This window comes from Benincasa hispida, chromosome 11, assembly GCF_027475165.1.
Source record: "Benincasa hispida cultivar pf3 chromosome 11, pf3_genome.v1.1, whole genome shotgun sequence".
NCBI lineage: Eukaryota > Viridiplantae > Streptophyta > Magnoliopsida > Cucurbitales > Cucurbitaceae > Benincasa > Benincasa hispida.
The window spans coordinates 44,954,066-45,026,154 of record NC_143488.1 but is presented as its reverse complement, the minus strand read 5'-3'; the positions used below and the strand labels follow the sequence as shown (position 1 = coordinate 45,026,154).

The 72,089-nt window shown below is 34.4% G+C and overlaps 1 protein-coding gene across 1 annotated transcript in view; it reads right to left on the bottom strand.

Annotated features, from left to right (window-relative positions):
- Positions 1 to 70,541: 70,541 nt before the first annotated feature.
- The window catches only part of LOC120091731 (boron transporter 1-like), a 4,442-nt gene continuing 2,894 nt past the window's right edge, over positions 70,542 to 72,089 (bottom strand). Inside the window, exons 10-12 of the mRNA XM_039049847.2 lie at positions 71,666 to 71,985; positions 71,315 to 71,582; positions 70,542 to 71,174 (exon numbers count right to left, since the gene is read on the bottom strand). Coding sequence (XP_038905775.1) covers positions 70,869 to 71,174; positions 71,315 to 71,582; positions 71,666 to 71,985 — 894 coding nt within the window. The 3' untranslated portion in view covers positions 70,542 to 70,868. The remainder of the gene's footprint in view (positions 71,175 to 71,314; positions 71,583 to 71,665; positions 71,986 to 72,089) is intronic.

Sequence of the window (72,089 nt, the reverse complement as noted above, 5' to 3'; positions counted from 1 at the left end):
TCTTTGGTTAGGCTAATATTCTATCACACAATACTATATTTTTAATGTCAAAGACAAAAGATAAGGGAAACACTTGATCGTGGGGACATATATACAAAATATTTCATGAAGAAGCTTAAGAGGTGGGGAAAATGAACATTTGCACATACACTAACATCTATTGATAGAGAAACCCAAACTTTTAAAGTACAAACTAACATAAGTATGATTTTTCCCTATAAAAACCCACACACACAAGTTGTGCACTTGAAAGAAGGGGCTTCTTCTTGTAATAAATGACAATCATTCAAGATTTCATGCTCTCACATAGTTATAGTTTGTAATTACATGTGTTTGACATACTTACCTCTTATTGATGAATGCTACAAATTGTCTCATTTCAATCGATGTTATAAAGGTCGCTTTCATCTAATACAACACCTAGATTATTAGCTAGAATTATAATTTACAGAAGTTTGTCCAAATGCAGGCTTACTAAGAGAACATGGTCGACAAAAAAGTACGCAAATTCATAAAGCATTGGATTAGAGAAAGGCTAGCCAAAAAGTTTGATGTATAATTTTCAAAGGAGAAAGACATAACAAGCGTACTTGTCCACAACGTACATTAGGTGCTTCCTCTTTGGGTCATTGGTGACTTTGTTATGTAATGGACTTTTTTATGTAATTGAATTTGTTATGTATTTGGATTTTGTTATGTAATTGAATTTGCTATGTATTAGACTTTTTTATGTAATTAAAATTGTTATGTAATGGGTTTTGTTATGTAATGGATTTTGTTATGTAACTGAATTTGTTATGTAATTGACTATTTTATGTAATTGACTTTGTTATGGAATTGACTCTATTAATATATGTTTATATTCTTTCCGTGTTTGTGCATCATGGATCCTAGTCCTTCTAATCATGTGCAACTATGTCAACAAAATACCCATCATTCACAATCGATATAGGATAGTTTTTCTATTGTACTTTTAGGCTATCAGAGAAGGGAGGCATCTGCACAACGTACTATCTCGTTTGATCCATGTATTATGCCTTACATACAACAGGCCGATTTTCTTGGGGTTGCAAAAATTGGATTTATCCACCTGGAAAACCTGTGATAGGTTCATTTCAATATAATTGAAAAACTGTTTATGACGATTTTTTGGGCATTTGACTAGATGATTTGAACGGCTTAAGATTGAATATCCCATTGTTAGTGTCCCAATTTCTAGAGTTTTCTTTCGATGCCAACGACATTACCGTACAAAGGTATGCACAAGCATACATTATGCAGCTTATTGGAGGATTTTTATTTGCTGACAAGTCAAACACTTTTGTACATATTATGTTTCTTCCACTCGACTGATTTCGAGCACGTTGTATGTACTCGTAGGGTGCTGCCTGCCTTGCATGCCTTTATAGAGAATTATATCGGGCTACTAATGCACAAACTTTGGAAATAGCGGGGCCGCTGATACTATATAAGTATGGGCTTATTAAAGATTTAACATTATAGCACTACAAGTTCAATTACAGGCCCCAACTCATCGTCCATTCCATGTCAGGTATTATTTTATTTATATTATCATTTTATGTAATAAAATAAATTAATTGTATTTTTTAAAAATTGTAGATGGAATGGTATATTAGTCACCTCTAAAGAGTCAACAAATATGTTACTAGTATACCAACAAATAATTGATTGACTGATGCACAATCAGATAATAAATGAATATACAAATGAATATTACATACTTTTTGGTGTCTAAGTATTTTTTTCTTTTCAGATTAATTGGATGCCATGCACACACGACATTTGATTGATTGTTAGTCCTCTTATATGCTTCTATATAGTAGAGCGGCATCAATCAAATTGTGTGTTGAGATAGTTCGGCCTGCGACAAACGGTACCTTCATTGTACTATACACTTCCGATACTACACTTGATTGGTTTGAGAGGTAAGCATGACTAAGATTATCGTCAAATTCATGCAGAATATATATCATACTAGCGTGAACGTCATGGTCGTTGTGCATAATGAGAAATAACAAATGGACCAACTATATCAGATGACTATTTTGCCTGGTATGATTCAATCACAAGACAATTTATCATATCTGATGGCACTTACTATTACTACATGATAAGAATTTATTATCTTACATTGCTTAAATGTATGATATGAACATTATTTAGTATTAATTTTTTCCATCATACAGAATACAACAATATTCAGTACAACACAATTTACCAAAGTTTGGTTCAATGTGTGACCAAACCTTGGTAAATGTAGAAAATATTATTCAGCAAATAAGATGACTCAATGTTGCTGACACTAATCAAAGATGTATTCATCGTAGACAACAATGGCAACAAAGCGGAGCTAATCTAGAGACACACAAAGATGATCATCATGTGGAAAATTGAATGACTTGTAATTCAAACTTTCAGCTTCATGTGAACTTCTATCTTGAAATAAAGGAACTAATGAAATTACATTTTATCATGATACACTAAATCTAGTAAATGAGTATGATATAAAGGATCAAGAACAAAACAAGTAAGGAAGAAAATTATTAGTTAAAAATAAAAATAAAAAAACAATCAAAATGGGGAAAAAATACTAAAATCGTGGACGGGGTCCATGAGTTTGGTCCTCATTTTGACTAAATCCACATGGTTGACATGGCAGCCATCTAGCATCCACGGGGTGATACTGAATTAAACAATAGTCGTGGAGTGGGCACACGATTTTTTCACACGCCAAAACTACTCTATTTTTGTCAATATTTTTCCCTTCAACTCTATATTTGAAATTTCTTTTCTATGTACCCTATTTTTTTTTCATTACTTTTTAAAATTACATTATTCTTGATCTTATCCCTCAAATAAGTCTGTTTCTTAAAAAATGAAAAAAAAAACATAAACAAAAAATGGAAAATAGGAACGTTATCAAACGAACCCTAATATAACAATACATTAAATAATGCTCAATTTTATTTATTACTATATTACTTATTCTCTTACATATAATTAAATAATTATTAAGTTTTGGTTTAAGTGATCCCATTTTTTTCATCGGGTCCGGGTAGAGACCAAAGGTCTTGACGGCGAAAGCACTCTGCTGGGCCGACACTGACACTGAGAGACGAAAGCTAGGGGAGCGAATGGGATTAGATACCCCAGTAGTCCTAGCCGTAAACGATGGATACTAGGCGCTGTGCGTATCGACCCGTGCAGTGCTGTAGCTAACGCGTTAAGTATCCCGCCTGGGGTGTACGTTCGCAAGAATGAAAATCTCAAACATTTAAATCTATATGCGGGAAGTAATATTTGCGATTCAAGCAAGCCAGAAGTACCAATAATGTGACATACTAATGGGTAATATACTTTTTTTTTTATCAGAAATAAAATACACATAAAGAAAATTGAAAATAGTTTTCTTCCATATTAATAAAAAATAGGAAACTAATATACTCTTTTTAGTGCCCCTTGATATTAATATTGTTGTTTTCAAAACTTATTAGAGAAATATTGTTGTTTTGAAACTTATTAGAGAAATATTGTTGTTTTGGGAGTTCGAGGCTAGAGGTCAAATGTTGAGAACTCGACTAATGTGGAGGTCGAACGTTGAGAATTCGATGAACAATACATAGGCTGAAACTTCAACCCTCGACAATGAAAATTTCGCGAATCTCGCTTAGGTTGTCGAAGGTTGAAGTTTCGACACACATCCACCCTCGAGATTGCAGGTTTATTACTTTTCTTTTTCCCTCATAGAGGAAATAAAGTAATGAGATGATATACTATACGTATCTGTGCACTCGAGCTGCTTCTAACAACCTATGCATTTTTTATCCTTTTGAATTAGACGAAGGCTTGTGGGATTGATGTGAGGGGGTGGGGATGGCTATATTTCTGGGAGCGAACTCTAGGTGAATATAAAGTGCATAGATACAAGTTATGTCGTGGAATGAAAGATAATTCCGAATTAGCTTTGTCTACGAACAAAATTTTGTATATTAAGTTGTCGAAGATTACACACATGTCGAAACTTCAAAGCGATTAACGAGATAAGTGGGCCGAAGTAGATTAAGGAGAGAGCGAGATTCAAAGTGAGATAGTAGAAGAGAGCGAGATGTTGAACGAGATTTTAAGAGAGAGCGAGATTCAAAGCGAGATTTTAGGAGAGAGCGAGATTCAAATCGAGAATGTTGGAGAGGGCGAGATTTAGTTTATATTGACTAATTTGACTAACATTGAACTTGGTAAAATGAAATGGTTGAATAATTGAAAAATGAGATTATTCAGGAATACACATTGAATGCTAAGATTACGCATTGAGTTTCTGGTAGTAGATCCATAATCAAAAAAGTGTTTGTGATTGTTCCAGAAGAAATGAAAGCTAGTAATCATTAATGGAAAAATAACAACAATAACAGAGAGAGCGAGATATTGAGAGAGAGCGAGATCTTAGGAGAGAGCGAGAGTGAGAGTGAGATCTTACGAGATCTTAGGAGAGAGGAGAGAGCGAGATTGAGAGAGCAAGATCTTAGAGAGAGCGGGATTGAGAGAGCGAGAGTCTTCACTTTATTTGAACTTTCCATAGAAATATATATAAAAAAAGAGAAAAAAGAGCTAATAATCATACTATAATTGAATAATCATTAGACTATAATTGAATATATTAGATTATTATACTATAATTGAATAATCATTAGACAATAAATTGAATATATTAGATTATTATACTATAATTGAATAATCATTAGACAACAAATTGAATATATTAGATTATTATACTATAATTGAATAATCATTAGACAATAAATTTAATATATTAGATTATTATACTGTAAATTGAATATATTAGATTATTATAATGTAAAACTTTATTGATTACAAAAAACAAAAAATTTAATATACAATAGATTATTATAAAAAAATTGAATATACAATAAATTATAATAAAAAAATTGAATATACAATAAAATGAATATATAATAAAAAAAATATTTATTATTCAATCCCTAACTATCTGGAGCCTGTCTTAGTAACGGAGGACACTTCCTTTGATTATGTCCTAACTGGTTACAAAATCCACATCGTTGTCGAGTGGCTGGTTCTGTCCAATCCATCTCGTTGTGATAACGTGAACTTTTCGGTCTACCAGGTCTTCTCAACAACAATGGATCAGGATGTAAGACAAGCATATTAGGGTGCATGATCCAGTAATCTTCATGCGGTACAGGTTAAAATTGAGGAGAGTAACATTCAGCATACGTTGACAATTTGTAGTAGTCCTCAATAAAATCTTCGTAGTTCATGTTAAAATGTGAGGAAACGGCCATAAAATGCGAGCATGGAATGTCGAATGCTTGCCACTTGTTACATGAACAGTACCGCTCAGTATGATGGCTTGTTCGAGATCACTAAGTCATTTTGTTCACTTGATGTTCCTACCACTGTTAACTAACCTCCATGATGCGGGACGGTATTCGTGGAGTGGAGCATGCTTGACATGGTTGTATAGACAACTATGCAAAGCAACAAGACCTGAGGTTCAAGAGATAGCTGGGCCTCTCATATTTTTATAACTATGGGCTTGGGAGCGATTTCCAACAATGGTTCCACAGCTACATCATGTTAATGACGCTCAGTTAGTTGGACGAGCCTACGGTTCTCGGTATGTTGTTTTAATTCAATTTAATTTTTATATCACTAATCTAGTTAATTTAAATTCTAAATTATCAATTTAAAAATTTAGGTGGAGAGACAAATTTTGTGTGACTAGGACAGCCACACATGTAGTCAACCAGTATAGATACATGTTTGATCTGCTTCAACCTGAACAGATACATTATACTAAACCTAATTGATTATTTTATTCACATTTTTATTGTATTTGTCTTTAATATTCTCTAATATAATATTTTGTGTTTCAGGTTATTTGGGAGCCGTACAAAATTATTGTGCATACTTTGTCTAATTTTTATACGAATGGTCAAAACATATGGCGGATGATAAGTCCTCTCATGTGTTTTCACATTGGTGAGTGGCATCTTCCTGACAGGGTGATGAGACAATTCGGTTTTCAGCAGGATGTCCTATCGCTTTGTAATACTGAACCCGTACTGCATGATATTGACTTAAGAACTAGAGATTGGTCCGAAAAAGTTGCACATTTGGTAGTGCGATGGCACTATCGTGCAAGGTTTATTGCAGTGGGGATTTCTCTTGAACAGTTTGACACAGATGTCACTCCAGAATATATTCATTGGTATAATAATATCACAAGGCGCTACGTCACTCGTCCGGGAGCAGATGTGGGTCATCTAGTAAATGAATGAATATTATCTAATTTTTTTAATTTAAATTTATTTTAAATATTGTCTAATTGTTTTATAATTCACAGGGATCGAACAACAGTAGACTCCGTGAGGTTGCGAATGATCCGAACCAGGTTCTTGCTATATGTAGTGACAACCAAAGCTATATGGAGGAAATTCAATATATGTACGAAATACCTATTGTTCCTCCACTAGCTTCTAGAAGTAGAGGACCTGTTCGGGAAGAGGATGAGTTTGATGAGATTGCACATAATGTGGAAGAGTTGCCCCCTATGACGCAGAGTCAAACTGATCATGTTAGTCCGATGATGATGATGCCAGCATTTGGTTCAAGACATTATGACTCAGAGGCTGGTCCTTCGTCTTCATACGTGAATGGACATGGTCGGGGTCGTGGAGAGCATAATGAATATTTATATTATGAAACGCCCGCAAAGGTACTAGAGCAACATCAAGAAGAAACCGAGCAACCTCAAGTTCGAAGTCAACGACGACAACCAGCTTGAAATCGACGACGTCCGCCTTGTGGGACACATTGATTTTTGTAATTATTTTTATATAAATGAGATATTTTATTTACATTTTTTTTATTTTTATGAGTTATTATTTTTTAATTTATTCTTTTTAGAGTTTAAATAAAATAATAAAATATTTTTAGAAATTGTTTTTATAAAATGAAAAAAAAAAAAATTAGAAAGAAGAAGGTGGAATGTGTAATAATTAAAAAGGAAAAAAAAAGAAAAATTTGTCTGGTATTCTCGCTCTCGCTCTCGCTCTCAAAATCTCGCTCTCTCTCATAATTTCACTCTCAAATTTGATTGGGAAGTTCAGTGGCAAAAAGAAGGAGATTCATTAGTTCTTTATTTAGTCAAACATGCTGAGATGACAAAATCCGTAAAAATTATTCAACAAGCTTTGGAAGGAATTCCATGGGGACCTTATGAAAATTTAGAAATACGATTTTTTGATAGAAGAAGGTCTCTGGAATGATAATTAAACAGACTCAATAATAATGTTAGGAAGGGCAAGGTCGAGGGTTCAAAGTTCGACGTACAAATTAAAGAAAGGTCGAGGGTTCAAAATTCGACCTATCTAGATCAAATTTTCAACCCTCAACTTATTTTTTTTAAAAAATAATATTTTTACAAACAGTTTGAAAACAACAATATTTTCTTAAATAGTTTCTAAAAGGACAATATCCTTTTAATTTTCCCAAATTATTTACCTAGCCTACATCATAGGAAAAAGTTCCCGTACCTAAGAATTTTGAAAAATTAATTGCACCTTTCCCCACTTTGTAATAATAAAAACATATAGGACATAATCAGTATTACTTCACTGACACATTATTTATAATGTCAATCTCCAGATCAAAGATTTGACTTTTCTACTTCACATATCGTTTATATGTATATATATATATATATATGATAAAAAAAAATTTAGTACAATAATTATAAGGTTGGAGACTAAACCTCTAACCTCTTGGATCAAAGAACATATCAACACCATTGAGTTAAGTGTTTACTTTGGCTATAAATTTATTATAGTCTTTAGTCCATAAATTTATTTTAATTCCTAAATTTAGTCCATAAAACATGATAAAAAAGAGGATTGAGGAAAAGGAAAATTTATTTAATTCTTTAGTCCATAAATTTTAAAGTTAATGTCTTTTTAATTACCATGTTTATGAAATTAACCAGAGAAAAATAATATTATGTCATGAGTTTAAAATAAGAATATATTTGGTTAAGTTTCTAACCTCAAAAGTGATAATCCAATAGGTCATTGGATGAGAAGATGTTGAATTGGCCAGGTAGAGATGCCGATCCATGAAGCCATAGTAGAAATTGTGAAGGCTAGACCATGGGGTAGAGAGAGAGTCGACCCTATAGGTCTACCATAATTGTCAAAAAGCTCAATGGAAGGTGACTCTATGGACCGACCCTGAAAGCCTAAATAAAGCCATAAAGAATGATTTTATGGGTCGACTATGGAGACTTAAAAAGGACCCAATCTTATTGTATTGGAGCAAGATTCTTCGATTTTTTCCTATTATTACAAATTCACCATTAATATTATGTTATGGTATCGATATATTCCATTGTTGAGAATGAAGTTGAAAAACTTTTATCCCTCCATTTACGTACAAATATCAACCATCCCTTAAATTGTATTAATCTCCAAAAATTTTTTAAAATAATTTCAACAAATATAAGTCTTACCATCGTTTTTCTTTTAAGCTCTATCAATTTCTACACGTGTTTTTATAATTCATTCAACAACGAATATGAGAATATCTTCCTTTTTTTTATCTTTGAAGGATTCTTCCAACAGAAAAATTATCCAGGAAAATGTCATAATTGATTAAAATAAAAAGTAAAAGAGAAAAAAAAAAGTTTAAAGTTATTATGAATATTATAATAATAAATAGATGTTCATTGCTTAGTGTCCCAAAAATCATGTGTCACCTTTTGTGTTGTCCATGTGCCTTATAATTATTCATGTTCATGTAAGTCCACATTCTACTTGTCACTTTGCCTATAAATAGTGGCATTTGGTGGATCTTAAAATAACACTTACGTTGGGAAAATTTCATACAAATTGGAGAAAGTGGAGAAATTTGAGAATTTTCTCATTTCTTATTTTGTTATTTTGTTTTATTTTATTTATTTATATATTATGTTTTATTTGTTTTAATATTTATTTATTTTAACATTATATATATTATATTTTATTACCATCCGTGTTTCGTTGTGCTCCTCAAATTCACAACACATTATCAGCACGAGCTCCTGTCATATTTCCTACTAAAGGTAGGTCATAAAGGTATGTCGGTTTTTTCCTCTTTGTTATAATTAATAAATTTAATGTTATTTTGCATATTCAATATCTCTTAAATTTCTAAATATTTTATGATGGTGCTACCATGACAAATCTCACAAAATCGGAATTTGTCGCCCTTGATATTAACGACAATAATTATTTGTCATGGGTACTTGATGCCAAAATCCACCTAGATGCTATGAATCTTGGAGAGACTATTAAAGAAGAAAATATGACATCCAATCAGGATAAAGCAAAAGCTATGATTTTCCTTCGTCATCATATCCACGAGGGATTGAAAATGGAGTATCTTACAATAAAAGATCCTCGTATTTTGTGAAAAAATTTGAAAGAGATACTACAAGAAAAAAGAGCTCCCCCGACGCCTAAATCGATCGTCGGAAGCTCGATCATCGGGAGATAGGGTCTCTCCCAACGATGTAATAGACTTTCATGAGTTCCTAAGGAACTCCCAACAACGTAAAGGCCCATCAGGAGTTCATAAGGAACTACCGAACTACCGACACGTAAAGAAAGGTGTCGGGAGTTCTTTAGGAACTCTCGGCACATGAAGAAGTTCGTCGACCCCTCTTTTAATTGTCGGAAGTTTCGTAGAAACTCCCGACGGATCTCTTGACTCCCGTAGGGTGGCTTTGGGAGATCCCATCTGATAAAAACTAGATCCCCCTTCCCCTTCTTCTCCATTACTCAAATTTGAGAACCTTAGCCGCCCATTCCTCTTCCCTTTCCCCCTTGTGTCGACGCTGCCCTTTCCCCTTCCCCTTCCCCCTTCGCGCCATTGGCCACTTCTTCCCCATTGACCCTTTCATTTAACCCAAACTAAAAACCCCTTGTCTTCGTGTCTCTTCTCCATTTCCTTCGTCATTCATTTCCTTGTCGTCATCATTCCATTACTTACGAATTTGTTATTCTTTACAAGCTTTCAACAGGTTCGCTCACATCCCTTTCATTTCCTTTCTCTTATTTTGTGAATTAAAGCCATTGTTTAATTTCTCATGAATTTGAAATTTGATTAGTCTTTGAAATCCGATTACTATTGCTTTGATTTATTGTCATTTAGCATCTATCTCATTTGTTATTCTTTAAATTAAATCTAATGTTTCTAGCATATGATTTTTTTTCCTTGTTGCACTAATTGATATTGCTCATTTTATTACGTTACAATTTCTGCAATTTGGTATGGATGTTACATGTAATTAATATTATGGATGTTATTGTGAATTATGGATTATTGATTGTAGATGTTATTGTGAATTGTGGATTATGGATGTTACAATTTCTGCAATTTGGTAGATTGAAGCTTTTTTTTTCTCCTTTTAATTCTTAAGATTAGGGATTTAGTGACTTGCTTGACTAAAACTAATTAAAAATATATTTCAAATTTACTATGATGTTTGTGAGATGTTGACCCATGTATAAGTAAAATGATACATCACATAGTGTTCACCTCTGTTAATTCAACTAACTTGACAAAGGAAAATTGAACTTTATACCCCTAAACTCTATACCTCTAAAAACACTTTGGTTTTCAAACTAAATCAATAACATTGGGGGCAAAAAAAGGACCCCTTTTACTTATTACTTAATTTTGGACTTAGTTTAGGGGCTAAAAAATCAATAACATTAGGGGTAAAAAAAAAAAATCAAATCACCTATTAGAGATTATTTAAATTTTTAAATTCTCCGAACAAACTTGGAATTGTTTATTAAATTAATCAAAATTCATGTTTAATAAAGACTTTGTATTTTGTCCTCTAATCCAAGTTATTGTTTTGGATTACAAGTTGTTCAGAAAAGATTTATTTTTAAGGATGAATAAAGAATGGATTAAACTAAGGAATAAGTTATCAGTGAAGTATAGAGAATGAGCATCCTATTTTTTAGAATGGTGAAGTTTCATATTAATGATTTCGGACGAATAAGATGTTCATGCAAGAATTGTATGAATTCAATTTGAGAAAAATTAGATATTGTGGAATGACATCTATTAACATGTGGAACGACATCTATTAAATCATTGGACATGTTGCTGGAATTGTTAAAAGCAGTGTTTCCAGCTGGCACCACTATACCTACTTCCTTTTATGAAGCTAAGCGAAACTTGCGTGATTTAGGCCTAGGGTGTGAGTCTATTTTTGCGTGCAATTATGATTGTGTACTATATTGGATATTTGCATATTTGCAACAATGCCCCGTTTGTGGTGAGTTTCGATACAAAATTAATGATGGCAAAGATACAAAAACACCACATAAGGTATTGTGTCATTTTCTATTGTTATCGAGATTAAAACGATTGTTTGTATCAAATGAAGGCGCTTCTGACATGAGATGACATAAAGATAAGCGAGTTGAAACAGATGATGTATTGCAGCATTCAGCTGATGCAGAGGGGTGGAAAAATTTTGATCGTGAATTTCCTCATTTCGCTTTAGATCCCCGAAATGTTCGTTTGGGATTAGCTTCAGATGGGTTCAATCCGTTTGAAAATATGAATACTTCTTATGGTATATGGCATAGGGTGATAATTCCTTATAATGTGCCCCCTTGAAAATGCATAAAGGAAACAAACTTCTTCATGTCTTTGCTCATACCTAGTCCAAAATCTCCTGGAAAGGAAATTGATGTTTACTTGCAGCCGTTGATTGAAGAATTGAAAGAGTTATGGACAATTGGTGTGCGAACTTATAATTCTGTTACTGGTGAGTATTTCAACTATATGCCACCTTATTATGGACTTTTAATGACTTCCCTGCGTACGGTGACCTATCTGGATGGAGTATAAAAGGTTATCAAGCATGTCCAATATGCAAAGAAGATAATTCGTCATTTGGGATAAGAAGGAAAATATCATTTATAGGACATCGACAAAATCTTTAAGAGAATCATAGTTAGCGCCGAAGTAGGCAACATGATGGAAAAGTTGAACGTAGACCTCCTCCAGTTGTAATGAATGGAGAAGATATCTTACAACAAATAAATACGTTGAACTTTTTTGTGCTTAGCAAACATCCATCGAAGCAAGATAAAAAAAGAAAACGAATTCTAAACTGGACTAAGAAAAGTATTTTTTTTCCAACTTTCATATTGGTCTAGACTATTGTTATGACATAAATTGGATGTAATGCATATTGAAAAAAACATATGCGAAAATTTGGTGGGCACATTGTTAAATATTGAAGGAAAGACAAATGATACAACGAACGCTCAATTAAACTTACAAGATTTGAAGATAAGAAAGGACCTACACTTGATATAGGTCGATAACAGATTTGTAAAACCACATGTAGCGTACATATTAACTAATAGTGAATGGATTTCATTTTGTAAGTAGTTGAAATTAATGAAATTTCCTGATGGATTCGTGTCTAACATATCACGATGTGTGAATGACAGAGATGGAAAAATATCGGGGCTGAAAACACACGAGATATGAAACTTCTGCTCGCGATATGTAAGTGCAATTGAAACGAGATTCAATAGAGATAAACGAAATGATGATAACATTCCCGATCATGAGATATTTGATGAATTTAAATTATTTAGGCAGAAAGTACGATCATTAAGGGCGTCAACTTTACGTACGCTATCACTGGAGAAAAAGTGTATCGCACATTGGTACATTCTCAACAATTATCGCAAGTACGTTTCAAACTTTATAAATTTCTAAGTTCTAGGATAAATCTTTTGATATAACTTTCAAATGATCAATTTTCTAGGCAACACTTTAATTCGTCGTGAAGCTCAAAGCGCCTCTGACTTATATATAAGACATTAACACAAATCTCCCGATTGGTTCAGATCTCATGTATATGTATTGGAAGTTGAGAGATGATTCATTTTTTGTAGTCATTTTTAATGTATAATTAATTATCAAGTTCTACAACGGCGCGAGAGAGAAGATATCTCCAATGATTTATTTTCACTTGCAATGGGACCTTTGTCTGAGGTGCGCTCTTACAATGGATGCATTGTTAATGGGGTACGATTTCACGCTGTAGAGCGTGATAATCGTCGAGCTACACAAAATAGTGGAGTCCTAGTGGTCGGGGAGATCAGTTGAAACAGAAGTGTGGATAACAATTTCTGCGCTGTTGTAGACGAAGTATTAGATTTCCAATATGTGAACAGAAGACATGTTTTTTGTTCAAGTGTAAATGGTTTGACACAGATAACAATAAAAGTAATAGGACACATGTGGATTTAGGATACATATCGATCAATACATCACGCTTTTGGTATGTCGATGAACCTTTCATCTTTGCTATCCAAGCACAACAAGTCTTTTACATTGATGACATAAAATATGGTAGAAATTGGAATGTTGAAAATGCACAACTAGATTTACTAGAAATTGTCGGTGGAGTTCGCATGGATGAAACCATTGAGGAGGTTACTTTATGCAGAGTTGATGTTGATCCTATAGTTGTGGAAAAACTAATTATTCGACATGGCAATGATGATTTCATAAATGATGATGAAGGACAATTATCTCCCAGTAACAATTCAAGTACTGGTGAATAATTTGATTTAGATGATGATGATGAGTAATCTACTCAATTCTCTTTCTCTATTTACACGTATTTCAGGAGTAGGAGATATATCTAGGCAACATGGAATCTTCTGTGGATGACACTTTAAGTTAGTATATTTTGAAATATATTCTGTTAACTGAAATACATCCTAAACTATTTTAAACTTTTTATTCCTCAGATAGTGGCTTAGCATCCACTCGGAGGAAATGCGAGCATTCGTAGAACACCGAGTTGGAAAAATACATCAAAAAACATGGCAGAAATACAATCGTGATAAATGAGGGGGAGACAAAGCTGATTTCTCGACATTCGGTACGATTTAGTAATGTGATTGGTGTCACCGTGAGATCTACATTTCCTGTACGATTTAAACAATACACGCATTTAATCTTATACATCAACCAAATTTCCATTAGTATCTCTTTATAAAAACTGCACTTCTTTAACATTGTCAATATTATAATCTTATAAAGTATTTATAAGTTAAAAGAATATGGAAAACCCCATATGAACAATTCCAACATTATAGTCAATCCATATGAACAATTTCAAAAGTATAACAATCATCAACCCCCATATGAACATATTTCCTATTGTACAATCAACAACTCCATCCCCTCTAAGAATAATTTAAAAAAATTATATGTATCAATCCCGTATGAAGTAATCCTAGCCAAATCTCGCTCATTATGCTCATGCTTCCACAAGAATCACGTAGCCCACCTTGAACTCATCACTTTGAGCACCTACATCAATGAAATAATATACCAAAACTACAACATATAGATTGAAACAACTTAAAATTACTAAACTTAAGCACCACAACCTACAAAATCCTAAAAATTAAAGAACAAGCAAGAGTGGCATAAAGAACATGCACACAAGATCTAGAAAGATGAACACACAAAAATGTAGTCCTTGTGTCCTATAATCCATTCCTATATCAAATGTCACAAATTACACAAAACCCAAGGATACTCTAGTAGGTAAACAATTTTAGATGTAAATGCAATGTGAATATTATTCTTTCCAAATTGATCCTAATATAATATAGAAGTTAACACTTAAAACCCAAGTACACACCTCGTATACTTCATTTGGTACTAGATAACCACATCCTTTGTAACAACAAACAAAGAGAAGACGCCAAGATATAAACTAATTAGTTTATAATAACAAATGAAGGCAATGAGATTTACTTGTAGTACTCTAAATTAATTTATCATATCTTTTTTCCTAGGCATTTGAGTTGAAAATTCTTTTCATCCATTCCATTCTCAGGATTTGGCTAGCATTATACCAAAGGATACCCTTCTTTGGAAGCCGAAGGTGCTCAAATCAGTTGCTACTTATGCTAATTTTTGTCTCCATGCTGTTAATACCGAAGATATAAAGGACCATTCAGATTCATCGTTTCATGTAATCGAAATACCCTGTTATGTAATCTAAATAAGGCATGGTTATGTAATCTAAATACTCTATTATTGCGTAATGTTTTGTCTTTGTCCTTTCCCATTTTACCCTCTTCCAAGTTAGATTCACCATTCTCAAAATGCTTCATCTCTACTTACTACCTACATGAGAGCCAATAAGCAAAAGTAATGATAAATATGGATCTAACTTTAATTTTATACATGACCATATATTTAAAGGGCAAAAATAATAAAAATATTTGAGACAGGAAGAATGAATGAATCTTGATTCCAGAGAAATTCTTAATATGAAGAACAAAAAATAATAAATCTCTACTTATCTTCTTCTTCAATCTTCATTTGTTTCTCTGCAAATCAAGGAAAACACCATTTTATAATCAAATCACAACGTTTTCAAAGCAATGAGTAAATATTAAGACTCATCGAGTAGCATCAAGTCAAGATTAATACTTGAGTAGCATCGATTCAAGATTAATACTCATCGAGTTACATCGAGTAGACAATAGAAACTCATCAAGTTACATCAAGGAAAGAACAAAAATTCATCGAGTAAAGAAGAGAAACTCATCGAGTAAAGAGGAACAACTATTGAGTAAGAGAGAAAAACAGATAGAATACTCATCGAGTCAAGATTAATTCTCATCGATTGCATCAAGTAGACAACAAAACTCATCGTGTTGCATTGAGTAAAGATTAATACACATCGAATAGTATCGGGTCAAGATTACTATTCATCAAGTAGCATCGAGTCAAGATTAATACTCATCGAGTAGCATCGAGTCAAGATTAATACTCATCAAGTTGCATCAAGTAGACAACAAAAACTCATCAAGTTACATCGAGGAAAGAACAAAAACTCATCGAGTAAAGAGGAACAACTATCGTGTAAGAGAGAAAAACAGAGAGAATACTCATTGAGTAGCATCGAGTCAAGATTAATACTCATCGAGTTGCATCGAGTAGACAACAGAAACTCATCGTGTTGCATCGAGTAAAGATTAATTATTATCGAGTAGCATTGAGTCAAGATTAATACTCATCTATATCGAGTAGACAATAGAAACTCATTGAGTTGTATTGAGGAAAGAACAAAAACTCATCGAGTAAAGAAGAATACTCATCGATTAAAGAGGAACAACTATCGAGTAAGAGAGAAATACAAAGAGAATTTTAGTGACGAGAGAAAGAATTCTTATCTGATTGAAGAAGTTTTCCTCAGTCTTTCTGATCAACAAAGCCTGAAAGAAGTTGTGCCATTAGCAGATATGGATATAGAAATCAATTTGGCCATATATAGAACAGAAGCTGCCCCTGACCCGAATAATAGTTTCAAATTATTTGTAAATCTCCAGGCAATTTACAATAAAAATTTCAAATATTATATTATATCTTATTATCATTCATGTTTCCGTCGTGCTCCTCAAATTCACAACAAAAGTAACAATATTAAACTTAGTTTTAAACAAATATTTTAGTTCTTATACTTTTAATTTTGTAATAAATTGATTTTACTGTAAAGAAACTATCTCATTCAACTCAATTGATAACTTTTATTATATAATGATTTCATCTTTGTAAACACATTTGATCCTTATTCAATTTATTGATCTAAGAAATCTCATTAAAATTTATCAATATTTCTCATGATGAGTTTAAATTGTTACAAAATTTAAAGTAGGAAAGTATGAAGATTAAATCATAAACAAAATAGTTAAGAATTTGAAAGTATATATAAACACTAAACCATTATTTAAGTAAAAGTTGATGAAGTAAATAATAGGTCGTGAACTTTAAATTTGTTTAATTAAGTTCTAATTATGTATCTAATAAATCCTTAATATATTGAATAGTTTATAAATATTATTTGAAAATTGATCTATTAGTATATAAAATTGAATTTAATGTCTAGTAGAACCTTAAATTTTAATTTTGTGATTAGTAGTTACTTAAATCTTACAACAAATGTCGATAGGTCAAAGACCTATTACATTCAAAATTGAAAAATCTAGACCCCATTTGATTTTTTATTTTTTTAAAATAAAGTGTATTTTCTCCAATTTCTTATAATGGGTTGCGTTAAGTAAAAAAGTTAAATTCCTAGCCAAGTTCCAAAAAGTAGAACGAAAATTATCTCTTTTTTTTTTCCAAAATTTGGTTTGACTTTTTGAAAATGTAATTAAAATAGATACCAAAACAAGAAATTTAGAGGTAGGAGTATTTATAGACTTAATTTTGAAAAATTAAATGGTCACCAAATAAGTCTAGGTACCTATAGAATACATAATTGAATGTTTAAGGATCAACTAGATACATTTCAAAGTTTAGGAGCTTAATAAACATAAAATTGAAAGTTCGAGAATTTATTATTTTATTTCTAAAGTTTAGAAACCTTAACACAAATTTAGGTCCCGTTCGTTAACAATTTCGTTTTTAGTTTTAAATTTTTAAAAGCTAAGCATATTTTCCTATTTTTTAGAATGATTTGCATCTTTCTTAGGTACAGTAGTTAAATTTATAGTCAAATTTTAAAAAGCAAAAACAAGTTTTTAAAAGTTACTTTTTATAGTTTTCAAATTTTGGTTTGAGTTTTTAAAACATTGGTAAAAAAAATGGATAACAAATGAATAAATTTAGAAGTGAAAATAATATTATAGGCTTAATTTTAAAAAATAAAAACAAAAAACTAAATGATTATTAAACGACGATTTAGAAAGGTAAAGACATGTTTTTTACAATCGAAATTCTTAATTGAACTTGGAAGTTAGTAACTTAAAAAAAAAAATTAAATGTCAAAATAAGTTCAATAGATGGATTTTGAGATGAGAGATTCAATCCACAAATGGTCAAAAATAAAATATATTTTTTTAAATAAAGAAAAACTCGTATAAATAATCTCAGAGGGTTGGGGTCATTCGGGAAGCATCGTGGGATTTCATTGAAGCAATCGAGAAAATTCCCAATCCTTTCCGTTCCATTCCGAAATTCCAAACTATCGTTTTTTCTTTCCTTTCATTTTCCTTCACTGAATCGGAGGAAATGGATATTTCAGGGAAGAGGAAGAGGAAGGAGAATGAGAACGAGGAAGCAGAGATCGAAAAGTTCAGCGAGATCGTCGAGAAATTTCGCTCTCCTTACAACTGGTTTAGGGCTAAAACTTCCAGTAATTCCGCCACTGCAACAAATAATGGCGATGATCGGAAGAAGAAGCCAGGCGGCGACGATGGTGTTTGGATGCCCTGTTTTCTACTGGAAGATTTTGAAGAAGAGGAGGTTATCAAGTCGTGGAAAGCTAGGGCGGTGCGGCGCTCAGAGACGGCGGCTCCGGCGGTGGTATTTGAAACCGTCGACGGCGGAAGGGAGGAGGAGAAGGTTGATAATAAGGAAGAGTTAAACCTCCGGCTGTCTCTTTAGTTTTATGGTAAATTTTCTGGAATGGTTAAAGATTCAAACGCGAATCACCTGAATGTTAATTACAATATTTTTTTAAAAAAACAGTAAATATCTGCTAGTTTTTGTTTTGTTTTTCTTTTTTTTAATGATTCGAAGATATGAACTAAAAAAATTGTATATAATAACTTTTTATTTTATTAATTCAACCTCCTTTAGAATCTATTTAGACCTGCATTAGGGTTCTCTCTCTTTATAAAGAAATAATAAACTATATATATGGATGAAAGTTTTTTTTTTTTTTCTTTAACACTTTCATAAAAACGCAGGAAATTATATATATATAAAATTTAATGACAGCGAACATATATAAATGTATTAGTGTAATCACGAGATTTGTGATTCGAATCATCTAATTCCCATTGAACTAAAAAAATGACATTAAATTGTAAATTTTAATTAAATGATTGAAAATAAATAAATGCATGTTTGAATAATAAGTATTTTACATATCTCAATATTTTTTTGTTTAGTTAAGTAATTTACCATCCGAACAATTATGTAATTAAATTTTTCTTTATTTGGAAAGCTTTTCTAGGTGTGTAATCGTGGTTTTCAAGACTATCACACTTTATTGTGGTTAGAAAGAAAAACTTGCTAGTACTTACATCCACACATCATCTACCATGTTTAGCTTCAAAACATTGGTTCATGAACATTTTTCTACTAATTATACCAAAAGTTTGTTGTGTTAGAATTTTATCAATGACTTACAAAAAAAAATTATGAATAATGATAACTTTTTCTTTTCCTTTAATTAAAAATCACAACCATGAAAGATACCAATACAAATTAGTTGAAAATTTAGACCTTCTTTTGTATCTATATGATTTTTAGCTTTGAAAGCCAAACTTATAAAACCTATTTCCATGTATAATTTTTTTTGTTTTATTATCCACTTTTTATTATATCTTCAAATTAAATCAAAATTTGAAAATTAAAAAGAATAATTTTTTTTTTAAAATTTGATTAAGAATTCAAGTATATTTAAAAAAAACATAAATCTAAAAAATTATCCACTAAAATAAAATTGTTACTAAACTAAGCTTTAACGATGGAAATACTAATGTTTGGGTTTAGAAATATTATACTAAAAAATTATGGACATATTAGTGATATACTTTTTATTCTCAAAGTTCAGAAATCAAAATATAATTTAATTAATAAAGAAAAATGAAAAATCAAACAAGAGAGGAAAAAAAGTGAGTTGAATATTAGTAAAAGGAAGTGGGATTTTTTATTTTTAAAATGGCATGTGGTCCTTAGGCCAATGGGTGTATTAAATGAAATTTCCACTTTATTCCCAGGAAACGACATCGTTTTACTCCCCTGAATACGACAGCGTGAGAAACAAGCCCTCTCTGACGTCATACGCTCTACGTAGGCACAAAATTACCTTTTTTTTTTTTTTTGAAACAAATTATTCCCTCATTTACCCCATAAATTATGAGGTTTATATCATATTTATCATTTTTTTTTTCGAGCACCGATTATTATTCTTTTAATACAATAATCGTGTGATAGAAAATGGAACCTCTAATGAGAATGAATATTATGAATTAATGCTAAATTATATCCTATTTAGTAAACTTTATTTATATAAAGGATTGAATGGAAGAGATTGAATCTTGGACTTGTGGACTCGTGATCCAATCAAAATTTAAGTTTAAGTATTTTTTAGAAAATATTTTTATTAATTCGTGTGTAATTAGATTTGGTTGTTATAGATAATGTTTTTCATTGGTTCTAATTACACAAATTTTAGGATTTTGTTTAATGGTATTTTAAATGCTCTTGAAACTGTGTGTGTAAAATTGTGTGATTTGCTCTATTCGGTCTATTCTTCTTCTTCTTTTTTTGGAGTTTTTAAAAAAACTCAATTTAAGTTTGTTTTTTCCATAATCTCTATATTAAGGTTTTAAATAAACTGGTAGTTTGAATAAATTTTAGTTATCTCATGATTTCAAAATTGATTATTCAGATCTATTTGAAAATCATTTCATATGTAATTTTCTCTTTTAAATTTTAAAAATTAAGCTTATAAATACTATTTTTACTACTTGAATTTAAGTGTTTAATTAATAAAAATAAAAACTAGGTAAAGATGCTTAAAAAAAACAATAATAATTTTAAAAAATCCAATACTTATCAAATGATGCACCTACATAAATGAAATTTTATTGCTTATCTGATTTGGTAGGATATTTTAGTATTGCATTGTCCTAATTAATTCATTAATTCATTGTTTAGGTCATGTTTAATAGTTATTTCATTTTAAAAAATTAGTTTATAAATACTATTTTGATTTACAATTTTTTTTTTATTTAATTTCAAAAACTAAAAAGAGCGAACTTGACTAAAATTTAAGTATTTTCTCAAGAAATATGAAAAATCATAGTATATAATTTAAGAGTAAGCATGCATAAATTTTGTAAATATAGAAAACTAAAAACAAAATAGCCAGTAGTGCTGTTTGGTCTATTTAGTTTTCTAAAACATTAAGTCTATAAACACTCATTTAACTCTAAATTTATTGCTTGTTTTCTATTTTTTTAATCAATGTTTTAAAAAACCAAGTCAAAATTTGAAAACTAAAAAAAGTAGGCCCAATTTGGTAATCATTTTGTTTTTTAAAACTAAGCCTATGGACACAACTTTCACGTCTAAATTTATTCTTTTGTTATCTATTTTTAACCAATGGTTTAAAAAATTAAGTCAAATATTGAGAACTAAAAAAAAGTAGCTTCTAAAAAGTTGTTTTTATTTTTAGAATTTGACTAAGAATTCAACCATTATACTTAAGAAATATGCAAATCATTACAAGAAATGTAGATGAAATAGACTTTATTTTAAAAAAAACAAAAACCAAAACCCTAAAACCAAATGGTTATTAAACGGGTCGTAGTTTTTAAAAACTTGTTTTTGTTTTTGGAATTTACCTAAAAATTCCACTTTTATAGTTAAGAAATATTCAAATCATGGTAAAAAAAAATGGAGAGATATTAGACTTAGTTTTTAAAAACCAAAAACAAAAAATGAAATAAGGTCTTATATAAATATTTATCCACAAGTTTTTTTTTGTTTTATTATATTCATTTTTTACCAATATTTTAAGAAAATCAAGCAAATTTTTAAAAACGAAAAATGGTAGTTTTTGTTTTTAGAATTTGAACCAAAAACTCAATACGAAAAACTATAATATATAATTTAAGAGTAAGCATGTGTTTAAATTTAAAAATAGAAAACAGTGTGATTCTGAAAAATGATCAAACTCCAAATTGCATGTCTTTCTTCCAATTTTACCCCAATACGCACTCTCACCTGGAGACGAAAAGGTACCGGATTATTATTAGAATTGTTTTCAAGTTTATGAAGAATAAGTCAATTTATTTATAAATATAGTAACATGTCATCATCAATTAGTGATAGATTGCCTTATGTATGAATATAGCAAAATGTCATAATTTATTAGTGATAGACTGTAATAGGCCACGATAGATATCTATCAATATCAGGAATTCTATCTAGTTTATCGCAGTCTATCACTGATAGACAATGATATTTTGTTATACTTAAAAATATTTTAAGTAGTTTTACCATTTAAGACAATTATCCTTCTTCTTCGTCGTCTTTGTCTTTATTGTTATTATTATTATTATTTAATTTGACAATGGATAGAAATGAAAGATTGAACATAGACCTCGAAATTGATATTACAAATTTATGCTAAATGAGCTAAGTTCATGTTAGGCCAATTTTCATATTTTATATTTTAAATTATCTTTCCATTACATTTATATTGATATTGAATAATAGTCGTATTTAAAATATTTTTTAGATTTGTATGGACTTATTTTACAAGAAATCATAGTACATTTAGAAATTTATCCTCTTAAATTCTACACTGCCACTTTTATCATTCGGTCAAATTTTAAATTAATGTGATGGATTTCATTGGTGTTCTTCGTTATCAATCTCCATATTTCAAGATTGAAAACAAGGCTGAAAAGTTGTTCACCCTACCAAATTTGCTATCGGTACTTGGTATGGTGACACTGACTTCAACATTCTTAATGTACAAGTTTCAACCGACTTTAGCCTAAAAAAGTTTCACTTCGTACGTTAACAACAAGTTTGTCTTTCCTCTAGCGGTAACCACATTGTCTACTGATTGATTACCAATGGAAAGGGTCAAATAATAAATCTAACGTAAGTTGAGTTATTGAAGATAAGAATGTATGATTTGTCTCTCCATTATATTGATTCATGATTGTTTAGTGCAAGATAGATGATGCAATTATTCAAATACCGAATCTATGCACAAGCTATTTGTATCCACAAACTATACTTCTATCGTTGAAGATTTGCTGGTTATCTTTACATTTTTTCTAAGGCAGTTTTTAGAGGTTTCCACGGTTGTCTCAAATGGTCTTAACATTTGCCTTAGATAAATCGTATTTCTTGCATAATATTTTTCTTTCTTTATCTGGAATTTAAACATAGAATATTCTTATTTCCTAATCTGGAAAATCTCACAGGAGTATATTGATCGATATTTTCCTTTTCTATGGTGGATCTTATTTTGACAAAAAGGAACTAGTTTTCTAGAAATTCTTTCCTTATTTAGCTCGCTTTTACAAGAAGAATATTGGCCCTTATTTAGGGTTGCCACTTTTGTTATTTGAGCAAGACGTTTTTTATTATGTGGCCGAAATGTGCAACTTTTGTTTTTGCTATGTTCTCACTATATTCTCATCCTTTAATTGTCATATTTAATGGTGTAGATCGCAATATATTAAAACTAATTAATATGTGTGTTTCTGCAAAAGAGGCGTAGGATATCCTCTCTGTTGCTCATGGACTTCAAAAGTCAAAATGTCAAGATTGCAATTGTTGACTTCGAAGTTCAAGAATTTAAAATGCAAAATGATGAGATTATTGTTGAATTCAATGTTCGTTTGTTGGATATTGCTAATGAGTCTTTTGCTCTTGGAGAGAAAATTTTGGAAGAAAACTTGTCCAGAATGTGCTTAGGTCTCTTCCTAAAAAATTTGATATGAAAGCTATTGCAGTTGAGAAGGCACAAGACATATCATCTCTGAAAGTTGATGAACTATTTGGCTCCTTTCTAACTTATGTCCTTGGAAGGAAAACTTGAGAAGAAGAATAAAGGAATTTCTTTTCAATCCTCAGTTGATGATGAGCATGATGATGCTGATAGAGAGTGTGAGGATTCCCTTGTTGAATCTCTTTCATTACTTTCAAAATGATTCAATCTTGTTCTCAAATGATTTGGAAAGTAGACTAAAAATCTCAATTCTAAAAATAGTAAGTTTGGTGACTCACTTCCTCTCAAGCAAGTCAAAATTCAAAGTAGTAGTAGGAAGGAGGTTGATAAGTCGGGTGCTTTAAATCTTTAAAAATAAAGGTCATTCAAATGCAGAGAGTATGAATTATAGTCATTCTCAAGTAGAATGTCCTAATTTCTTAAAGAACCAGGGTAAAATTTGTCTTAACTCTATCTGATGATGAGTTTGAAGACATCACTGACTCTGAGCAAGATGTCAAAGCTTTTATCAGTAATATATCCTCTGACACCTCGTCTTGTGAGATTTCTGAATATGATGTGTATGCTGAGAATCTTCACGATGCGACCACTCATGGGTCTATGGATCCTTCCTATTAAGCTCTTTCTCTTAAGTGACAGGATGATCAGAAAGTCCTTGGTATGCAAAAGAAAAGAATTGATATTTTGATGGCAGAAAATCACAGGCTTATGACTGTAGTTGCAGGTTTGAAGCTTGAACTTAACCAAGTAAGAGCCGAAAAAGAATTTGTTTGTAAAAATATGAGAATGTTGAATTTTAATACCGAGTCGTTGGTGAAAATTTTGACAAAGGGAAAATCAGTTGGTGATAATTTTAGGTTAGACTTCCTAAGAGGTCTTCAAAATCTACTGTCTCAGTATAAAGGGAAGCAAAAGATTGAGTTTGTTAAAGCTCTAGATCCAGAGTCTTATGGCTTTATAAGTATCTCCTCCAAAAATTTAATGCCAAAAGTTGATCGTGTTTACAGACCAAGATGGGTATGTCACTATGTGAAAAAGTGGGTCACAAACGTTCTTTTTGCTATTAGTTATTGCAAACTCATCATGGATCCACATACTCTAGAAAGGCTCCTCACTTCTCTCAAAATAGATATCATATAGAGCCGAAATTGAAACATGGAGAATGAAGAATGCTCAGAATAAATGCAATGTTGTATTAACTTCCTTGAGATCTTCTGCCAAAGGAGATTGGTATTTTGATAGTGGGAACTCTAGGCATATGACTGGTGAAAAGAGCTATTTGTCTGACCTCAAATCAATTAGTTGGGAAAAATGTCACTTTTAGAGATGGTGGTTCTGGAAAGATCATTGGAAAAGGAAAACTTAATTACCTCAGTCTTCCTTCCTTAATGATGTAACATTGAAAGGCTCACTACCAATCTTATTAGCATCAGTCAACTATGTGATCAAGGTTTGAACGTGAGTTTTACCAAAGATAAGTGTGTTGCCACTGACGATGTCAAAGATCTTGTTATGACAAGTATGCGTTCCAATGATAATTGTTACATGTGGAGTCCTAATAATGCTTTGCAAGTTTGCCATCTCTCTCGATGAGATGAAGCAAGTCTATAGCATAAACGACTCGATGATGTGAGTTGGAACACTATTCAAAAGGCACTATCCAAAATTGCTATATCTTGTCTGATGGAGTAAGCATGCATAAAACGAAAGCTAACAAAATCATTAAGCGCTCTAATTACACTTAATTTGAGTCACAAGCATGCAAAAATACAAGTTTATACAAAGAGGGTTTCAGAATTTACAACCTTTTTATAATTCCTCTAAATCCTTGCTAATTTCCACAAATTTGACCTTTAAATCTTCAGTAGACCACCAAAAGAATCTTCTCTACTATTTCCTACCTTGGATTTGAGTGGTGAAACTCTGAATTGGAAGAAAATTGGAGAGGATTGGAGAAGGTTTCTTTTTAGAGAATTTTTTTGCAGAATTTTTTTCTTAAAATTCAAGTTCCATGCCTTGAATTTCAGAAAGATTGAAGTATTAATCGCTTCATTCATGCAAGCACTTAATCTTTCAGCATTTTGACAATTCAAATTGCATTAGCTAAGTGGCCTAGGTGTTGAATTGTGGAGAAATCCACTAAGAAATCTCAAACTTGGATAATTTCACTAAAACTCAAAATTTCAAATTTAAATCAATTAATTACATTTAATTTAAAATTAAATTAAATATAATTTAAATTCAATTTCAAAAATTGAATTTCCTTTTTAAATTTGACATTAATTTTAATTTAATTAATTAAATAAATAATAATTGAATATCAAATATTATATTAATAAAACACCTAATTCAAACATGAATCTCTATTCATGTAATCAATATTTAAATCATTATTTAAATATTTTGAACTCTCCAGTTATGTTTAATTTCAATAAATTAAATGTTAATTATATCGAATATAATTATCCAAACCCTAAAATTGAATTTGAACATTTCGAATCCAAACCCTAAAAATTGGATTTGAACATTTCAAATTCACTCAATATTTTAATCAAAGGTTTAATCTTTTACGAGCTAGTAGAAAGACTTCATGGACCTACAAATCATGAGCTCCAACTATTTGAGATTAATTGGTTAAAATATTTAATCCAAATTAATCAATATTCGTTAACTACCGAGACATACCACTATAGGGCGATAGTTGCACTCTCCTCACTATAGATATATTTCTGTCCACTTGATTTAACCATGATCAGTAAGTCGATCCTTCACAGGTCATTCGTATTTACAGCTACGTCAAAAATACCATTTTACCGCTGAAATACATCTTGCTTCTTAAGTAACCGCTGATCCTCTATTGAATAGTTGGTTTACAGTTCAACTAATAAACCATGTCCCTCTTTATTATGAGAAGGAGGGGGCCTCTTTGTTCAAGACCAGGAATCAGTACTTAAGAGAACAACCTATCTGCTAACCCTAAAAATGAGTAGGAGTGAATTCCTTTTTGTAGGATTATGTCCCCAACTATCTATCCGATTTTATCTCCAAAGTGGGAGGCTTATTGAGCAGTGTTGTTGAACTATACTCACCTATGCAGATAAAAGGATAATCCCGAATGAATAGAAGTTAATAGTTAGATCAAGATTAAGATCGAGTTATCCTAGGTTATCCAATTGAAATAATCAGTTTTAATAGTAAACGGTCGTTATAAAGAAAAGTGACTATTTCATGGTGCGGTCTTATGCAAACGTCTTTTTCATAGGATGCCCCACTCGCATGTCTCCACATGAATGATTTTAGGATCACATCATTTATATCAGTATACAAAGTGGACCGCATCCATAGTGTCCCCATGATGAGGTACCCAACCTCATCCATATACTTATAGACCTTTTAGGCTATATACTACAACTTGATCCTCTTTTATGTCTCTACATAAAGTTAAAGTATTCATATTATAGCCATAGGTTCGTTTATTGAATTTTATAACAGAATGAAATTTTAATAATAATTTTATTAAAAAATAGAAAATGTTTCATATATTACGAACTGTGAGTTTTAGGACATTTCCAACAATCTCCCACTTGGACTAAAACACAGTGGGTATATCTATATGCCCTTGACATTCTTCCACTTTCCCTAGATTTATGAATCTCGTAGTCCTAGTCCTACTAGGTGACTCTCGAACACTTTAGCTGGGATGACCATGGTAAATGGATTAGCAAGATTATCCTTAGAGGCGATTTTCATGACTATCACATCTCCTCTATGTACTATCTCCCTGATGAGATGGTACTTTCGGTCGATGTGCTCGCATTTGTGGCTCCTAGGTTCCTTTGAATTGTAAACTGCTCCACTATTATCATAATAATGGGTGGTTGGCAGATGCATATTTGGAACCATTTCCAAATTTGTTAGGAATTTTCTGAGCCATACTATCTTTTTTACTGCTTCACATGCAGTTACATATTCAACTTCCATAGTGGAATCAGCAATACAACTCTGTTTGATGCTTCTCCACACTATAGCTCCTCTATTTAGAATGAATACTAATCCTAAAGTAGATTTCCTAGAATCTACATTAGTCTGAAAATCAGAATCAGTGTATCCCATAAGAATCAAATTCTTAGGACCATACACGAGCATATAGTCTCTCATTCTCTGAAAATACTTGAGGATTTTCTTAAATACAATTCAATGGCTATGTCTAGGGTTGGACTAAACCTACTGACTATTTCAACTCAAACTCGGGACGTATACATAACATAGCGTACATCAAGCTCTCGACTGCTGATACATAAGAAATTCTTTTCATTTCCTCAACTTCTTGAGGTGTCTTAGGACACTGTTCCTTAGACAAATGAATTCGAAATCTGAATGGTAGCATACCCCTTTTTTAAATTTTGCATGTTATATCTTGACAACATTTTATCAATATAAGATGCTTGAGATAACACTAGCATTCTGTTCTTGTGATTTTGAACAATTTGGATTCCAACAACATATTGTGCATTTCCCAAATCTTTCATTTAAAATTGTGATGCTAGCCATCCCTTTACGTTAGCAAGGAATCTTGTCTCATTCCCAATGAATAGGATATCATCAACATAAAGTACCAAGAAAGTTATAGTCTTGTTGACTATTTTCTTATAAACACAAGGATCGTCAACATTCTGTTCAAAGCCATAAGATTTGATTGCAGTGTCAAATCTTATATTCTAGGATCAACATGCCTGTTTTAATCCATAAATGGATCTATTAAGCATGCAAACTTTTTGCTCTTAATCCTATTCAATAAACCCCTCTGGTTGAGACATATATATACTTTCGTCAAGATGACCATTCAAAAAAAGTTTTCTTGACATCCATTTGTTATATTTCATAATCATAGAAAGCAGTAGTGGATAAAAGTATTCTAATAGATTTAATCATGGCAACAAGAGAGAAGGTTTTTCCATGCCTACCCTCTCTCTTTAGGTAAGACCTTTTGCCACGAGTCTGGCTTTGTAGGTTTGCATCTTACCAGTTTGATCTCGCTTCCTCTTATAGATCCACTTGCGACCAATAGGATTTCATCTTATCTGGTTGATCTACAAGTTCCTAGACAGAATTGAAGTACATTGACTCTATTTCTAGGTTTATGGATTTTATCCATTGATCTCTATCGAAATCTTCCATTGCCTATTTAAAAGTCGATGGATCCTCTAAGCCATCATTAGGTATGATAACTTGAGTTTTTGTTAAACCCATATAGCGGGCAGGCTGTTCAACAACCCTCCTACTATGTTGAGGCATTCTCAACCCATGAGAAGGATGTGATGGATCAACAACTTTTGTTGAAGGACCAGCTTAATCAACAACTTTCGATTTATATGTAGATTCTTTAGTCATCTCATCTAATACTAGTTTACTGCGAGGTTGATGATTTCTGATGTGATCTTCCTCTATGAATGTAGCATTTTTCAATACAAATACTTTATCTTCTTGAGGATCATAAAATAGACCACAATTTTTTTCTTTAGGGTATCCTACAAATAGGCATACTTTTGAACATCGTTCCAATTTCTTAGGATTTTGTACCAATACATGTGCTGGGAATCCCCAAGTTCTGAAGTGACATAAACTACCTTTACATCCTCTCCATAACACATACGGTATTTCTGAAACACTTTTAGAGGGAACTATGTTCAAAATGTACATGACAACTTGCATTGTATACCCTCAAAAGGACTAAGGTAACTGGGCATTACTCATCATTGAACGAACCATGTCCAACAAGGTTCAACTTCTCTTTTCTGCTACACTATTCTGTTGTGGTGTTCCAGGTGCTATGAGTTGTGATTGAATTCCATGTTCTACTAAATAGTTCTGGAATTGTAAATCCATATACTCACCACTCCGATTTGATCGAAGTATTTTAATTCTTTTACCTAATAGGTTCTCAACCTCAATCTTATACTCTTTAAACTTTTCAAGAGTCTTAGACTTATGATGTATTAGGTAAACATAGCCATATCTGGAATAATCATCAATAAAACTGACGTAATATTCAGATCCTTCTCGAGCTTTAACATTCATCGAACTACAAAGATCTAAATGTATAAGTTCTAGAGGTTATTTGGCTCTAAGACCTTTTCCTGAAAAAGATATTCTAATCATTTTTCCCTCAAGACATGATTCACATGGAGGTAAAAATCTGTCTTCTAATTAATTTAGATGGCCATCTTTTACTAATCTCTCAATCCTGTTGAGATTTATGTGACCGAGTCTTAAGTGCCAAAGATAGGCGTTAGGAGAAATCTTTCTTTTCTTATTTTGAGTTTCTGCTATTTTAAACGTCTCTATATTTAAAATAACTTTTGCCTCAGTTGGTTTTAACACATACAAGTTATTTTTAAGTTTAGTTGTACATATTTGAACACCTTTTGAACTAATGAACACTTCATTTACATCAAAAATGACTTTATACATATGTTCCAGTAAACAAGATACAAAGATTAAGTTCCTTTTCATTTTAGGTACAAAATATACATTTTCTAGTAAAATGTAGGAATCTCCAAAACATAACTTGATGTCTCCCACTGCTTCTAGTGAAATGACTTCACCTATTCCCACCTTGAAAATCATTTCGTTTTCCAATAGTTGGTTCCAGGAACTAGTTTCCTGAATGAAAGTGCAAATATGATTAGCGATGCTTGAATTCAGTATCTAGGTTAAATGAGAACTTTCCACTAAACATGTTTCTATTACAAGTAAATCAAATTTACCTTGATTTTGTTGGGATTGGTGTCCTAATTCTCTCGGAGTCTCGTTGTTTTTTAAAGATACACATTGTTTGATGAATAAAATAAATGTTATTTAGTTCTGGCATTTACTCATATCTAATAAACAAAGCTCCTTGGTTATCTTATGTGAACTTAAGCATGTATATGTGATATACAAGTGGATCATGCCTTAAGTGATAACCTAAATAGGTCTGTAGTATAAGGATTAAGGTGGGATACCTGATCCTGGTGACACTATGGATACAGCCCGCTTTGTAGAGGTTTGCAAGTGTTGTAAACTACTACAGATGGTAAATCCTGACCATTCATGTAGAGACTGTAGGATCTAAAGGCAACACTAGAGGGGGGGTGAATAGGGTTGACTACTAATTTAAAAAAAAATAATTTTATCTTCAAATAATGCTCAATAAAATTAACCCACTAATTTGATTAAAGAAAATTTATGCAAGAAAAAACTTAAATCATGCAAGCTATGATAACTTCAAATTTAAAGGCAATTTAATCAAGGATAAATTTAAATAACACACTAAAAATTAAATCATGTAATTAGGAAAGATTAAAAAAATAACTAAGACACGAAGCAAAAAATTGAAAACCAGAAATAAAAAAGAGAGAGGAAGAGAAAACACCGGGAATTATAGTGGTTCGGCAAATTGCCTACTCCACTCTCCAAGACTCCTTCTTGGGTATTTCACTAAGGATCCTCTTGCAGGTGAGGACCAAACCGACACACGACCCTCTTTTTCTTAGGCTAAAGAGAAACACAAGATCCTTTTTATTGGTTCAGGATCAAACCAATTTCTTTTTCTCACAACCCAAGGTGTACCCACACCTTAATAAAATTCCCAAAACTTAAAAGAAAACTTCACAATATTACCTCTTGAAGGCTAAATACACAAGTTGAGCACTCACAAAAATAACTCTAGGCCTATTTAGGAGCAAGGAGGACAAGAATTTGAGAGTAGAGAGAATTGAGAGCTTAAGACTTGATAGCTTTTGGTGTGTGTCAATGAAGAGTAAAATCAAGTCGAATTTATAGGCGAGGGGGATAAATTTTGGCCATTGGATATGATTGCAAATGAAGGGTGGAGATTGAATAAAAATAGAAAAGGAAAGGATTTGTAATTAAGAGAAGAATTAAAAAGGAAAGGATTTGTAATTAAGAGAAGAATTAAAAAGGAAAGGATTTGTAATTAAGAGAGGAATTGAAAAATTGGAATTATTGAGAATTGGAGAATAAAAAATGATTCGAAGGATGACAATTTAGGAAGAAAATCAAATTTGAAAAGGCTGAAAAATCTTAACCCGCACCACGTGTCGCCATATTATTGATCCGCGCGTCAATTAACGATTTCTCCTCATTTAAAAATCAGCTGTCACTTGTCATTATCTCATTCGTCTACGATCGCCACGCCACTGCCACATCATGTGCCATGTCCGCAAAAAGTGACGGGTTGGAGTGCCACGTTAGCTACCACATCAGCAAGGTGCCACGTGTCACTGCCACGTTGGATTTCCTCTCCAATCTTCTTTTACTTATAACTTTCTCGTTTTAACTCCGGTTTAAGGGATTCAAATTGCGTTAGAATCGTCTTTCTGAGCTCTACAAGATAGTGACTCTGAAACACTAAAAATGTTAGTACAAAAAATCTGAGTTTGTTATCATCAAAATACTTGGTTTTATTGAAGCCCTAAAGCTAACAGAGATGTGCGAGCGGGGGTATCCTATACAAAGAATTTGTATAAGACCTACACCATGAGATGACTAGACTATGTATATAGCGTCGTTGATACTAGAGACTTGCATCTCACCTAAACGACCATAAGTGACACAACTTCAATCCTGAGTGTTTTGGGAACTCCTGCCTCTGAGGGCGGTCCTTTGATTAGTATGGATGAGAGTGGGAAGATTGCCAACTCAACATGGCTACCTTTTTGGGGACTTGTCTGATCTGGGAGCTGGGAACTCAATCTACAAGATGGAATTCACCTCTTTCCCGAAGCAGGGATAAGTAGAGACATTGCTCCCTTAAGGGCTGATTCCGGGGCTTGAACATAGTGGCCACAACTTCTCTTTGGAAGAGAGGACTCAGTCATAGTAGGACTATGACTTATGTTCATTAGAGGGATCAGTGGTACTTAAGAAGTTAGATGTAACTATAGGGGCATAACGGTTATTGGCCCAGCTGTACTTACGATCGATCTGTGAAGAGTTGTCGCACTGCTAATTGGTTAAGATGGACACATAATATATCTGTGGTAAGGAGAGTTAAGTCGTCGGTCTTTAGTGGAGTTCCTGGCAGTTAATGGATGGTGGATCCCGTGACTAAAGAGTTTAGTCAGTTATTCACGTACCATTGAAGTTTCGAGCTATGGGTTCATAAGGTCCCCTTTGTAGCTCAATGGATTTAGTTGAGGATAAGTTCTTGGTGTTTATTTGAAATGTTCAAATTGACAAGAGGTATTTCGATTATATATGAGATGATGGGTATGATGTATGAGATACATCTAGTGGAGGATTAATGTAAATGAGATTTACATTAAGTACCATGGAATGAAAAAGAACTATGGTTTATATGTTTCATGAGATGAAATATTAAAACTATAGGTTATAAATATAGTATGATAAGTTGGTTATCATTTATATTTATAATAATATTAATTATTGGATAATTAATTCTTCTTTTCTAATAACCAATTGACTGGGAGGTTATTGGTGGTTCATGGTCACCGCGAGATAAAAGAAAAATTGTTTTCCTAATTTTAGTAAGTTTTTTTTCAAAATTGATTTTGAGATTTCTCTCTCTAAAAAAGAATCTCACGGAGCTTGTCAAGTAAATACAGATTTACTAAACGACAGCTTGGCAAAAGGTAAACGAACGTGTAGTGTTTGTAGGCGACAGACACACTGCTTAACGATGAGCTAAACGATCGCTTAGCTTTTGCTAGACAATCACTTAGCTTTTGCTAAACGATTGGGCATCAATCTATACGATAGGTTCAGACTTCTCCCACTTGCACAATCGTATACATGATTGTTGAATCCTCCTTCGTCTGCCTCATTCTAAGTCCAAACAGATCCCACCCTCTGAATTCTCACACTAAGAATACCAAGGTAGTCTTCTTGGTGATGTCATACTCAACTCGACACCATCGAGATTCTGTGGAGGTCGTTTGTATTGTTCGGGAGTTCGTGACCGAGGCGATTGTGGAGTTCCAGTACGTGGTATTCGTGCTATGTTACTGTGTTCAAGCATTCATGATCAAGGAGCGTGGAGGCGAGTCTACAAATGTGTGTAGACATTTCTCTTATTGATCATTTGTAGTTTCATGCTGTAATTTCTATATTGATTACATAACTTTATGTTTCTGTTCACGACAGTAATTTGTAATGTTCATACATGATTATAATTTGGAATGATCTATTCTGCTACTCATAGAAATCCTTGTGATCGATTTTCTTCAATTGGTATCAGAGCCAGGTTGTTCTGATATTCCGAATGAAAAGTCTGTATTGAACTCAGTTTACAGTTACGGTGGGTTTCTGCATTTGTGGTTAATTGTTTTCTGCATTTGTAGTTTTTTTTTCTACATTTGTGGATGGAGTTGATAAGTGCTTTGGGTTTAATTACTTTTATTAAAGCTTTCTGGAATTACAAAGTGTTAATTGGAAGGGCTCCTGTGTTTTAGGCATAATTAACTTGCAAATCGAGTCTGTAATTCAAAGAGTTTGAGTTATTCAAGTCGTTCGTGATGAAGTTTCGAAGCATGGAGATGCGATTCTCAACGAAGGAGAAGACCAAGCGATGGTTGTCTCGTGTAGCCTCAGGTAAACGATCGTTGGGATTTAACTAAGCGATCGTTTAGATTTTTCAAAACGATCGTGTAGTATTTACTAAACATGTTAAGCGATGAGGTAAATTGTTCTCTCTATCGCGTAGCGTTGGTTGCTCAATCGCGTAGGCGCCGGAGGTACACGATCATAGTGGGAGCATGTGATGCTCATTGTTTAGTAAACAGCATGCGCTAGACAATCATGTAGTTAGCAAGCCTCATCACTTAGTTACTACCTACACGATCGCAGGTATACGATACGGAGGCACTAGCTAAGTGATCGCTTAGACGATGGTGCTTCGCGGCATCGTAGTCATTTAGACGATTACAGAAGGTGGGCGTTGTGCGAAGCACGCTAAGCGATCGTGTACCTCAGGCTTCATCTCTTAGTAAAAGGTACACAATCGTGTAGTAATAGCTAAACGATCGTTTAGATTTTTCTAAACAATCGTGTAGTAATTGCTAAACGATTGTTTAGCTCTGGAAGCGTTGGTAAGCGATAGAATGAAGTGTTTGTTTTAACTTGTAGACGATCGTGGGGAGTTTAGTACACAATGGTTGGAGACACAATGCTTTACCTGAGTGGTTCAAGACCCGATTCGCCTATTTGAACTGGAGACTCCTTGTCTTTGTAATAGTTAGCTTTAATTTTGTGATTTTAAGACAATTTTACCTGGTTCATCAACATTGGTATTTTATACATGTGATGTATGATGCTTATATGCCAAAGTGTTTGACATATAGTTTAAACCCACCTTAGGTTGTGCAATTATTCATGCATCATGTATTATAAATGTTATAATTAAGCATGAAGAAATTACTTGAAAGCATGTGCATGCATCATGAAATATAAGAGTTATATTTTGCATGCAATGAGCATTGTCATGCATCATCCTTTTATTATAAATGTTATAGTCTAAGGGTGAATGGAAGCATGTTTTGCTTGTTTCATTGCTGTTTTGTATAAGTGTTATATAAAAGAAATAGCAATGAATGGACAATGTATTGAGCATGACACTTAGGCTGTTTATAATCGTTATGAATGCCTTGCATGTGTTAGCATCACATTGTGGTTGGTTTTTATTTATAAGTGTTATAAAGGAAATTAGACCTAAAATCAATAATAAAGAGTTGCATGTGGACTTAGGGTGAACCCAAGTTTTCAAAAGGGTTTTAAAATTTGGATTGAGATAGAACCTAAGTTCAAGTGGTTCTAAAGAGTTTAGTAACCTAGATTAATTTTTTAAAATCAGTTTAATAGGATTAAATTTGTTGGCATAAAAGATTAAATTTTTTGTAAATATATCTATAAGGGACCTTTTGTCAAGGTGGGTTCTGACTAGGCTAGGGTTCTTAAGTTGACGAAAACGTAACACCTCTATCTGGGAACCTACCTGGAAAGGTGAATTAGATAGATTTTCAACAAGCATGCGACGATTTGGTCAAAGACTCCATTAAAGAGTTTAATGGATGATGATCAAAAGTTGTTTAACTATCCAAGGTAAAAGTTACTCATAGGCAAACCTAAAAGTCACTTAGTTAAAATCCTTAGCCGTGTTTTTTCTAAGTAAGCTAAACCCTAGATTATAAAATACTCAGTGGGAGGAGGAGACGTATCTGATATGGCTATGATTTCACTCACATTTCTCCTTGTATGTTGACACCGTGAGATTCATGCTTGGCCTCGTGGTTTCCTGGGAGCATCCCCATTCGGATAGTGTTTGCATGAGTCAATATCAAGGTGGACGGAGAGAGTGTTTATAGTAAGTGGGTGAAGGGTGCGTGTCAACATGTCTATAGTAAGTGGGTGAAGGGTGCGTGTCAACATGTCCTATGGTCTCTATCATTAGTTCACACCATGAGATCATTCTATACTCCCTCGTGGCACCCTGGGAGTGTCCCCCTTTGGATGGGTTTTGTGCAGTTGGTCAAGATCAAGGTGAACTCCAGAAATGGATAGGGTCGCTTTAGGTTTTGCCCCAATCGGATTTTCCCATTTGGATTGGCTTTTTGGGGTGGACCTCTAGGGCCTAAAATGGTGGGTCACACTTACGGGAGATTGTTAAATAAGTTAATGATCTCTTGGCCAAATCAATGATGGCTAGTTTATAGGAGCAAGAGTTGTTCTAGTATTAGTGACTGATTGAGAACTTCTCAATTCTGAGGAGGGATAACTGACTTCCCTTCGGTGCCTTTTGTCCTAAACCATTGAAGCGTCATTCCGAAACTAGATGTCACACGGGGTTCGTATTAGTTTTGCTAAAACCTTATTGGATGTTGTTTTGTTTTATAACGGGTATTTGCTTAAAATCTCATGTAGGTCAATGTGTTTTTTTTTTTCCAGCAAATCGTTAGTATTTTCGTTTAAAGCTTTTAATATGATCGACTACTTACAGTGGAAAGAATCGTGTGAAACGTGTTTCGTGGCAAATGACCTCGATCCCACTACTCTCCAAAAGAGGAAACAAGACAGTAAATCTGATTTATTGGTCTTGGGAACGTGTCTGGTAGAGAATGATGATTCTGTCTGGATCCTTGATTCGGGTGCTACCAATCATGTCAATTCCTCTTACCAAGGATTTATTCCTGGCAATCATTGCCACAAGGCGAGATGACTTTTCGAGTTGGTAGTGGTGAGGTTGTTTCAGCTGTTGCTGTAGGCAAGCTGAAGTTATTTTTTGACAAGAAATGTTATCTATTATTGGATAATGTTTTCTTAGTTCCTCATATCAAGAGGAACTTAATCTCGGTTTCTTGTCTCATTGAACAAGGCTATCCCGTCTCTTTTTTTTAGAATAAAATATTTATTTTTCAGGAATGGAATGGAGATTGGTTATGGTTCAATGGAAAGTAACTTATATGTACTAAGGCCATTAGTCATAAAAGCCTTGTTTAACATTGAAATGTTCAATACGACAACAACAACTAAAATACCAAAGGTTTCTCCAAAGGAAAACGTCCATCTTTGGCATCTTAGGTTAGGTCACATCAACCTCAATAGGATTGAGAAGTTGGTGAAACGTGGACTTCTAAAGAGTTTAGAACAAAACTCCTTGTCAGAACATCTAGTCAACCAGCTCAAGAGTTGAGACTTCCTTGACGTAGTGGGAGGGTTATGAACCCACCAGATCACTACATGGGTTTGACTGAAGCTCAAAACATCATTACGAATGATGGGATCAAGGATATGTTGTCTTTTAAGAAAGCAATGGAGGATGTTGACAAAGATGAATGGGTTAAAGCCATGAACCAGGAAATGGAGTCATTTGGTTTAGATCAAAACGTTGATGAGCCTCGTGTATACAAGAAGATCATCAACAGCTCAGTAGCTTTCCTACTATATGTGTGTAACGCATAAAATTAAGATATGATTGATGATGTTATATGCTCGAAATGATGCGATACTACCACTAGATATGCGTTAATGATGGGTGTTCACGTAGTATGCCATGTGTTGTCACAAGTTTTCTTACAATAGAACTAAGTGTAATTCCATCGCAAGTTTCTCGGTGTGATCCGAGGTCGAACACGGGGACTGATTTAGGTTATTGTGGTATTTTCATGATATATGCGACCAGGTTTTCAATCTTTAAAAATGTGTTTGTACAAGTATATAAATTGTGATAAAATAAAGTAAAGCGGTAAATATGCGATAATAAGATGAAATACAATAAACCTAAGCTAGATGATACAAGATACAAGCTTCATGTACAAGATGTTGGGGTCAAGGCTGGCTGTGAAAGTTGAGCAAAGACGTAGAATGCGGCGGTAAGTCTTATGAACAGAATAGAAAGAGAAAGACAAATAATATAAACAACGCAAGTTCTCAATTGTGTGAAGCTACAAATGCTGTTCCGCTCTTCTCTTTGCGTACACCTTTGAGTGATCGGTCGCACTCCCACATATCTGTGATGAAACAAAGACTAATGTAATGAATGCAAGGTTGCTTCCATGTCTGGAAGAACTACTCGCTTTAGTTAATGCATTCTTCTGACCTTCTCTCGATAGATCAGAATGGTATCTTCATTTCTGCTCTCACAGGTGAAGATGTCGTCTAGCATGCCTTAGCTAAACGCATTTTATATCTTTAACACAGATTAAGTACTTAGTTAATTCATATTGCTTATCAAGGAATTAAGAAGACATCATGAAGAAAGTGATTGATGGGTGAACGGAAATAGACAGAAAATAGTAAATGAAAGCTATCGAAATATTTAATACATCTATTAAGCGTTTGATACATGGTGTGTGAATGAAAAGATAAAGGAAACATGAAATACAATGATGAAAGAGATAGAACAGATACAAACAAGTGCCAATGTCTTGGCACTGATTCGATGGAGATCTGCTTGGCGGATAGGATGGATTTGATGGTAGGAAGAGCTTTCCTCTCAGGCTTGCTCCACTGGTAGCAGGGATCTTTGCACAGAGCTTTCAATCGGTGTTTGGCAGGTTAGATCTGAGATTCACCTCTGACCTTATCTCGTCTTCTTCCCGGATTTCTTCACGCAAGAACTCAGCTCGACCTTTTTTCTCAACAGTTTTGTAGCATTTACCCCGTATCCCGTAGCATACTTCTTCTCTGAATTCAATGGGGTATTTATAGGTGCAGGTCTTTGACTCCGGCCTTGTGGTCCCCACCTGATTGTCATGGTAATTTAGAAGATTGAGGGATATTATTCTTTCTTTTATGCAATCAGACCGTCAATTCTGCAGAACCGTTAGTTGTATACATGTCTCAATCCTCCACTTTTGCATTGCTCAGCTGCATTTTTCGATCATGGATTCGCATGCGGTGTTGTTTTTATTACCGCATACGGTTGAAACACAGCTCTGGATCGACTATCGCATTGCGCCATCATTGCGGTAATCATCTCTTCATTGTTGATTAACGGGTGCAATGTGACAGAGATGCATTGATAAGTTTCTCGTGAGCCTTGAGCGCAAGCGGTGACTTGGTCTCCTGCAAAACATAGTAAAATTCGGCTTGTCTTCCATCTTTATGGTGTTAGTGGGTGTAATTGTAAACATTTATAATTATTGTAATACTAGGCCAATTTTCATACAATCGGCGTATATTTACCACGACTCCTCCTCCGTGGTTAGGTTACAACCCCTGCCTCGGGCAGTCCACCTCCTTGCTCCAAGGTACTTAGGATGTTGCCAAACACCTCCGTATCATCTCGTCTCTTCCTCTCGCTTTCAGTGGAGACGGAAGGTGTTGGCATAGGCATGCTCTCAGTGCTTCCTCCTCTCTTGAACATAGGAGGCCTAACGGTCAAGGGATTTCTCCGGGATCTTCTGGCGATTCTGGTGATGGTGTGGGCTTGGGCGACAAGCCTGCGACTGGCGGCCAGGAATGCTGCCTCTCGCATGGCTACTTGATCAGGGGTGGAAGGTGAAGCGGATTGGTTTTGGGTTTAGTCAGCCATGGATACGAGCTTGGAAGGGCTAATAAAAACTCGAGCTGCTGGGGAGAAAGAAAGGTTTGGGATGTAAAACGCTTAGGGTTTCTGGTTTGCCAAAGTGAGGTAAAGGGTTTTCAATGAAGGAGGAGGACGTATTTATAGGTTGGGTCGTGGTAGTGTCCAATGCGATTTTCACAGTAACTGGCCTCCAACAGCTCAACAGGCGCGTCGTTCCACCTCCCTCATTTATGGAATTTCAGAAAAAGTGTCCTTTCGTCTGCCAAGTCATAATTGCTTGAGGATACGAATTGATTGAACTTCTTCCCAAATTGCCAAACGAATTTTTCTTTAATATTTTATTTGAATGGACGCATGAAAAAGAATAATGCATTGTGCTCACCAACGCAACTGTATCTTTGCAGAGGACGGGTAACAATGCATATATCCCTGCAACACACCCCTTAACCAATGCATTTCTGGAGGATACCTCAATATAGTGCATTGGGCTAAGGATGGGCAAAGGACATATGCGAGCGCAACACACCCCTCAACTCAATACAGTTGAGTTAGGTGAACGCAAAGCATTCCTGATTGGTTTGATATGTGTCCATTGTCGTCTTGCTTTCTCGTTGTTAATTGTTTTATTATTTTTATTTTACAATTTTCATCAGCACAAATGTTGTGGCTTGTGGCAATATATTTTCCTTTATTACTCAATTATTCACAATTTAAAGCACAACGTATTGATTACAAAAAAAAAAAAATCAAAGAATTAAGGATGAGACAGAATTAAATGTAGAGAATTGAATGAGGAAATAAATTCATAAAGTCAAAATTGAATTAAATGAAGAGTTGAAGACAAAATTCAGAATTTAAAGAGACGAAAATTCAATAAAGCATTAAACATAGTATTGAGATATGGACCGAAACTTTCATTGTCCTGGGTGATCACAATCCACATCTCCGCAGGCGGTCAAGCTTGCCTGCTCAATGTCTGAAGGACATTGCTCCTTCCCTGTAGATCTCGAGGCTTCTGAATTGTTGGGCAATGTTCCTGGTGTTCGACTTCTTAGCTCAGAGGCCAGCTGGCCCACTTGGATCTCTAGATTCCTTATAGAGGATGCTTGTGCTTGCATCACTGCATCATTTTTATCCATATACTGCTTTAGCAGCGTTTCTAACGAGCCTTCCGAGGTGTTAGACGATGATGGTTTCTGGCTATGCGGTTTTGATTGCCCTTGGTTGTGGTGAAAATGAGGATTTCCTCTACTACCCTCTTGATGGTTCACTGGCCCCTCAGGTTGGGATTGCCTCCCCAACCGAAGTTAAGATGGATCCTCCAGCCCGGATTATAGGTGTTGCTGAAGGGGTTATTTTGGATAGCACACACTTGCTGAAGGTTCAATGGACACACATCAGCTTCGTGAGCTCCTCCACAATTGACGCAACTGATTACGGCCACTTGAGCCGGTGCAACGGGTTACACTGATTGTGGAGCAATGGCTCCTTGGTTGATTGCCATTGACTGAAGGATTGAGGCCTCCGTGACCATTTGCACGGCCAACGCGGTTATTGTCTCCACAGGGACAATGGCTGTTTCAGTTTTCCTTTTATCGGTGCCTCGACCTCCATAACCATCGTCGATCCAATCATCTATATTCTGCGAGATGCGGTCGAGGATGACTTTGTCCTCCGTGTATGTCTTATGCATAAAACCTCCTACCGTGGAGGCATCAGCAACAACCTGTGTTGCTCTGTTCAGGCCATTGTAAAATGTTTCCATCAATACGCAATCGGGAATCCCGATATGCGGGCAGTTTTTCACCAGTCTCCTAAATTGTACCCAGGCGGTGCTTAGGGTCTCATTCTCCTTCTGTTCAAGTTCAACACATCCTTTCGTCGCCTTGCGTTGACGGCAGGTGGGACAAACTTCTTCATGAACCGCTTCTCCAATTGCTCCCATGAAGTGATCTCATTTGGCTCCAATGAGTAAGCCCACCTTTTAGCCTCATCCCTCAAGGTGTAAGGGAACAGATACAATCTTATATTTTCTAGGGTCATGTCAGGTAAGGAAAAAATACCCCACATCTCGACAAAGCTGGTCAGATGGGCATGTGGGTCTTCACCTTGTAGACCCCCGAACTGCCTGAAATTTTGAATCATCTGCAACATGGCTGGCTTAATCTACTAACGCACGTTCTCCTCCATAGTTGCCTCAAGATTCCAGGCGAAAAATCATATAAATTGGGTGCCGCATAATTACGCATTGGGATGTTGCGATCAGCTGCCAGGAAGACAGGATCCTGAGCCGGCGAACAGCCACTTGGTTCACAACTGGCACCGTATTATCGTTATTGTTCGCCATGCTGGCTGCCTTCTTTCGCCTAATTCGGTTCTGGCGTACCCTTGCGCGGAAAGTTCACTTGATCTCAAGGTCAGTTACGAATTCTGGTTCAACACCAGGACTCATAAACCATCAGGCTGCTCTTCACATTGAATAGCCAGTACAATGAGATCTGTCCTGCAAAATACCAAAAACACACTCAAACAATAAACCGTTAACCAAGTCCCCGACAATGGTGCCATAAACTTGTAACGCATAAAATTAAGATATGATTGATGATGTTCTATGCTCGAAATGATGCGATACAACCACTAGATATGCATTAATGATGGGTGTTCACGTAGTATGCTATGCGTTGTCACAAGTTTCCTTACGATAGAACCAAGTGTAATCCCATCGCAAGTTTCTTGGTGTGATCCAAGGTCGAACACGGGGACTAATTTAAGTTATTGTGGTATGTTCATGATATATGCGACCAGGTTTTTAATCTTTAAAAATGTCTTTGTACATGTATATAAATTGCAATAAAATAAAGTAAATAGGTAAAGATGCGATAATAAGATGAAATACAATAAACCTAAGCTAGATGATACAAGATACAAGCTTCATGTACAAGATGCTGGGGTCAAGGCTGGCTGTGAAAGTTGTGCAAAGACGTGGAATGTGGCGGCAAGTCTTATGAATAGAATAGAAAGAGAAAGACAAATAATATAAACAACGCAAGTTCTCAATTGCGTTGAAGCTACAAATGTTGTTCCGCTTTTCTCTTGGCGTATATCTTTCAGTGATCGGCCGCACTTCAACATGTCTGTGGTGAAATAGAGACTAACGTAATGAACGCAAGGTTGCTTCAATGTCTGGAAGTACTACTCGCTTAGTTAACGCATTCTTTTGACCTTCTCTCGATAGATCAGAATGGAATCTTCACCTAGCATGCCTTAGCTAAACACATTTTATATCTTTAACACAGATTAAGTACTTAGTTAATTCATATTGCTTATCAAGGAATTAAGAAGACATCATGAAGAAAGTGATTGATGGGTTAACGTAAATAGACAGAAAAAGGTAAATGAAAGCTATCGAAACCTTTAATACGTCTATTAAGCATTTGATACATGGTGTGTGAATGAAAAGATAAAGGAAACATGAAATACAATGATGAAAGAGATAGAACAGATACAAATAAGTGCCAATGTCTTGGCACAGATTCGATGGAGATCTGCTTGCCGAATATGATGGATTTGATGGTAGGAAGAGCTTCCCTCTCAGGCTTGCTCCACCAGTAGCAGGGATCTTTGCACAGAGCTTTCAATCAGTGTTTGGTATGTTAGATCTGAGATTCACCTCTCGGCCTTATCTCATCTTCTTCCCGAATTTCTTCACGCAAGCACTCAACTCAGCCTTTTCTCTCAATAGTTTTGCAGCATTTACCCCATATCCCGTAGCATACTTTTTCTCTAAAATCAATGGGGTATTTATAGGTGCAGGTCTTTGACTCCGGCCTTGTGGTCCCCACCTGATTGTCATGATAATTCTGAAGATGGAGGGATATTATTCCTTCTGTTATACAATCAGACCGTAAATTCTACAGAACCGTTAGTTGTACACGTGTCTCAATCCTCCGCTTTTTCCTTGCTCAGCTGCATCTTTCGATCATGGATTCGCATGCGGTGTTGTTTTTATTACTGCATGCGGTTGAAACACAACTCTGGATTGACTATCGTATTGCGCCGTCATTGTCGTAATCGTCTCTTCATTGTTGATTGACGGGTGTAATGTGACAGAGATGCGTTGATCAATTTCTCGTGAGCTTTGAGCGCAAGCGATTACTTGGTCTCCTGCAAAACAAAGTAAAATTCGGCTTGTCTTCCATCTTTATGGTGTTAGTGGGTGTAATTGCCAACATTTATAATTATTGCAATACTAGGCCAATTTTCATATAATCGAGGCATATTTACTAACTTTTGGCCGCAATATCTAGATAAGGTGGCAGAAATAACTTGTATTCCTACACGTTATCAATGTGGGGATATCTTACTCACTGGAATGATGTAGGGTATCTGACTAATATTAAGAAATGGCTAGCTGCCCTGTTCCAAATGAAAGATTTGGGTGAGGTGTAGTATGTTCTAGGGATCCAGATCATTCGGGATCGTAAGAATAAATGGTTAGCCTTGTCTCAAGCATCGTACATTGATCAAATGTTGATCAGGTACAGAATGCAGGATTCCAAGAGGGGTTTGTTACCTTTTAGGCATGGAATCGTTTTGTCTAAGGATCAATGTCCTAAAATACCTTAAGAGGTTGAGGAGATGAGACAGATTCCCTATGCTTCTGTTGTAGGAAGCTTGATGTTTGCAATGTTGTGTACTAGACCTGACATTTGCTATGCAGTAGGGATTATTAGTTGGTATCAGTCCAATCCAGGATTTGTCACTGGACGACGGTCAAGACGATCCTCAAGTATCTTCAAAGAACGATGGATTACATGCTCGTGTTGATGGATCTCTTACCGAAGAGTTTCATGAGCACGTTCGGAGCGCTCCGATCTCACAGTGACTGAAATATAACAATATACATTCAACCGCACAGTTATGCAAACAAATCTTAATTAACAGCATGCTATAAATAAGATATACCAAGGGAGAAAGTGACATACCAGTTGAAGAAAATCTTCAATCTTCGGAACTCAGCACAGCAGAATTCTTCACCTGATTAACCAACGCCCAGTAGCAGCGTTGACTACAACAGCACGAACAACTCCACAAACACGAATGCCGTGGAGACGACACCACCAGAAAAGAGCCCCAGGTATTCTCAGAGTGAGAACCCAAAGCGTGGTCTATGGTGAATTTGGTAGAGGAAGGAGGAAACACGGATCGTGTAGGTGATAAGCAAATGGGAGGGAAAAAGGCGATATCGCATAGCATGATGCTTATCATTTAGGAGAAGCTACACGATCATGTAAGTTTTACTGAACGATCGTTTAGGAAATGGTGTATGATCGTTTAGCAAACTCGACACACTATATGATCGTTTAGGGAAGCTATCCAATCGCTTAGGAACTAGTGTGCGATCGTTTAGGCACGAGGTGGACGATCGTTTAGGCGGAGAGTAACTATCGTATAGGCTCTCGAAATTCTTAAGCGATCATTTTTCCATTCACCAGCACGATCTATCTAATTTCTCTTTGGACGGACGATTTAAAATGAAAACTATTTTCATTTTAATTCACCGGTTACAATAATCGACGTTGTCCCACTAACCCACGTCCAAACGTGATTTTTGGGTTAATTATCATATAATTAACCAACTAAAATATTAATAAATAAAATCATATTATATTTTTAACCTATAGTTTGATATCACATATCTACTATAGTATTTTCTCCTCTACTTGATATAAATCATATTTATATCTAATTTCCTCCAAAATAATGTATTTCATACATTTAGCCAATTATATCATATATAATTAACTAGTCAAATTATATCATATATAATCGAACTTCCTCTTATCAATTTGAATATTTCAAATTAACCCAAACATTGGTTCTCGACTTTATCCAAGATACCCAGAGGACCTAATGGACTTGTGGCTCGAAGCTCCAACGGTCCATGAATAGTTGACTAAACTCTTTAACCACGAGATCCACCATCCATTAACTGTCAGGCATTTCACTAAAGACTAACAGCTGGACTCTTCTTTCCACAAATATATTTCTATGTCCATTGGATATAACCAATCATGAGTACGATGACCCTTCACAGATGTTCGTAAGTATAGTTGGGCCAAATTACCATTTTGCCCCTGTGGTTACATCTCACTCCTTAAGTACCACTAATTCCTCTAATGAACAATATAACATAGTCCAACTATGTGTGAATAGCCCTCGAGCCAAGAGAATGTGTGTGGCGTCACATCATTCAAGCCCTGGAATCAGCCCTTAAGGGAGCTATCTATCTACTTACCCCTATCTCGGGGAATGAGTGAATTCCATCTTGTGTAGCTGAGTTCCCAGCTCTCAAATCAGGTTAATCCCCAAAATGGTAGGTTTGAATTGGTAACCTGGCCACTCGTACCCATACAAATCAAAGGACCGCCCCAATGGCAGGAGTTCCCAACTCATTCAGGATTGAGGTCATGTTACCTATGGTCATACTAGTGAAATGAAGTCTCTGTCATGAACGGTGTTATATAATGAGACGTTAACACTTCGTGGCTAGGTCTTATACAAGTTTTTTGTATAGGACGCCGCCGCTCACATGTCCCCAACACGAATGATCAGAATCAGACCATCTGTGACAAGTCACAGCACTTGTGACCATTCCACAAAGCAGGTCGCATCCGTACCGTTACCAGAATAAGGTTTCCCTCATATATTTATATACTACAGACCATTTTGGTTATCACTCAAGACATGATCCACTTATATGTCACCACATACATGCTTGAGTCACATACAGATAACCAGGGATTTTATGTTTATTGGTTTGTGGTAAAGCAAATAAAACAAGCAACTGAGCAAAAATATAACATGTGAAGTAAATATCATATATTAACAACATAAGCGTTCGTACAAACTGTTTACAAACTACAGGACACGAGACTTTAGGGCATCAACCCCAACAATCTCCCACTTATCCTAAAACGAAGTGAGGTGTACAATAAACTAGTACAAAACAATAAATTAGGGCATAAAAGCCCAGTACAATAAAATCTCCCACTTGCCCTAGTCCAGCCGCGGGCGATTCTGTAGACCCATGCTCTGTAAGTGACCCTCAAACACTGTAGCCGTGAGAGACTTCATAAACAGGTCAGCAATATTAAAATGGCCTAGGTTAGATTGATCCGTCTCATCTCCTCAACCTCTTGAGGCGTCTTAGGACACATGTCCTTAGACAAAGTGACTCCATGCTTGAATGGCAATAGGCCCCTCTTGGAGTCCTGCATCAAGTACTTGAGCAACATCTTGTCAATGTACGATGCCTGAGACAGTGCTAGCACTTTGTTCTTATGATCTGGAAAGATCTATATACCTAGAACAAATTGAGCCTCTCCCAAATCTTTCATTTGGAATTGGGTCTCTAGCTAGTTCTTAACTCCAGTCAGTAGACCTACATCATTCCCAATGATTAGAATATCGTCTACGTACAACACAAAGAAGACTACTGAAGCGTTGATGATTTTCTTGTAGGCATAAGGTTCATCAACGTTTTGGTAAAAGCCATACGACTTGATTGTAGTATCAAACCGTATGTGCCAAGATCGAGATGCCTGTTTCAGTCCATAATGGACCGATTCAGTTTGTAAACCTTTTGCTCTTGACCTTGGGCTATGAATCCCTCGGGTTGTACCATGTAAATGGTCTCTTCAAGATTTCTATTTAGAAAGGCCGTCCTGACGTCCATTTGTCAGATCTCATAATTATAATAAGCTGCAATGGACAAGAGGATGCAGATTGACTTTAACATGTCAATAGGTGAGAAAGTCTCCTCATAGTCGACTCCCTCTACCTGGGTATAACCCTTTGCCACAAGTCGAGCCTTGAAGGTATGTACCTTTCCATCAACACCCCATTTGCACTTGTTGATCCATTTACAACCTATAGGTCAAACCCCATCAGGCTGATCTACAAGATTTCATATGAGTTGAAGTACATCGACTCTATCTCAAGATCCATGGCCTTGAGTGGATAATTAATTCTTTTTCTCTAATATCCAATTGAGTGGGAGGTTATTGGTGGTTCATGGTAACCGTGAGATAAAAAGAAAATTGTTTTCCTAATTTTAGTAATTTTTTTTTTTGTTAAAATTGATTTTGAAATTTCTCTCTCGGAAAAAGAATCTCACAGAGCCTGTCAAGTAAATACAGATTTACTAAACGACAGCTTAACAAAAGGTAAACGAACGTGTAGTGTTTGTAGGCAATAGACACGTTGCTAAATGATGAGCTAAACAATCGCTTAGCTTTTGCTAGATGATCGCTTAGCTTTTGCTAAACGATTGAGCATCGACCTATATGATAGGTTCAGTCTTCTCCCATTTGCCCAATCATGTACATGATTGTTGAATCCTCCTTCGTCTGCCTCATTCCAAGTCCAAACAGAGCCCACCCTCTGGATTCTCACACCAAGCATACCAAGGTAGCATTCTGGTGGTGTCATACTCAACTCGACACCGTTGAGGTTCTGTGGAGGCCGTCTGTGTTGTTAGGGAGTTCATAACCGAGGTGATCGTGGAGTTCCAACGCGTGGTGTTCGTGCTCTGTTGTGGTCATGTTGTTCGAGTATTCGAGGTTGCTGTGTTTGAGCGTTCGTGATCAAGGAGCATGGAGGTGAGTCTACAAATGTGTATAGACATTTCTCTTCTTGATCATTTGTAGTTTCATGCTGTAATTTCTATATTGATTGCATAACTGTATGTTTCTGTTCACGACTGTAATTTATAATGTTCATACATGATTGTAATTTGGAATGATCTATTCTGCTGCTCATGGAAATCCTTGTGATCGATTTCCTTCAGATTTGTCTTCTCAATTTTCTGCTCTACAAGATATGTAGGGAAATTGTGTTTCCAATGCCTATCGATGTTACAATGGAAACATTTTCCTTTTGCAATTTTCTTCTTACTCTTAGCAGTAGTCTTTTTCTTCTCTTTTCCTTTCTTCTTCATCTGGATACTCTTATCCTTTGAAGATCCAGACTTCTTTTCAGAGGGTTTTGAACTAGATGTTGAACCCTTCTAAAATTTCCTTTGGGAAATAACATTTGCTTCCCCTTCTTTATTATTCATTACAACGTTTGTACGAAAGGTTAGAAAACTCTTCAAAAGAGATTCCATTATCATACTAACTTGACTCCTCTCATTTATGACAACATCGTTTTATTCCTCTATGTTGAAGTGGATCATCCTATCTAGGACGTTTTTTCTAATAGAGGTCCCTTCCTTCATACGCGAATTATAAACGTGTTTTACAGTATCATGTCATGCCGATAAGGACGACTGTCCAAACACCCCTCGTAATGATTCTATGATCTTTCTAGCAGTGATCATGGTTTCATGCTTTTTAGTGAGCACATCAAATATGCTTCTTAAAATGTAGGCCCTGGCTTTTGCTCTACTAAAACGAATCTTAGGTCATCAACGAGTAGTATCGTGTTTATGTTTGACTTCCAATTTGAGTAACCCTCTCCATTGAACTTATCACAGGCTAAGAGTTGTATAATCGAGTTCGACATGCTGAAACATAAATAAATTCTATGAGAAAATTGCACGTAAATCCAATTTTAGCAAAAGCATAAAGCACCCATATTTCTTTATTTATTTGCAACGATGCTGTAGTGAGTTAGAATAGATGCTACCAAAGGGCAATCAAATACTCTTTCACTAAAGTAGGACATTCTTGACTAAATACTATATCAAGAATAACTCTTATTCCTTTAGTCATTTAGTTACCGTTTTCAGTCAAGAACTTACTAACACTTATTAACTCTTGTAAGTATGACCCTCCATTTTTAGATTTCATAGAACGGTATGAATATGCCCCTGAATTGGAAGACAATGTTCAAGCCAGACCTAAGAAACTCTATTCATTTATGAGGTTTGAGTTGTTTTGAATCCTATGCTATAACCGTCCAAAGGGATCACCGTGAAAACGACTAACTAGTGCCGCTTGAAAACAACAGCAGGTGCAACATAAGAATCTCACGGTTCAAATTAATGGAAAAGACCGTAGGATATACTGACACATTTCCTACACCCATTTACTATGAACTACTTCCCCTATTCATCTTGTTATTGACCCATGCAAACACTTTTCAAATGGAGCAGTCGTGGTAAAAGCGACACGAAGCTAAGCATAGATCTCATGGTATGAACTCTTAGGGACTTGAGAGCTAAAAATAATATATCGTATATATTAATCTCACATTAAAGTGTTCTAATTTTTTGGGCATCTCTTGTACTTAGGTATATTTCGGCTAATAAACACCCTAAGTCTATGTGGTTTATCCAATTGTAACATTTATATTTGGATTTAACCTATGATGTCTAAGTGATAAAGCCATTTTATTACCTCACACCGCTCACACATGCTCATAAAACCGGTTAACAATGCTCAGTATTTTGGCTATAATCCCCATGTAGCATGTGTTAAGTAAATCATAAACTTAAATATCTCCAGCCTTAGATAGGATTATAGACCGATTAAGTTTGTAACCATGTTTTATAAGATAACGACCTATAACATATACTTAAGCATTCCATATTTTAATATAACAATTATATTAAACTTATGAAACCCTAAACATGCATATTATATTCTAACTAATTTATAACATATATTAATGCATCTAACATGCTTCCCTATGGTGGGATTTATAATCTATATGGCATACAATACGTACATGCATGTTTAATTTAAATATAACATACATCACATGCATAAAATATTTAAACAACAATGATATGGACCAACTTTGGCATCCTAAGCAAGCAATAAACTAATTTATTACAAAAATAAATAGAAAATAGCTTTAAGGCACCCTGGATTGCTCGACTCGACCCGAATTGGATCCAAACTGCTTGAACCGGCCTTCCAATGCTCCAAAAGAGCCTAAATCGAACGAAATAGGGTTAAACCGGACCCCTAGGCAGCTGAATTGGTGGAATCGACCTATTCCCGCAAATCAATCTATAAGCACACATGTTTTTGGGCTGGGATGAGTAGCATTGCAACGCTCCATCCCAATGTTGCAACGCCTCAGGCTTCAAGAAGAACAACATTGCAACGTTGTATGAGCGGCGTCGTGACGCTGCGTGACGTTGCCTGGCAGTGGCAACTTCTCCAATTTTTCCAGCTGACCTTGCTTGCTTAAATCTTCAAATACAACCTAGTTTCAACTCTATTGACTCCAATAAAATTACAAACCCTTAAGCACACATTAAGGCTCATCAATCAAGAGCCAATTACAACAACATAAATAAAGAGGAATCTAATTCCAAAGCTGGGATAAAACCATATTAGTCACCATAACATGCATGATTAGACATTCACCCAACAAACTCAAATTAACGTTAATTGAGTGCTTAAATCATGCTCTGATACCAATTGATAGAGTAAACATGCATAAAATGGAAGCTAACAAAATTAAGCACTCTAATTATACTTAAATTGAGTCACAAGCATGCTAAAACACAAGTTTACACAAAGAGGGTTTTAGAATTTACAACATTTGTAAAATTCCTCTAAATCCTTACTAATCTCCATAAATTTGACCTTCAAATCTTCAGTAGACCACCAAGAGAATCTTCTCTACTATTCTCAGCCTTGGATTTGAGTCGTGGAATTCTGAATTGGAAGAAAATTGGAGAGGATTATCGAAGAAGGTTTCTTTAGATAAATTTTTCTGCATAGTTTTTTTTTAAAAAAAATTCAAGTTGCATGTCTTGAACTTCAAAAAGATTGAAGTATTTAATCACTTCATTCATACAAGCAATTAGTCTTTCAGCATGTTAACACTTCAAATTGCATTAGCTAAGTGGCCTATGTGTTGAATTATGGAGAAATCCACTAAGAAATCTCAAACTTGGATAATTCCACTAAAACCCAAAATTTCAAATTTAAATTAATTAATTACTTTAATTTAAAATTAAATTAAATATAATTTAAATTGAATTTCCTTTTTAAATTTGAAATTAATTTTAATCTAATTAATAAAACAAATTTAATTAATTAAATAATAATTTAATATCAAATATTAAATTAATAAAACACCTAATTCAAACATGAATCTTGATTCATGTAATCAATATTTAAATCATTATGTAAATATTTTGAATTCTCTAATTATGTTTAATTTCAATAAATTTAAATGTTAATTATATCGAATATAATTATCCAAATCCTAAAATTGATTTTGAACCTTTCAAATCCAAATCCTAAAAATTGAATTTGAACATTTCAAATTCACTCAATATTTTAATCCAAAGTTTAATATTTTATGAGATAGTAAAGGGACCTTATGGACCTACAGATCATAAGCTCAAACGATTTGAGATTAGTCGGTTAAACTCTTTAATCCAAATTAATCAATATTCGTTAACTTTTGATACATACCACTACAGCTCGATAGTTGCACACTCCTCATTGTAGATATATTTTTATCCACTTGATTTAACCATGATTAGCAAGTTGAACCTTCACAGGTCGTTCGTATTTATAGCTAGGTAAAAATTATAGTTTAACCCTTGTAAATACATCTTGCTCCTTACATCACCACTGATCCTCTATTGAACAATTGGTTTATAGTCTAACTAATGAACCATATCCCTTTTTATTATGAGAGGGCGAGAACCCTTTGTTCAAGACCAGAAATCAGTATTTAAGGGAACAATTTATCTGTTAACCCTAAAAATGGGTAGGAGTGAATTTCTTCTTGCAGGACTATGTCCTCAACTATCTATCCAGTTTTATCCCCAAAATGAAATGCTTATTGAGCAGTGTTGTTGAACTGCTCTCACCTATGTAGATTAAAGGATAATCCCGAATAAACAAGAGTTCATAGTTAGCTCAGGATCAAGATCAAGTTATCCTAAGTCATCGAATTGAAATAGTCAGTTTTAATAGTAAACGGTCGTTATAAAAAATAGTGACTATTTCGTGGTGTGGTCTTATGCAAACGTCTTTTGCATAGGATGTCCCACTCGTATGTCTCCACATGAACGATTTCGAGATCACATTGTTTGTATTGGTATACAAAGTGGGTCGCATCCATAGTGTCCCCAAGATGAGGTACCCAATCTCATCCATGTACTTATAGACCTTTTAGGCTATATACTATAACATGATCCTCTTTTATGTCTCTACAAAAAGTTGAAGTATTCATACTATAGTCATGAGTTCGTTTATTGGATTTTATAACATAATGCAATTTTAATAATACTTTTATTGAAAAATAGAGTATGTTCCATATATTACGAACAACGAGTTTTAGGACATTCTCAATATTGTCTTCCATCGTTACCTAGTTCTCCTAGAATTATTTGTGGTGATTTTCAATCAAGTAAACAAACTCATACTTCTTATAAACAGATATCACATTCTGGCTCAACACGTATCTTGAAGTTGCTCTACTTGGACCTTATGGGTCCTCTGTAATCAGAGAGTTTGGGAGGTAAACGATATGTTTTCATTGTTGTTGATAACTTCTCCATATACACCTGGGTATATTTTCTTCATGAAAAATCAAATGCATTTACTGTTGTTCAAGCTATTTTCTGTCAATTAAAGAGAGAGATATGAATGTGATAAGAATCAGGAGTGGTAATGGTAGAAAGTTTGAAAACTCCCAATTTGCTGCCTTCTGCAATTTTGCTAGGATACATCATGAATTTTCTGCTCCAATCACTCCCTAACAAAATGGGGTTATGAAAAGGAAAAACCAAACACTTCAGAAGAAGGCATGAGCTATGTTACATGCAAAACATCTGCCCTTTCATTTTTGGATAAAGACTCTAAATACAACATGTAATATTCATAACAGAGTTGTTTTACGTCCCGGGTCCTCGAGCAATATTTATGAAATATGGAGAGGGATGAAACTGAATGTGAAATATTTCCATATCTTTGACAACACATGTTACATTCTAATGGATAGACAAGCTAGACGAAAATGGGATTCTAAATCGGATGAAGGCATATTGGATATTCCATAAATAATTGAGATTACCATGTCTACAATAAATGAACTCATTATGTAATGGAGTCTATTAACATTGTGATTTATGATGTTGTCGATACATCAAGCTCCCCTACTATGGAAGAAGAAGATTCCAATGCACTTCCACTTGTCCCTGACATCTCCCCAGACATGTCGTCTGACATGAATTATGAAACTCTAGTAGAAAACAACCAGTCAGTTGCTGAGCAGGCTAAAGCTTGTAGCAAGCAACCATCTAGCAGGATTCATAAGAATTATCCCTTTAGTAACATAATTGGTGATCTTGAAGAAGGGGTGACAACTAGAAGGAAAGAAAAGTTAATTATCTAGAGATGATCAGTAATATTTGTTTCACCTCCCTTGTTGAACCAATAAATGTCAAAGAAGCTCTTGAAGATGAATGTTGGGTCAATGCTATGCAAGAAGAGCTTGGGCAATTTGTGTGAAATAATGTCTAGACTCTTGTTCCCAGGTTAGAATCTATTAATATGATTGGCACAAAGTGGATATTCAAGAATAAGTCTGATGAGAATGACAATGTCACTAGAAATAAAGCTAGATTAGTGGCTCAAGGAAATACCAAAATAGTAGGTGTGGATTTTGATGAAACCTTCGCTCCTGTTGCAAGACTTGAGATTATCAAACTTCTACTTGGAATATCATGTATTTTGAAATTCAAATTATACCAAATGGATGTAAAGAGTTCTTTTCTGAATGGATATCTGAATGAGGAAGTGTATGTTGAGCAGCCGAAAGGATTCGTGGACCCTTTTCATCTTGATTATATGTACAAACTCAACAAGACTCTTTATGGACTCAAACAAGTACCTTGAGCCTAGTATGAACATTTGACCAAGTTTTTTTTGTCAATAATGGGTACAGTCGAGGAGGAGTTGATAAAACTCTCTATGTTAAAAAATCTCGAGAGAATTTTGTGATTGTCCAGATTTATGTTGACGATATTGTCTTTGGTGAGATATCACAGGAGATGGTTGAGCTCTTGTTGAAAAAAAAAATGCAGCAAGAATTCAAGATGAGCATGGTAGGAGAACTATCTTATTTTCTAGGGTTTCAAATTAAACAACTGACGAGGTAATTTTTATCTCTCAAAGTAAATATGCCAAGAACATCGTGAAGAAGTTTGGTCTTGAGAAGGCTAGTATTAAAAGAACCCTTGCTCTTACTCATGTGAAAATGTCAAAAGATTCAAATGGAACTCAAATTGATGAGAGTCTATACAGAATTATCATTAGAAGCTTGCTTTATTTAGACCTGACATTGATAAACATAGATAGGTTTTCCTTTCGTGTAGATAACCAAAAGGAAGAGGATTGATAAACATAGATAGGTTTTACAGAACATTGATCTCTTTAGAAAAAAAAAATCCCCTCAAGGAACTCTTTTTAACATAAAATACTCTTCCATTCCAAAACAAGGAGCCCACACATCCTTCGTGCTTATTCCAGAGAATAGCAATGTAACTGAGTGGTAGTGTCCTTGACGAATTTACTGTTTGTGCCATTCAATTCGTGGAAAGGTGTTTCAATTCGTGTTTTTGTGGAGACAAACACAAGGAGAGGATTTACATGAAGAAAGATCTTCAAGGGTAAGTTCTTCTCTTATTTTCTACTGAAAAGCATGCTATAATTAGAGATGTTTATCTTATGTCTCTCTATATGTTTCTCTGATTTTTGGAGTTTCGAAAATTGATAAACACTAGCACTCATTTACACGCTTCCATTTGGAATTCAATTCCTTCAAACAAATCTTGAATCCATGGTGCATTGAAATTTCCTACATACTATATACAACTTTGTAATTGTACACAACTGAGTTTCTTGTTTTTACGAATAGGCCCCCCTCAATTCTTATTGCCAAAACTTGTTGGGTACTTTTGTCATTTCCCAAATCTTACGTTGCTTTTATAAAATGTAAATTAAAATATTTTATTAGCTTAGATTTTAGGGAAAAATACTCTTTTGGTCCATCGGTTTTTAACAATAGATACATTTGGTCACTCGTGTTTTAAATTGATCATTTAAGTCACGCGAATTTTCAAAAATAGATTTAAAAGACCCGTCTCTTAACAAAACAATTAAATTTAAATAGAAAATTGACTACAAAGCCGACATGGCAAAATGAGTTGGAAAAACATCCTATTTCTCTCTCCTCTGCTTTCCTCTTCTCTTCTCTCTCTTGTTCTAACATGGCAGCTCCACCACATCATCACCCGGTCTATGTATTTCAATCTCTCAGTCTACAAAACAAAATGAAAATCAAAACCCAGAAGAAATTTCAACAAGTAAATCTTCAAACAAAGTTAAATTAGTGGATAGAAATGGAATGTTATGTAAAATGGGTCAAAATTAGTTGAGGTTGGGGAAGAAGGGGAAGGGAAAGGGGAAGGCAGCCTTCTCTCAGGTCTGGTCCCTATCAATCGAGTATTGAATTGTTTTGTTACTTGGTAAAGATCCGAAGCTCTGTAAAAGGAAATTTGAAGAAGAGAGTTTGAGTGATTGTTGATTCAAATGGAGTTTTAGTACGAAAAGAAGAATAATTTCAAGGAGATATATAATTTAGTCATGGAGTTTCGAGACCAAAATTTGGGAGAAATAAGATAAATATTTAAAATATAATTGTGTTTTCAACTCACCTTTCCACGTTAGTTTTGTAGTCAATTTTCTATTTAAATTCAATTATTTTGTTGGGAGGGATCTTTTAAATATATTCTTCAAAATTTAAGAACTAAAATGGCTAATTTGAAACATGATGGACTCTCTATTATTAATAACTCAGGCACCAAAATGGTACATTTCCATAGATTTCATCTCTTTGCAACTCAAATGGTTTCTTTTTAATCATTATTTTGATCCTTTTAAAAAAAATTGTCGAAAATACCTGTAATACTGAGGTTTTGTAATAAGGGATATTTTAATCTGTTCCATTAAAATTATGTGTTTATCTAATCATAATAAGTAAATTACTATCTAAATTTAGTCCGTTTACTCCATTTTATTCTTAAGAAGCGAACATGGGCCTTGACTTGGGGCTTCTGGCCTTTGTGATTTATACATGAGAATGATCTCCATTTCACAATTACATGAGAATTGTAGGATTTTGTAGCCTAAATAATAGGGGTGTTCAAAAAACCCGGTAACCCGACTAATCCGGATTACCCAATCCAAACCGTAAGGATTGGGTTAGGTTAGATTTTATTTTGGGTTGGGTTGGGTTAAAAATGTTAAAAAATATTAAATTTGGGTTGGATCTCGAGTTACCCCATTTTAGGGTCAGGTCGACCCGATCCGACCCGAATATATATATATATATATATATATATATATATATAATGGAAAAAACAGTCAAATTAAAAAAAAATAGAATCGGTGACCCAACCTAGCCCGACCCGAAAATTTTAGGTTGGGTTGGGTTGATCCTCCAAAAAAGAACTAATAAGGTTCATTATTAGTCAACCCGAATTTTTGGGTTGGTCCACAAAAATCTTCCAACCCAAACTATGTACACCCCTACTAAATAAATATGTCCAATTACATATAGCCTATATATATATATATACATATACTATTATGTAAGGTATATTTCTTGCCATTATGAACTTTCCAAAACGGTTTTCTTTTCAAAACCTACACAAGTAAGGAAAACAAGAATCAACAAGAAGTTTGAAAGAGAAAACGAGATATATTTGTTATATATAACACCATATATTTGAATTTTCTAGAAATAAACCAGGGCATATTCAATAACTGCATAGATAAGACAATTTGTATAATATACATCTTATATACGGAACAATATGTGCAATGTCTATTTACATTTTTCAGTATATTTGTAAACATACTAAAAAATAAACCATGGTATATGCATTATGTATTTTCATTTTCTAGAATATTACTAGTATATTCAACATGTACTTGAGATCTCAATTGAGAGCTAGTCGATTTTCAGCTAGAAATGTAGAGTAAAACAAATGGAATCTCTTAAAATGAAGAAAACATTAATTTGAAATATCTTACATTAAATGAATATCAATCAAAATCTAAATAATACAAATAAAGTCAAAATTTGAAAATGACGTTGTTGAAGGAGAAATTTTGGACCAATCACAAATTGCTATATCATTCACTAAATTAATGGCAAAATTCCAAATAAATAAATTTGAGACCAATTAAAAGTTGACATGTGTTCCCAAATTGAAGTTGAAGATATGAATTGGCGAATTTTGATGATGCCACGTGTTTTTATCACAAGTGTTGGATTGAGAAAAATTAATTCAACCCAATTTGATATTATATTTAGGCTAAAGTCCAGTTGAGCCTAAAAATGGGCTTAATTTGGCTCAAATGCCAAAGTAGGCCCAAGTCCAAGTAATTGGGACCAAGGGCCTAGCCCACGGACCAACCAAGCTTAAACCCACGAAGCCCAATAGAGAATTCTATAATAGAGGAGCTCTCTTCATTTGTGGGTTCAGCAATCCTATACTCCAGAGAGCCTAGAGCGAATTCTCTATAATCAGAAGACTCCTTGACTCCTGAAGTTGACTATACTTAAAGACTAAAGTCTTTTGGAGATACAAGCATTCTTCCAAGACTCCAACTACAAGAACATCCACACGCTCTGCTTCCATACATCAAACATACACATTGAATTGAGAGAGAATCAGAGGATCAAATATTAGAGATTGTACCACATCAACATCAACACAATTCAACTCCATGAAGCAAGTTTCTCCAAAAGCCTCGTGCGAACAAATTGGCACGCGTAGTGGGACCATCTCTACCTTTCATCTCTCTCTTTACAACAAAAAGAAGTCATGACATCTAAAAACAATACTTCTAAAACTTCAAATGATGTTTACACGTGAATATACTCGAAGTCGTTCCAAGGGAATTCAACGATCTAAAGAGTTGCCACCCTTTGAGGTCACGAAGAATATATGAAAGCAACTGTCGAAATAAAAAAATAGTAGGATTGTCATCGAAGAGAATCCATTGTCTAATGAAGCCACTACATCTTCTTAACAATCGAGCAAAGAAGCTTCAAAACCTGATATAATGTCAGTCATGATGACAGGCGTGGGTACAGATGAAGAAAGAATGACTGAACTAGAAAATAAGGTGAGCATGCTAATAAAGGCAATCGAAGAGAGAGATTATGAAATCGCATCTCTAAAGAATTACATTGAAAGTCGTGATGCTGGTGAATCAATCTTAGCACCCGTTGTCAAGGATAATGACCAAGGGGAGACAATCTTGCAAGAAAACCAACAACAACAATCAACTTCAATTGTTTCGTTATCAGTGCAACAATTGAAAAATATGATCACAAACTCTATCAAGGCTTAGTATGGTGGTCCTTCTCAAAGATTTCTCTTGTATTCTAAACCATATACAAAGAGAATTGATAATTTAACAATGCTAATCAGATACTTGTCACCTAAGTTTCAACAATTTGATGGGAAGGGCAATCTAATGTAACATATTGCTCATTTCATCGAAACATGCAAAAATGCCGATACGCGAGGGGACTTATTGGTCAAACAATTCGTTCAAATGTTAAAAGGAAATGCTTTTGACTTGTACACTAACCTCGAGTTTGAGTTAACTGACGGTTGGGAACAACTTGAAAAGAAATTTATAAACTGCTTCTACAGCACATGAGGAATAGTTAGTATGTTCGAGCTCACCAACACCATGCAACGAAAAGGTGAACTTGTCATCGATTCCATAAGTCACTGAGAGCTACAAGTCTAGACTGCAAAGAGCATCTCACTGAACTGTTTGCCTCCGAGAGGTGCATTCAAGGGATGCATTGGGGACTTCTTTACATTCTTCAAGGTATAAAGCCTCATACCTTTGAAGAACTAGCAATTCGCGCCCGCGATATGAAGTTAAATATCGCTAGTCGAGGAGACAAAAATATTTTAATGCCTAATGTAAAGAATGAAGAAAATGATGTCGATGTGACTTTAGAAGCATCTATGGTTGTTAATACAAGCCTTCTTAAGTCATATTTCAAAGGAAAAGATAAGAAACCTAAAAAGCATCAAGAATATGAAATACACCACTTAACTTTGCAATAAAGACAAGAAAAAGTCTATCCTTTTCCTGATTTTGACATTCTTGATGTTAGAACAACAACTGAAAGCAAGGTTGATTCAACTTCCTTAGTCTAAATAGCCGAAAGTGATGCAAAAAGTCAATGATCCAAACTATTGTAAGTATCATTGAGTCATCCATCATCCTGTGGAAAAATGCTTTGTTCTAAAAGAGCTAATTTTAAAATTAGCTCAAGAAGGAAAAAATGAGCTAGAATTTTATGAAGAAGTTCAATCAAATCATATTACAATAACAACAAATAGATGAAATCAAATATGCTCTAATTGACTCTAGCATCAAAAAGTGTGCTTACTCCAATTGGGAACCTTGGAACCGATATTTGTTTGATTTCAAAACGAACAACTATGACATAAACCCAAAGGACATGATCAAATAGATCACTTTTGAAACTCATTGAGAAGAACAAGAATGACATCTTGTTCAAAATAAATATTGCTCATTGAAGCCAAAAAAAAAAAGAAAGGAGGAAGAATACAAGATTTTCTTAGCCTCGTCAATCAATAACATCAAGGAAATTCTTCTCTAGAAAATGTCTTCTCATGAAGAAGGGGATGACAACTCCACAAGTTTATATTATATTAACATCGAAGAAGTTGACGATTCAAAAGAAATCAAACAAAGAACTTCTGTCTTCGATCGTATTAAGCCTTCAACTACACGAGAAAAGAAGAAAATCAATGTTTCACGTCTACTTCCACTCGAACTTCAACTTTCAAAAGTCTAAGTATCTCCACATAAAAAAGATATCAAATTTCGTTATCTGCTTTTGATCGTCTCAAACTGACAAGTGATCAACATGAAAGAAAGATGAAAATCTTGAAGGCAAAACCATTTCGTGAAGCAAACAAAATGATAAAATTCACACTATTGTCTCTTCATGCATGAAGTGGAAGTTATTTGTTGTCATAAGTACAGAAGATTTCTTAACGGTAAAGCCAAAACTCATCATATTGACAAATCCTATAAATGAAGAAGGGGATCAAAGCCATGATGAAAGTAAAAGGTTCTAAAATATAAATGTGATAACTCCTTATCATAAGAGTATAAACTGCATGGTGCTCCTGGCCCCCATGAGCTTAAAAGGTGAACAACCCCCCAAAAAGAAACTTTGTTTGAACTACATATGACTTGATCCCTGACATAGTTAAAATCAGTTATAATAGGAGAAGGAGAGATAGTTAAAATCAAAGCTTCCACTTAAAGTCTTTTAACCCTTCACGCATAGTTTCCATGTTTTTACGAACTATAGCTAGAGCCTCCATGGCCACATCAGTTATAATAGGAGTGCTCTCAGGAGTGTTGATTTCTTCTTGTATTTTGGCAACTTTGAGCTCTTTCCCATCTATGGCCTTATTCTTCTCACAAGACAAACTCAACAGCTTCTTGTATTCAATGCTTAGACTTTGAAGTTTGATTTCTAGTGCTTGCTTTTCCAAGGATATTTGGGTAGCTCGCTCCTGAATGTTTTTATCCTCTACTCATAGTTGGCTTATTAGAGTTAGGACCTCTTTCATGCGGGATGTCTTCTTGCTCAATTGATGGTCCTTTGTCGATTGAGGACAATTGTGGGGAATACGAAGATTATACCACGTTGAAATTATCTACCCTCTTGATATAGTTTTTCACAAACTCTTGAAGAGGAGCTAAATTGCTCTGGTATTTCGAAATACCAATGAATATTGTTGTTATTTTCTATTTAAGGCTTGGTATGCGCTCAAAATGAGTGCGCACAATCTTTTCTTGAATGTCCTACCACATAGATAAGGTTCTATATCGATAGAAGTTTGAAATCACTACTTTCCCAAAATATGAAGAAGGTTTAGGGTGCTCGGTAGCTGGTTCACCATCTACACATTGTGTTGGCTGAAAAATCTTGAGGGGGCCAGGAGGAGACATGGTTTTTCTTATTTGAGGACCTTCAGAATAACCAACTTCTTCGGGGGAATGATTTGAAGTTTCAGCATTCTCGACACCTACCTTCTATTTGCCACGTTGAATTTCTTCAAAAATGTTAAGGGGCCGAGAAGGTTGTATGGTTGTTTCAGCTTGCGATGATTTACAAGTAGCAGCCTTCTCGATGGATGAATCCAAAGCGTGAGCTCTTGTTAAGGATTCTTCACTACTCTGCTATGCAAGTTCTTAAAGATGAGTGCTCAAGGGTGACTTAAAAAAGGGAAAAAAAATTAGTTGCTAAAGAGGTAAACAAAAGGAACATAAAAGAAAAATAGACATACCAATTTTATAGGGCCACTGGAAACTAACGAGGCACTTGGAACTCCTTCAAAAAAATCATCACCAAATGTCTTCACCCTCTTTTAAGGTCTTTTCCAAGGATGATCACTGTTGCAATTATGGATTTCTTCCTCATGTGCAGAAACATCTTTTTGAAAGGTAGGAGCTGTCTCTTCGATTAAATGGATTTGTTTTCCACCCTGCTTACTCCCTTTATTCTTGGGTAGCTTAGGATGCGAGGGGGCAAGGATAGTACAACTCACTAAGTGATGTATGTTATCCTGATAAAAACTCCCATATATTGTCAACTACCATTTTCTGTATCGCGGAGTAACGTGGTTGCATGGATCCAACGTGCAAGCTAGTATAAACACCTGAGATAGTGATCGACGTCTGGTGCAAACCCTAAAATGATATATCACATTGTAGAGGGTGGGGGCAGGTGGAATTTTTCCTATATCATTAGGAATATCTTGGTAAAATTTATACTATTGACCAAACCGATATAGACTATATGACTCTATGATCAAAATATTCTCACATCGAGATGATAGGTGGCATGATCGCATACTGGAGATTTGGTAGGATTGGTAAAAGGATGGATCTTTGTCATCAATCAGGTGTTCATGTTTGCTTCGATTTTGAGAATTCACATGCCATTAGATATTTGCACCTTTATGGATCAGTTCTTATACTTCATATTCTCCAAAATAAATTGAGCCACCTTTGCCAGAAAAGTCAACCATCTTCGAACCTCAGACATCCACTGGAACAAGGTAATGGATGTTAAAATAGTGAGTTAGCCAACCGTGGACATAATGCATGGGAACATAAAAGTCCATGCATCCGATCAGAGTTGAAGCTTCCGATGTCTACCTTAAGCTATGGTAAATGTTGGCTAGAACTGGAATGACAAAGCTTTACATCTTTCTTCGACCATCAAACTAGCAACCTTAAAAACTCCAGGACGAAGGTAAGCTCCTTTTGTGGGAACACAAAAAGACACAACCAACAGGATAAAAATGCAGCCAACTACGTTTTATCCTTCAAATTGTCTTCTATCCTAAGTTCCTTGAATAACATGTTTTTTCTGCTCGACCAATCTCAAGACTTGATGTTTGCGCCATCTATATTTCGATTAGAATGGGAACGAGAGGCTTTCTTTTACTTTTAAGTAGTAGGCTTGTCATATCTTCGAGTCCCGAGGAACCAAAATGAAATCCACGAGCTAATAGTCACTAAGGATTCATTTTTAGAGGACGAGGCATAATCTTTCTGCAAGCAAATTATTGATTGGTACGCCTGGAAAAGATGTTCACATAACTTTGGGAGATCTCTCTTTTTGTCTCGAGAGCCAGTTAACTCTCTAAGACAAAGAATGACCTTTTCGTAGAAGCCCCCTCTGATCGAAAAGTCGTCAATTGACCATAGGTCCCATAGGGAGATTGATAATTCACCCACCTTAGTGTGAAGGGTTTTGGTTGATGGACACCAAGCTTCACTAAAATCTCGAGTCACGCCACTATTTCGATCATATGTATACAAAGAGACCATCATCGTACCAAACAAACAAATAGCATGAAGGGCCCATTTGTTTCGATCAACTATGAACTATAACCATTTCCAATAGCAGTCAGCAAAGATAAATTCTCCAAGAGCTTTTATAGTGGCATTCCAACGAGTCTCACCGTCAATCATGCGACGCCTAAGAGTTAACACCCAATCATTATGAATTAAGGATTTTAATATCCACACTTTTTCTCCCTGAGTGAAGGGTACTTTTGCTGATAATTCAAGTGGGGTAATATCATTGTTCAAATCAGGCCATACATTTGTGAAGGGACCAACTAATGGCTCCTCCACAAATAGGCTAAGTCCATTTGTTATAGGTTGATTCCTGTCTTCAAGAATTACAAGATGTTTCTTTTCAAACAAGACATGTTTTATGAAGTGAACCATTGCTCTGCCAAAAAAAATGTCACCAAAGAGAAATAAGTTTTAGTGGTACAATTTAAAAGAAGCACGAAGTAAAAGATGGCGAGTTCCATGGGGCTTGGACATATGCTGAGTCAGAATGGACAGAGAAGATTGAAGGAGCCTTCTAATATCACTATTCTTAGATAATGCAAGCGTGTTTGATGATCCGGCCCTTACTAAGGGCAAGATGATCTGACCCTCTTTAAGGGTGAGACAATTCGGCAGGGTCAAATGATCTGACCCTCACTAAAGACAAGATGATTTGACCCTCTCTAGGGGAGGATGACCCGACCCGACCCTCTCTAAGAGTGAGACGATTCGATAGGGTTAGATGATCTGCTTTCACTAAAGACAAGATGATCTGACCCTCTCCAAGGGAGGATGACTCAATCCTCTTTAGGGGAAGATGACTCGACCCTCACTAAGATCAGTAAAGGTGGTGGTCGTATATTGAGACGCTGTTGCAAAAAAAGAAAGAAAGAAAGAAAGAAAGAAACCCCCACCTTTTGAAGAGATCTGCGGAAGTCGACCAAGCAAAAAAATTACTCCTTGGAGTGCAAGTCACAATAGCTTAAATCTTGTAAAAAAAACAGTGAAGGCAAGTGAGTGAAAGAAAACCAACACAAGATTCCAATTAACAAAAAATAGAGGAAAATTGGAAAGAAAAAAAAAGAGAGAGAGAGAGAGAGAAAAGAAGAGTAAAGAAAGAAGAAAAACAAAGAAATTTAGTTTAAAAACAAGTGAAAAAAAATTGTGAAAAAAAAGGAAAAGAAAGATAAAAATAGAAAAAAAAATATAAAGGAAAATTTTTGGGAAAAATAAAATAAAATAAAAAGAGAAGAAGAAAATTTTTAAAAAGCAGAAAAAAAAGGAAAAAAATAGGTGGCGGATTAGTCGCGAGAGTTCGACGGCTAGCAACGGACGAATGACGCAACGACGTATGGTGGCGATGGTCGTTTCACACAAAGAAGAAACATCGGGCATGGTCGGGGACTTTGTGGGCCGCAGCTCGAGGGCTCGTGGCTCAGCACGACTGAGCAGCTGCCGGCTGCCGGTCGACAGCTCTAGGGGCTCGAAAAAAAAGGAAGAGAGAGAGTTTTTCTTTTCTTTATCTTCGTGCAAGGCTGTTTAAGTTGGGAATGTAGGGGTTTGAGGTCCTATTTATAAAGGATCAGCAAGGATCCGTGACAAATTAGGAAATCTAAATCAAATAGATATTTTATTTAAAATATTAGATTTTATTAGATCTCCTAATTTGATTTTATCCTCAATTCAAATTAAATTTAAAAAAATCAAATTAAGGTTCTATTTAATTTGATTTTATTACCTTTGTTCTCAACTTTATCTTCAAGCAAGATTTGGACATATTTCAAATTTTATTCAAAATCAAATTTGAATTGTGGATAAAACCTCAAATTAAAATTTGGACATATTCCAAATTTTATCGAATTGTTCAACTTTGAGATTAAATTGTGGATAAAGTCTCGAATTAAAATTTGGGCATATTCCAAATTTTATCTCCAAATTCAAATCGTCCAAATTTAGCCCCCTATCCCCAAAGCTAAATTAAATTAGGGATAAAGTCTCAAATTCATCCCAAATTAAAATTCGGTCATATTCCAAATTTTATCCAAAATTCAGAAGACACACATTTTTATTAGGCATCGAATTGATGTAAAATTCAAATTTGAGCATCTTCCAAATTTTATTTCAAATTCATCTAAATTTAAGTTCTTATCCTTACTTCCAAATCAAATTGCGGGTAAGATCTAAAATTCCTTTCAAATTAAAATTTGGCTATATTCCAAATTTTATCAAGATTAGCTTTTATCAAATTAAAATTCCTTTCAGTCCAAATCAAACTGCAGGTAAAATCTCAAATTAAAATTTGGCTTATTCCAAATTTTATCCCAAATGCTAGTTAAAATTATGTACCAAATTCATAGTTTAGCTAGTACATCAAATGAAGTTTAAATCAATAGAAAATAACTCGCATTTTTTATTCCAACTTCATTTTTTTTTTAGATTCATCTACCCACATGCGTGCATAAATTTCGAAAACAGGTCATTTGTTAAAGGAAAAATTTTGGACCAGTCAAAAATTGTCACGTCATTCATTAAATTAATGGCGAAATTTCAAATAATTGAATTTGTGATCAATTAAAAGTTAACATATATCCTCAAATTAAAGTTGAAGACATAATTTGTTGAATTCTGATGATGTCACGTGTTTTCATCACAAGCGATGGATTGAAGGAAATTAATTTGACCTAAATTGATATTATAATTTGGATTAAAGTCCAGTTGAGCCTAAAAATTGGCTTAATTTGGCCCAAATACCAAAGTAGGTCAAAGTCCAACTAATTGGGTCCAAGGACCAGGTCGTAGTCCATGAAGCCTACCAGATAACTCTATGAATAGAAGAGCCCTCTTCATTTGTGGGGATCAGCAATCCTAACTCTAGAGAGCCGGGAATTCTCTACAATCAGAAGGCTCCTTGACTCCTGAAGTTGATCACACTTGAAGACTGAAGTCCTTTGGAGATACAAGTATTCTTCCAAGACTCTAACTTCAAGAACATCAACACGCTCTACTTCCATACATCAAGCATACGCATTCAACCGAGAATCGAGAGAGAATCAAAGGATCAAGTACTAGAAATCGAACCACATCAGCATCAAATCAACATCAACATCGACACAAGTTCAACTCCAGGAAGCAAGTTTCTCCGGAAGCCTCGTGCAAACAAACATTAATAAGGAGATAATTAACTATTTTCAATATTTATTGATGAGAGATAATCTTATTAATGATGATAATCTTATTAATGATATTTTAAAAAAATAAAATAAAATCCTGATGTAATTAATAATAAATCCGAAAATGATATATTATTTGTTTTAAAATATTACAAAATTAAAAGATGACAAAAAACTATCAAAAGGTTACAAATGTTCCAAAATGTTACTAAAGATTACTAAATTTTCAGATATTTGTGAAATAATAATTATATAATAGACTAATTTCCTAAATCTTTCTTGATTTCATCTCATATGTTCAAAACAATAGTACAATATATATAGGAACAGAATAACACTATCAAACTATTATACTTTAACTAGCTACAAACAATTATAGTGTAAATAAAAATACAGACTACAGGGGTTATGTGGAAAAAAAAATGGATAGTTAGTCAAAGCACGCATGTCGTTGTCATAAAGACGAGTATTTGCTCTACATGAACTACAAGTAGACCACATCAATCGTCTCAATAAAATACAACAAGTCAACGACTAATTTCAATAGAGCAACTTTGAACTACTTGAATATGGCAAAATTCTTAGTTAATTGATCCCATCTCAACTTAATATCAAAAGAAAGTAAAATAAGAGATGTGCCATGAGATACTTTAAAGGGGGATTTTCAAAAATAGAAAAAATAAAGGAAACTATTTACACAACATAGCAAAATTGAATCTTCTTTGATAGAGGCTGAAAAAGATTGATAGAGGTCTATTAGTATCTATAATGATAGAATCTGATACAAATCTATCACTGATAAATGCAAGTCTATCAGTGTTTATCAGTTTTTTTTTTTTTTTTCGCTATTTCTATAAATAGTTTAACATTTTTTCTAATTGTGAAAATTTCTATACTTTTAAATGAACAAACAAGTTAAGTATTTAAATTTGAAACTACAAATTTAACTTTTACTTTTGTATAATAAATTTGTAAATGAAATATTAATCCATGTTGATGCGTTCATTTGGAAACTTTTGACATTAGATGTAACAATGAATTTAATTTACATTTTTTCACTTTCTTTCACAATGGTAATGACATCCAACAAAATATTTATAAATACATATTTTATTCAAAAACTTATTTCGTGAAAAGTAACTGGAATATAATATTTCAAACTAGGTAATCACTTGTTGGTTTTGGCAGTAATAATTGGTGTGAGTTCTATTTTATGTGGGTAACCATGGACTTCCAATAATCTATTTGAATTACTAATATGGATTTAATAACATAATTTTTATTGATGGAATGATTAAATACCTCAATGGTAATTGAGGTATAACTAGAAATATTCAATTTTCTCACATGAACGGGGATTTCCTGATTACGCGGGGAATGGGAGAGGGAGTGGGGAAAAAAATTCCCCATGAGCTAAACGGGATTCCTTGTCCCCTCCCCTCCCCGACCCCGTCCCGTTCTCCGTCTCCGCCTCGATTAGTTTTTACATATTTATTTAGTATATTTGTCTAACATTATGTTATTATTATTATTATATAAATATTACATTTAAATTTCAAATTGATTATTTATTGGGAAAGATAATGAATATGTTTAAATTGAAGGTTTAAATTTAGATTATGTATGTGAATAATTTGATTTATATTTATTTCTTTCTATTAAAAAAATTAATTAGTTTTTTTAAACCAAAATTTGAGTAATTTATCTTTAAATTCAAATTGTCATATAAAACTAACCATAATAAATAATTTAGTGATAAAGTTAATTATTTAATTAAAATTTGTTCACTTTTAAGTTCTCGCTCCTTTTCTGATTCTTTCTCACTTTCTTTCTCGTGCTCTCTACACTTAATTCATTTGACATTTCAAAAACTTTTATTGCATTCTTATTTTTCTGTCTAACCCAGAGAATTTTCTCTCCCTCAAATTAATAAAAATAATAAATAATAAATAAAAAAATCATACCTCAATAATCCCCCGTAGAAGCCCAATATCAACTTTTACATAAAATTGTCCATTTGTGACTGATTATGGATTTCACCCACCACAAGATGTTTTTTTTTGGTCAACTCTTGTGTCATCCACACTTCAACTTCTGATTCTAGTTCCTTCACACTAACAAATTCATCTTCCTTTCCTTTTAGGACAAAAAAAAGATGTTTTTATTTTATTTTATTTTTACTTGCTAAGGCAGTAGGTATCATATAGTCATTCGATAGACATCGAGACTTAAAATATCAATATCAACAAAAATATCAAGACCACAATTTTATGAAAATGTCAATGTCAAGACAAGTTTTTGAAAAAATTATAAAAATTAAAAATTACTCCATAAACATTTTACGATTTTCAAACAAGTTAAAATAATATCCATTATTTATTTTATATTGTGTTAGTAATATTTTATTGTTTATTTGTTATATTCCATGAATTCTTATACAATATTGATGTCTTCGTTGTGTCAATGTTGAACTAATGAACATGTAAAAATATTGATGACAATATTGAAATAGCGACAAAAAATTAATACCCTGATAGAGACCAAAGGGTTGGAAGAACAAACCCCACAAAAAAGTCAAATGGAAATGACAAAACAAACTTCTTTTCCCTCACATTCTTCTTTGCAATTGATTATGTAGGGACTTTCCATTGGAGAAACTCTGACCATTGCTTTTGCTTTGCTTTGCTTCCATCATGGTCTCTTCTTATAGCCTCCTTTTTTGTGTTGTGGGGCAGAGAGTTTGTGTCATGTTTGGAACATTGAGAACACTGTTGGAATTTGACTTCAACAGTCACTTCTATTACAACATCTTCATGGGAAATGTTTTCTTTTCCTTCTTGATGTTTCGATTTTGTGACGTCATAAATTTATGATTACTTCGTTCGACGTATTTTGGGTGTTTTGTATGGATGGCCTTAATTTTGCGATCATAATGTTGTTTGCCCTAAATTTTGAAAAGAATGGAATATGATGACCATCCCCATTGTCATAATGCATGTTAATTATGCATATTTTTCCTTGTGCGCCATTAATGAGAGTTCAGAGTGTGAGAGTGAGTGAGAGAGCAAGAAGTAGTGCAAGTGAGAAGAAGTGAAGGAGGAAGAGTCCTAGTGTATGAAAGCACTATTGTATTGAATTAGTTGAACGTGAGCACAATTTGGGAAGAGAGCGCAAGTACGAGTGTGTGAGTGCAAGTACTAGAATAAGGGAGGGAGGAAAAAGCTCTTGGGAGTAAGTATTGTACAGATGACCTTAATCACACATCTATTAAAATCGCAAGTGTCAATACGAATAATTAACATGCTTTTTTATACTGTGTATTGACGTAGTAAAAGATCATACTTCATTATTTTCAAAAGTTGAGTCAAACGACATTAAAGCCACAAAATTAATGTCAACAGGAAAAAGGAAAAAAAAAGACATTCTTCCTCTTACATTTCTGAATTCATAACAATACAAACTCAAAGAAAACATTGATTGTTTATAAGAGAGAATATCACATATCAAAATTCAATTTAGATCTAAACTTTCATTTAAGATAATATTTTTTCCCACATGTCCAAGAATTCATTGTATATGATACGTGTCACTATTGTAAAGGAATAAGTGTTTTCTATTTATTCCTTTTATTAAGATAGAAAGAAAAAGAGAAATGGACTGATATGAAAGAATGACAATGGTGCTAAAAATAGTCTTGGGAGAGAAATTTGATTCCACTGAACAAACTTTTAACAAATGCATATTCATATCTAACAAAAAGCTGATTTAATCTATGACAAACCATTAAACAAAAAACACACTTGAATTACTACAAACCTTAGAGAGAGGCAACTTTTATGAAGAGATCTGTTCTTGGAGAGAGATGAACCAAGAGCAGAAGAAAGAAGACTATACAAAGATGGTAAAGAAAAATGAACATTACTTCAAGTTACAAATTAACAATATCATATCAAACTTATCTAACTTCTTATCAGAGGAAGAATTCTACAAGATTCTTTCTGCATCTACTTTGATGCTGTGTTATTAAGAGGGCTCTTTCCCAGACTGGATGGTTTAGCTTCTGCACTCCTCTGACCCGGTGTCCCTCGTCCACCGGCTCGAGGACTGTGCTCTCCTCTTAGCTCGCTCAACCGAGGGCTGAAAGAGCGATGAGGGCTGTCTATACTTTTTCGGTCAGATATTGGTGTTGCCGTAGAGCTTGTGATTTTAGGACTGCTAATACGCCTAAACTCACCACGGCTTCGGGTGATAACCTCATCTAAAATCTCTCCATCCCCACCGAATGATGCTCCGGCGCCCAGCTCGGCTTCCTGTTTACAGAATGGTATCAAAGTTGTCGATCAGCTCAGTGATTAGAATTATACATCTGCATCTAAATGCATATAAGTCGAAGAATTGAATCATGTTGCAGGTAGATAAAAATTTAAGATTTCAAGTGAGAATAGGTTACCGTTGCAAGATTGAACGATAAAGCCGGTGATTCTTCATATTCGGCAGCATCGAGGTCTTGGAGATGTGCACCTTTGAAAAACTTGGGAAGAAGGTATTGTCTTACAGGGACAAGGAGCATGATCATCAGAGGAAACATCACCCCGGCAATCGGAACCCATGTTAGTCCAAAACATATGAACAAATATACTGTTTGGAAAATGGTAAAAAGTACAATGGATTTGAATGGCACGGTTTCAACAAAAGTCGCATGGTAGTCCTCAAGAACTCTGCCAGATGACAAAAAACAAATTTGTTATTTGGTGAAAAACGTAAAATTGAGAAGTAGAAAAGGACTGGAAGTTTTCATTACTTGTATCTTCTGCTGGGTGCAGTAAAGAGCAACAAGATTCTTTCCCAAAACTGGTTACCAGGCAAGCTTTCGATGGCCATAAAAGCAAAGTAACCCCATAGAACCGAGGTTGGGATCTTTTTCAGAACCGGCATGGCTGCAACGCATCCTCCCACCATTATAGCTTGAAGCAAATTACTGACCCGCTGTTCTTTCACCTCAACAGGCAAAAGATCATCAATTTCCTTTTCAATATCAAATATTGTCTCATCGACTGGAGCATCGAAACTGCCCATACTAGAAGCAGCTTGAATGGTTGTCTCTTTTAGTTCATTCAGTCCCTGCTCAAAAGGTTTTACATAGCTAAGTAATGGGAGAGCTTGGTATATTAGATTGAGACTATGAGAGTACGTTTCTTTTTCTTGCCTCATTTAAATCTCACACG